Raw genomic sequence first — 72,089 nt, forward strand, 5'->3', positions numbered from 1 at the left:
CTTTGCCTCTTTGGTTTACTTCATTTCAATTCATCAGAGGTAACTTTGATGTGATCAAAAATCAACACTCATTGAGTTTTGATCTTGACAATCAAGAGGATAATCAGAATTTTGATCAGAGCTCCTTACCCTTTTGTTTCTCCTCATTTGAAAAAGCAAGAGAAAACTATAGGCAAGTAGATAATAAAGTGGTCAACACTATAAAGGATAAACCTTCTCATGAATTGGTCGAGGAAATCATTTGCGACATAGAAGCGTCCCTAGCTCTAGATTTGCAGCCACCGAGTTCCATTGAATTCCAAATTCAGATGAAGGCTTGGAAGCTGAAACATATGATCAAATGATGCAAAATGACTCTGTGCCACTATGTTTTGAAACATTTCATTTTTTAAAGAAAAAATTTCATAATATCTCTAAAGCAAAGGATGAGCAATTTGTAGAGTGCCATGCAGTCTCATTAAAACTGACGGAAAGTAGGTTGCAACAATATTTGTAAATCTTTCATGACCCAAAAGCTGATGTGTTGGATGATATCTGCAGTAAAATTCCTTCTCCATTAGCTAACTATGAGCCTGAAAAGAATGTTGATATAAATTTGATCCGACAGCTAACTTCATTGTCTTGTTCAGCAGGAGTTACAAAGCTCATACCAAGATATGCAGTCATATCAGGAGAGTAATGAAGAATATTTTTGTTTTTCTGTTGATCATCAAGAAAAATTAGTCATTTGTGAGTTTCAGGATCCTTTTGTCAATTTCCTATAGTCATAAAAGAAATAAAGCATAGATGTTAGGAAAATTTTAAAACGAAAGTATGAAGACTACCTAGAGCGGAGCAGTAACGTATTAGATGGGCTAGAAGTCAATATGTATTCTTATGAAGATACTTTCGCAGCATTCTTGAGGTCAACAAGTGGGCTCATGCTTTGCAATTTCATCAAGATTTAATTTTTCGACAAATTTTCATGGGAGTTGCCTTTCAGTATTTCTCCCTTCTTTCTCATAAACAAGCACTTGCGGAGAATTCAAACAAGTTACAGCCAGAATGCTTACTTGTTAGAGTCAGTATTTGCATACTACCATAAGTGATCAAAAATTCTCTTTTCATATTCATTTTAGGTGTCCCACACAGATTTTTTTAATCATTCCACTAGGTCATGCAAAAAAATTAGTCACTGATTGTAGTCCTAGTCCAAAAACATCACTCTTCCCTAAATATGATTACTTACTGGCATAGTTTCATATCTCATTGACTGTACATCATCCATAAAGTTATTTTTATCATGCCATTTGTATTAGTCATGAGGTCATTATGTCATCTTGAATTTCAATCCTTTAATGTCTCATTAGGTCTTTTAGGGTTTTTAAAGGTTTCATTAGGTCATTAGGGTTTCCAAGGTTCCATTGCATTGCATAAGACTAGCAAGTAAATGGTGATAAAATAACATCCCTTCACCATGTGAAGATGATTTGTAAAGAGAAATGCTTATTTCATTATGTAATTTGATGTGTTTCAAATGTAATAATTTCACCATCCCAAGCTATTAACTCAGTGTTCCAAAGATGCCAAACCATCAAAAGATCAATTTGTCAAAGGAAATAGTCGAGTGAAAGGGTAAAGATTCAAGTGGTTAAGTGCACGCCAAAGGGAGTTGTCTTTTCCCAAGGGTGTCCAAATCATCATTTTCCACAAGCACTAAACCCTAATTTCCTCACCCATTGAGCTAGGGTTGGATATGGAATCAGAGACATCTGAGTATATGAGTCATAAGGGAAATCATTTCAGAAAGTATGAGGCCATTCCAACTCATACACATCATGTCTCCATCATTTTTCAATAAGTCATTCCAAGGGACAAATCATTTGCCACACATAGGGCCGGTTTTTCTTCAAACTATGTTTTAGACCAAACAAGGATTAACTTGGAAAAAGTGAGAGAGGTTTTTGTCCATAATAGGCCAAGGACAAAAAACCTCCTTCAATTTTTACACAAGTTTCATGGGTTTAGAGAAATCTAAAAAATAATGTGGCTACAAGAGAGTTTCTGCACTTCTACAGCGAATTTGGGAAAATCAATTTTTATTCTAGTTGGATTGTCCAAATGAATTTCTTGATGAGTCAAATGATAACTAGAGAGACATGTCTTTCCAATGCGCTATAAATATCTCAATTTGGAGTTGAGGAAGACCTCCAAACATTTCCTGCAATAGAACACTTCATTTTTGCACCTTCATTCTCCACTTTTTGAACAGTCTTGGGATAATTGACTGTTCAAGGGCTATCATTGATCATTTTTAGTGCTTTATAGGTCCATTATGTAGCCAAGAGAAATAGATTTCCAATGAGCTATCATGTGCTCAATTTTGACATATGGAACCAAAAGTGGCCTGAAAAAATTGGTGTGCATAAAGCAGGGAGCATTGCGCATAGAGGAGGGAGAGTTGCGCATACAGATAGAGTGTTGCGCATAGAACCTGTTTACCAATGCATTTTTGCACGACACTGTGCATACAACTGGATTGTTGTGCACCTATACAAGGCATTGTGCATAGGGCCAACAAACACCAAGACCACCCTATCAACCATCTAAATTTCTCTTTTGCTACCTAGAACCTCTAAGAAAGTACGTACACTCCTTGAACCATCCTCTCGACACTCATTTCATGATTTTGAAGTTTGTTTGCTATTTGAATCTTCAAACCCTATGTTGTTTTAAAAACCCTCCTTACACCTATCCCCTATACCCTAATCTCCCCAAACAAAATCCTTACACCTATCCCCTATACCCTAATCCCAAAATAAAATCCTTAAACCCCTATTTACTAAATAGTCCCTACCAAAAAATATCCTCCTTCTCACTTTCACATCATATATATCTCATCCTACATCACACAAAATCCTCTCCCCTTCCCCTATCCTTATTCACCATAACTCACTTCTTGATTACCTTCTCTAGGGTTTCAAAGCTTCAAAATTCAAAAGACATGGATAAAGAGGATAGAGATTATGAGGAGGAGGAAAACAGTGGCAATGAAAGCATGGCAGATGAACCTCATAATCAGAGAAAACCACATAAGGGAGGTAGAATTATTAGAGAGGGGCTACAAAGTTGTTTGCAGTGGATAGGCAAGTGTTTACTCCACCTGATGTGGAAGGGGGATTGCCTTCTTCACCAACTCATAGGCAAATTCTTGCTCCACAAACTGTGGAAGGGGCTTTGCCTTCTTCATCAACGCAACAGGTACAATAGGTGTAGTAGGTGCAAAAAGGGAAGGAAACGATGTTGGAGGAAAGCCTCAATGATGAAGAGGAAAGGGGATTTGATTTGATGGAACATGATGAACTAGAACAGCCACACATTCATCATGGCATTGAGATAGTCGACTTGGAGGCTCAAGATGAGGCAACAAATGAAAATATAATCATAAAGGAAAAAGATGCACATATCCAAGAATTGATGGACAATTTAATGAGAGCTAAGTATTTCATTTCATACCTTGAGCAAGAGAACAAGCAGCTAAGTGACAAACAGGTCCTAATGGAGCTAGAACTTCTCAAGGTAAAGAGGCAAGATGACAGAGGTAAATTAGTAATGCAAGAGGAAAATACCCCAGCCACCTTAACTACAGAATAGAGGCTTGAAAGGGAGATTGAGGAGGATAGAGAAACATGGCTTGACAAGGTCAATTTGCATTTGGAGAAGCTGCTACAAAGAGCCAATAGGGACACTCAAATCATTAGGTAGAGTCAAGCGAATGAAGCCAAGACTAAAAGAAGCACTCAAAGGCAAAAAGGATGGTGATAGGCTTAGGTTGTTGGCTGAAGCTTCCTTGGCTAATCTAGACACTTGATGGTGGTGTTCTCCACAAATTGTGAATAAATTTTGAGAATTTTTTCCTTTTTGAAGAATTTTGCAATTTTTGACTAAGAAAAATTGGCTCTATGCACAGCGCCACTAGCATTGAGCTTTTCCTAGGGGCATCCAAATAGGAAATGGTCAACATTTTTGGGTTCAAAATGATGATTACATGCACCTTGTGCATTTTCTAAGCTTTTTGAGCAAAACTAGTCAACCAAAAGGTCAAAAAACACCCAAAAAATGACCTTTTATGCCCTTGCGCATAGAAGAAGTCTTGGGAGAATCAGCTTTTGAGGGGTAAAATCAACTCCAAATGGGAAACTAAAGGAATATTTGGTAAGTACACATGACAGTATTTCCAATGAGCTATCATGAACTCAATTTGGACACTAGGAAGACCTCCAAACTGGCCCTGCAAAAAGTGTTGCGCATAGAGCTTGAGCGTTGTGCATAGGACAATTTTGTGCTGGATTTTCACTTCACTGTGCCATGACTGTAATTTTGGGTTTTCTCTCATAGGCAATGTTTTACTAATGTAAATGGTGACTATGCATGTAAACAGGATGGATAGTAGTTACTAGAGGGTAGATTCATTAGATCAAAAGTTATTTTGAGGACAAATGAATCAGTCTCCTCCCTTTTAGAGGCAAGTTGTTAGGTTGCCTAGATTCCAGTTTCTTGTTCCGTTTTTGATGGATTAGTTCCTCATCTTAGGGATTCAACCCCTGAGGATGGGAGGAGGTTGAATAAATGTCTATATATTCCTTTTCTTTCTCATTGTAAAGGGTTGGACTCAGCTGGATGCTTATGCTTTGAGTAGACATCATTTTGTATCAGTTTTAGCAGGAGATTAGTGAAACATTGGAGCTATTTCTTTGGGATCCATGTGGTATGATGTTTAGTTCAGTTTTCTCTATTGTGTTCATATGTTAAAAAGTTTTTTGTATTTCATCAATCATTTCATTTCTTTTAAGTGGATGTTTTCAAGTTGATAGGCAAAACCCATAACATTTATGCTCTGTTTTGGGAAAATATTTACAATCTATGTTTTCTTTAGTTTAGGTAGGATCCATGTTGCTCACATGCTATTTCTAGCTTTTCACCTGTATTGAATCACCTCACCCATCAAAACCATAGAGTGTTGAACCTTTTTCCTACCTTGCCCCATCGAACATCCTGCAACTTTGACCTAATTTCCTTGCCCTAATTGTTTGGCTCCTCCTGATGCAGCAAAAACTTTCAAAATCAAAATAAAAATCAAACCTTGTGCTACTATACCTAGCCTAATATCATTTTCTTGATCCAGTAATCTCGGCTGAGATCCTTATGGAGAGAGTCCTCTCCTGGCCTAGTAGGGCTAGCTACTTGGCTAAGCAGGGTTTGTGGTTACCCTGTCATTTCCTTCTTTTAGCCTAAGGTTCAATCCAGGGGATAACACATGGCTTCCTCTAGTGTGGTCGTACTTTTGTTCCACAAATCTCTCAACAGCTCAGGTATGTTCTCAAACAATGTCTTCGTCTTCAAAAAATCAAATAGATCTGGGTTCATAGATCTCTGGGTGCGCAATAGCTTAATTCTCAGATGGCCTAGTGTTGTTTTCTGGGTATCTCTTTGCAATTTATAGCGTCTTTTGAATTCGAATTCCACCATTCCACCAAAATCTGGTTCAGTAATGCTTCCTTGGCAGTAGATTTTCCCAAATCTAACCCATAAAGTTGGCCTTATATCCCTATCTCCCACTCCATTTGGTATCAAAGCAAGCATCACATCATGAATAGTGACTATAATGGTCACTTTCTATCCAACCTACGTGAAATTGCAGCTTCCCTTGCGTTGTCACGAACTTTGTGAAACTTTTCTCCTGTGCACAGTCCTATCATCCTGTAAATCTCGGGCATAGTAGTTTATAGCCCTGCACCTCCTTTCAACTGCCTAGAGCGCTAAGACTGTGCTTCCCACGGTTAGTCAGGTGGCCGTGTAGAAATTTCTACATATCCAACTTGATACCATGTAGAAATTCTCACTGTAGATCAATCTAATTATGCGATATAACTAAGGAAAAATACTTAATCTACTTCTACAATCAAACTTGTGGAAGCTTAATCGATTTGAGCAAGATCAAGTGGAACACACATAACAGAGAAGAAGAATCAATACACATGAAAGACAAAATAATACTCTGGGGAAACCCTCAGCGAAAAACCTCGCTATCTATATTATAATACAAGGTGGAAATATCTCAGAATTACACAAAGCTTTAGTTCTCACAGCTACCAGCTCTCATTATAATCCTCCTGGATGCTCACAAGCTAACAAGGCTTCTCACAAACCTTCTCCTCAGCCTTCCAAGCCTCCTATTTCCTTGCACTATTTCTCCTGGGTGATCCTACTGTTACCAAGTGTAACACTAATCACACACCCTATAAAATTGTGCAATCCTCGAGGAAGCTTCCCTTGACTGCATGGATGAGTTTCCTTTATAGGAAAATTCCTCCAACTGATAGTACACTGTCCCTTTCTTTAATCTCAACTGGGTCTTTGTCTGAACTGACATGCATGAGTTGTTTATGAGAGAACCTTTAATTATCTGGAGTACACTAGTTTCATGCATGCATGCATTAACTGACTAAACTCACAATTAGTTCCTCAAACTATTTGGAACTAATTTAACTGGACATAACTCAGTTAACTGAGCTAAATAATTACAACTCAAATACAACTCATCCTTATCTCCTTAATTAAGGGAGAATCTCCTTAATTTAAGGGATAACTGTTGCATGACTTCACAAAGACTTCTAGCTTGAATTTCTCCAACTAATTAACTCGAGATGAATTAATTAATTATTTTTCAAGCAACTGGTGAGACTAAATTTGAATTTAATTCACAATTTTAATTCAAGGACAAACTAAAATTAGAATATACTAAATGCTATTTTTGGCATTTCTTGTTGCTATTTTCAAAAATCTCTCTCAACAAGAAAGAATTCAACTCGAACCCAATCCTGAACCTTTGGAATGTTCTACATGCAACACTTCTCTATAGTGTTGTTTCTCCAGTAACTCTAGAAACAAAAAAAAAAACATCCAACCTGAATCAATATGATGCATTTGTCATCAAAGTCTCTGACTGTTATTGCCTTTGTCATCTGAAAACTATGTGCTTCTGTTGACTCTGCCTTTCTGCACTGTTGTCAACCGTTCTCTATTCTCTTCAGTATTTGACTGCTCTAGCCTCTGTCACTTTGATCTCTGACTACATCAATCCCACTGATTCCTCCCGCTACTCTGTACTTTGGGCTCCTATAGCAAGGTACGATCTATGAGATAAAACCTCTCAATGAACCCTACCCAATTTCAGCCTTCTTGAGACTATCACTTCACATTGCCCCACCTCACACCTGGAGGTATGGCAGCATGTGATCCCTCTGCTGACTTCTCCAGTTGTGGCTCCTCCACAATTTTCTGAGACTTCTTCTGGCACTGCATGTTGAGAGGTAATTTACTCTCCCTCTTAAGCACCAAGTCTCTAACCTTTTCCTTGCTCCTCAAGGCTTTGCATGCATCTTGAACCTCAAGAGCATACATGTTCTTGACTCATGAACTGATTTGTTTCACATGTCCTGTGATGATGTGTCTAAGGAAAACCTTTCCCTTACTGAAGACAAAATCGTAGACTTTGTCCTCCAACATCGTGATCGATACCAAATTCTTCTTCAGTCCAAGCACATACTTCACATTTGTTAAGGTGATGAGAGCTCCATGCTCCCTCTGAAAAGCAACCATGCCCACTCCTGAAACACTAAACCTTTTTTCGTCACCCATGTCTTTCTCCTCCAAGGTACTAAATAAACTTTTATCATCGGTCATGTGGAATGAGGCTCCACTGTCAAGAAACCAACCACAACCCATCATCGATGACACCATGCATGCAATGAGGGTAAAATCCAATTCAAACTAAGAGGCTAATGCCTCACATTCAGATCCTTCCAGTGATCCCTTCTTGGACTTCTTCAATGGGAAATTAGTTGCATAATGGCCCACCTCATGACAATTAAAGCATCTCACTTTAGATTTGTCAATCTTCTTCCCTCCATGAGAAGAATTTGATTTGGGATGAGAATCCTTCTCCTTCCCTTTCCTTGGCTTACTTGCTAAGGCCATATTTTCTTCATCATCATTCTTTGATGAAGAACCATCTCGAGTGCTCCTCTTGATCTCCTCCTACATGAGATCCGACCATAATCATTCCCAATCTGGCAGTTTCTCCCTTCCATTCATAGAGTCCTGGTATCTATGCCAACTCTTTGGAAGACCGAGGAGAGTGAGGCTCACCATATCGTCATCGACAGTCGTTATTCTCACACTACCAAGCTCATATCTACAGGTGGTGAACTTGTTTAGATATGTAAAAATAGTATCACCGTTCTCCATCTTGATTCTTTGAAGCTTGTCCTTGAGCGCTAGTTTTCTCAGGTCACTATTGTTCTGGTAGAGGTCCTTCAATGTCTTCCACATTGAATATGGAGTATCCTTCCCATGGAGACTTGAGACAATATGGTCTCGAACTCCCTCAAGGATGATCCATCTCGCCCTTGCCACACACTTATTCCACTCAGCCAACTCTTGTTCATTAGCTGCAGCTGGCTTGGGGATTTCTTTATTAATGAAATCCTTCAAACCATTGTCTTATAATACTGCTTCCATGCATTATTTTTCATGCTATGTAATTCGAGCTGCCATCCAGAGCATACTCGTGTCTCAAGCCATAAAACACCATTGACCAAACTGAAGTATGAGATGAATTTGGTTTGTACCTGCAACCTTGAACTTCAAACTTCGAATTTCCCTTCTCAATATACTATTCACAGCTTCGATCACCTTTGCTATGATACCATATAGAGATTTCTATAGATCCAACTCTGATACCATGTAGAAATTCTCACTGTAGATCAATCTGATTATGCAATATAACTAAAGCAAAATACTTAATCTACTTCTACAACCAAACTTGCGGAAGCTTAATCGATTTGAGAAAGATCAAGTGGAACACATATAACAAAGAAGAAGAATCAATACACATGAAACAAAAAAGAATACTCTAAGGAAAGCCTCAACTAAAAACCCTGCTATCTGTATTATCATACAAGGTGGAAATATCTTAGAATTACACAAAGATTTAGCTCTCACAGCTACCATCTCTTAGTACAATCCTCCTGGATGCTCATAGGCTAACAAGGCTTCTCACAAACCTTTTCCTCGGCCCTCAAAGCCTCCTATTTCCTTCTGTTTTTTCTCTTGGGTGATCCTACTGTTACCAAGTGTAACATTGATCACTTATAATGATCACACACCCTGTAAAATTGTGCAATCCTCAAGGAACCTTCCCTTGACTGCATGGATGAGTGTCCTTTATAGGCAAATTCCTCCAACTGATAGCACATTGTCCCTATCTTTAATCTCAACTGGGTATTTGTTTGAACTGACATGCATGAGTTATTATTGAGATAATCTTCAGTTATTTGGAGTACACTAGTTTCATGCATGCATGCATTAACTGACTAAACTCACAATTAGTTCCACAAACTATTTGGAACTAATTTAACTGGACATAAATCAGTTAACTGAGCTAACTAATTACAACTCAAATACCACTCATCCTTATATCCTTAATTAAGGGATAATCTCCTTAATTTAAGGGATAATTGTTGCACGACTTCACCTAGACTTCTAGCTTCAATTTCTCCAACTAATTAACTCAAGAGGAATTAATTAATTATTTTTCAAGTAGCTGGTGAGACTAAACTCGAATTTAATTCACAAATTTAATTCAAGGACAAATTAAAATTGGAATATACTGAATGATATTTTCAGCATTTCTTGTTACTATTTTCAACAGGCCGAGCCACCTATATACGGCTTCAACTGACTAGCACTTACTTCTCCTGGGAAGGGTCCACTAGTTGGATTCACCAACTGCATCGTGCATTTTACCAACTGCATCACGCCACCATATGTGATCCCCTTAGTAACATACGGTCCAATCCAAGGAATCAAACTGAACAACTCTCGACTGTAGTCCCCAAATTCGTCAACGTAATCTTGCGCATCCTATTTTATCACCACTAATTTCTTATCAAGAAAGTCTTTTTTTATTCCTTCCTTAATCTCCTTGACTTCTTCTTCCGCCATGGTGATTTTTTCCCTCAGCCGAACTCTTTCATTCATGAGTTCTCGGAGCCTAAGATTACCCTGTTGGATCTCTTCATTAGGTCCCAAGTGTTCTTCTTTGAGTTCTTCCAACAGCGCAATCCTTTCTGCTAGTGTCGATATCTTCATCCCTCCATCAAGGATCAAATTTCTCTTTTTTCATGCATTTTAGGTGTCTCATCCAATCAGCTGCATTCCATTAGGTCATGGATCAACTGATGGAAGTGGTTTATTATCAAATTTCCCTCATGGTCTTTACCTGCTAGCCTATTTTCACAAGTTCAGGTCATTTACAATCATTTTTTGTCATTATATTTACACAAGCCATTTTTAGGGTTTTAGTTCTCCATTAGGTCTAGGGTTTGCCACCATAGTCATGTAAAAGCTCAACAATGGTCAACAGGCACATGAGGAGGTAAAATAAGGTCTCAAGATCAAAATTTCAATGCTATTATGCTCAAAAAGTGAGTTTTTCCACAAAACCTTGTTTTGAGGTAAAACAAAGTTTTATTTTTTTATGTATAAAATTTCATGTATTTTAATTTTCCTATATGTAATAAGCTCAAAGTTGTTTCCCTTGGTCACCTTGCCAACTCCAGCCACTGTAAGCAAAAAACAAGCATCAAATGCATCAGTTTGTCAAATGATTAAGAAAAGTCAATTTCAATGGAAAAACAAAGTTCAAAACCAAAAGTGACCTTAACATTAGAAAAGTGGGTTTGAGATGAGTGAAAAATTAAAGTCATTTATATTTAAAGTGGAAAGGGTCCTCTTGGTCATTTCATTGTGCAAATTCACTCTTGGAGAACAAAAATCCCAATTTGGGAGTTAAAGAGGCAAAAAACACTGTTTTCAAGGCCACTTGGCCTGGCGCTGTGCATCAGAGGCAGTGCGCTGCACATCAGGTAGGCGCTACACATCAGAGGCAGAATTGCAGTGTAAATTTGAACTAGAACTGTGCATCAGGAGGGCGCCGCGCATTAGGCCCACTGCGCTGCGCATCAGTCCAATTTGCTCTAAATCATCCCAAATCATGCCATAACCCTCAAATTTGCCACATTTGCCTTATACAAGTAAGTAATCATCCTCCTAAGGTTGAATTTGATGTCACATTGGTGTTTTTCATAAGTCTTGCATGTGAAAATTGAAACCCTAGTTTCTCTTCTTGGTTTGCCATCCAATTGTGCAATTTTCATCCCATCTTCACAAAAAGTTCATCAAACCCATTTTCACTCTTTATTTACCCTTTTACACTTCATTCATCTCATTTTCCCATACCCCACTCCTCTAAAGAAAATATTTCCCTCACCAAACCCTAAATCCCTCACTGTTGTGGGGAAAAGTATCCGATGCGGATGACCCTAACCCTTTCTAGATGTGACAGAATCTAGCAACAACTGAATGATAAAGTTTTCATGTTCTTCTTTATGAGTATATAGATAGAATGGAAAGAAGGTCAACCAACCTGGTGTCTTGCGCTTGATTGATCCTTATCCTTCTTCCTTTGTATCCAGCTCCCAGCTCTTTGCTCTCCAAGCCGATCCAGCTACACACAAGACCTGCACAACAAGAGAGAGCAAACTAACAGATACAAGCACTCATAATCAAAGCATGGATTAGATTGCAATGAAATACACATGTAAACACAAAGCATCTATGTAAAACAAGTGAATAGGAGAACATGCAAACTTTATTGATAGAAAATAACAGGGTTCCAGAGGAAGTTACAACCAATGATGTTGGCCCCAATCCAGCAGCACCTCCTCGGCAGCAAGAACTCTCTTCTTGACCTCTAGTAAAACAATCACCCAAATAATCCTGGCGGTATACCAACAGCACCTCCTTGCTTATACAAAATTTCAGCCTCTAGAGCTCTCATAGAAGGGCTCTATATATAGGAGAGAAGAGGAACAGATGAGTCAGCTTGAGACTGACATGAAGCTGCCTTGTGTCCTCTCCCTCTTCAGTTAATCTTCAGTTCCTGTGTCCACTTGGAGATCCTTGGTTACACATGGTGATCAAGTACCTCTTACTCATCACAGGGCGAATCTCATGACCCAAGTGTCAGTTTGGAAGCTTCCTGGGCAATTGACACCTTGCAGGAGGACTGTGCCACTTGGCCAATCTCGCCCAGCGCAGGTAGCCTTCATAGTTTTTGACTTCCAGCGCAGGTACAGAGTGGGACAGTTGCAATACAGCGCAGAAGCTCAGTTTAGCAGCTGACATGATCCAAAATAAGCCTGTTCTGAAGTGTTTTCAGGTGGGGAACTGATTGGAAGTGCTGTTGATTGATGACCTTGTTCTTTTAGGGGTAAGAACAACATGTTTAGGGACTGAGGATCCCTGTAATTATCGACATTCCTTGCTCCTTGACGCGAGGCACAAAAATGTCTATAACAGTTTCCCCCCAAAGTATGAGGTCGTTACTCGGGTGAAATGCTTTAGCTAGAGGGTCCGAAGTTCGTTCCAGTACCGGAGGAGAGTGCCCTGTAATACAATACAATACAATACATTATCTTTCATTCAATTTCATGGTCTGGCTGAGGCGGGCATTCCCATGCTCAGCTTTTATAAATACATTTTGATACATATGACAGACGATCGTCTGTGGCCAGACTGATAATCTTCTGCTGAAATTACCATCCTTTGATAGGATGATCATCTGCTGCAATGATGTATATGGCAAATGTTTTATATTTCCTGAATATATATCGCAGCCCGGATGGATGAAGCTAGATCCGGGGTCTTCAAACTCGTTCGATCTTCACTCTAAGTACAAGTCGATCCATGTGAGAATTGCGTCGAAGTCGAACATGGAAAGACATCGCTCGATTACCGGTCAATAATGAAAACCGTTAACAAGCGCGAGAGGAATCACCAATAATGACAATGACCCTCAAGGTACTGCAGTACAATTCACGTGGCGTGAATAAAGGACTTGGCGTCGAACGCCACGCAAAATCTTCTGGTCGAAGGTCATTGAGGTATACTTGTCGCCGGAAGTGAGAAACTTGCCATTGAGGCATGCAAGCTTCAAAGTACTGATGGGGGTGTTCCTAGATCAACTTCTTGGATAATGAGCTGATGTCGACAAGAAGCGATCCGTCAAAGGAGGGCCTTGATGAATCCCACATCAATGACACGGAACGGAGCTAATGATTTAGTGGAGGTGGAAACAAACTGTGATATATGAATCAGGGTGGCGATCATGAAAATGGATGAAGGACGATGTATGGTAGTGGATGGGACAGGGTTGACACTTTCTGAATGACCCCTCTTGAACATATAACGACACTGATGCGATGGATCGGTAGCATTACCCCAAATGGATGGTGTGGCGAGGACCATGGTGACGAGATCGGTGAATGAGACAACCCAACCCGATGTGATACGGAGGAAAAGTGTCATGTTCAAGAGTGACTTGCTACCTCTAAACTTTGATGTTCTCCCAATTTTTCCCCAGTCATTTCTGACCAGTACCTCTTTATTTTTGTCAAGCTTGAGGAGGATAACATATGCTTGTTCTATAACCTGCCCTTCGGGCAAGCCCATTGCTAAGATTTAACGAGCCTAGCGATAGGGAAACTCGTTCTCGTCTAAAGACAAGTTTGTCGCTATTTAATCATTTTAACGAGTCTAACGACAAAGAAAACTCGGTCCTTTTCATTTTTAGAGAGTCTGAAAAGGTACGGAAAGTTAACTCCATAGTTCCTTTTTCGTCAGCATATCCCTTAAGTCCGAAAAAGTATAAAACAATACAGAAGGGATGGCTGTTCGATACTTTTACGAGCTGAACAAGACAAGCGCTCGATCCTTTTGTGTAATAATCCCTCAGGTCCAAAAAGATTAAAATTTAGAGGAGGGATAGCGTTCCGGTCTTTTAACGAGCTGGAAGGCCAAAACTCGGCCAACTTTTCATATTTTACGAGTCAGTGAAAAGAGCTGAAAGAAGACTCGTCTTTTGAGAAACGAGTGATAGACAGTTATAGCTACAGATTCCAGGTACAGGTTGGAATTTCCAATCACGGCAGTGTCACAAGGATGGCTAGGTGAAATCACTCTTCGCAGCTGTTTCTCAAAAGAGGTAAACACACAAATGGAAGTGAATGCTTGGCCAAATGAACGATGGAGGTGGTGGATGAAAACACGATCAAGGTTCTTATGGCTAATGAATTTACAATCTCAAAAGGTTATTTTACCGGTTCATTTTTTCCATGAGCTTGAACTCTGGGGGAAACTTTTGCTCACCCTCTTCTATTTTTTAACGAGCATGGATTCAGGCCTAAAACTGCTCGGATTTGCGTTTATTTTTTAACGAGCATGAACTATATATTAAAACTGCTCGAAATACCAGTCATAAGAACGCCTCCTATAAGGATCAATTTTTTATAGAGCTTATGCCTTACTACAGCTATGCTCTTATTTTGGCAAATTTTACTTTTGCCCCACAGGCTTTCTTTGTGCAAGTTCGGAAACGGCTAATCCTACGAGTTTAAAGGGTTAGACCTATAGGTTTAAAAGGAGGACCTAAAAATTTAAAAAAAATCAATAGCCGTCCCTTGCTTGCATTCCAAAAGGTTGCATGCCCCCAGGTATAGGATAGAATTTCGAGACCCCACCCCTCCTCTCTTCTACTTTTGTTTTTCTTTGGGTGTTCACAGTTACTTGTCATCTTGCCAATCTAATGCTAACGATACTAGTCTTCTCGTTATTTTAAGGGGTCTTACGCAGTACTCAGACTTCCTGTCGGCCCACTTTTAACAACAGCTATTTGTGACAATAGAAGAACACTACTCAAAGATAAAACATAGGTATTATCGAGGGAGGCTTGTCTCTTTCTTATTATCCGAAGAGTGGTTCTATTCGCTGCCGCAAATCAATCTCTTTCTTCGGCGGTGTCTATCATTGGGTTGTCCTAAGATGGTTACCCTCTGTTATAACAATACGGTCTCCTTCTTAGTTTACTGCCCCTGCTTATCCTTCAAAACTCATGTTTTGATGGGCGAGGCTGGAATTTAAAGATGGTGACTACTTGTTATAATAAGGGAATTCCTACTTGGGCATTGCCCACTTCTTTAGACAAAGGTGAATGACTCTTCGGTCAAACACATAACTTTAACAAAAGATTATTATTCCGGAACAACCCCACTTCCTACGGACGGGGTACGGACCAGTCATATTCTTCTGCGGAAACTCTTCCTTATACCCGGAGTTTCTTCTGCCCGAAGCAGACCAGGGTGCATGCCCCCTGGGTCCTAGTCTTTCTTTCCGAATCACTCGCATTCATCGGGAAGGAGGACTGGGGGCGGAGGCGAATCCTGAGCGAACAGACCATTTAGGATTGGTATTTGACTATTTGCGATGTGAGATCCCGGAAATGAAAGTTGGTCTACGAGCTTGACCACTCTTCCTTCGTGTGGAAAACACATTACTCTAAAGAGTGAGGAGACTATCGCTCCCATGCAATAAATATAGTCGCGTCCAAGGAGTAGGTTATAATCCAAGGGTCCTTGAACTACCAATACGTTCATCCTGACGGTCTTCCCCTTCAATGTAACAGGTACATCGGGGAGGATTCCTAATGGTCGACTGGTTCCTTTATCAAAACCTGAGAGATTTCTCAACTCAGGTAAAAGCGCTGGGGAACCCAGTGCTTTCCAAGCAATAGAGGAAAGGATACTCACAGATGCCCCTTCATCAATGATAGTACCAGCCATGATCATTCTATAGATCTGGACAATGATTCTGAATGGTATACTGGCTGGTAACCGGGGTCTGCCTAGTTGATTCCAATCAAAGGATACAACCAGGTTGCTTGGTGGTGGGACCGAATATACGGCCGGATACGACTCTGATGATGTTCCTTCCTGCGATAAAGGAATGGGCGCATTGCCCAGATGCTCGTCGGAGTCGGTGCTGATAAAGAGAACCTGGATGGTGTCATCCTTGTTCTCATCAGTGAGGGTGCCACATGAAGATGACTCTTCGGTGACGATGCCATTTGAAGACGGGTCTTCAACGACGGGGTCATTGGACGATAGAACCTCTGAAGGAAGAACCGGGTCAACTGCCGTTTCGACCTTTAGACTTTCGTCTGGTCTAGATTCTGTAGGTTCATTGTCGATGACCGACACTTCAGCTGACCACTTAAGAGGGCCAACTGGATTTACAACTGTTGAGGGATTAGGCGCGAGTTTTTTATATCCAGGCGGAAGTCGCAACGGTGACACCGGGCGATCTTCCAAAACTCTCTTGGCCTCATCTAAGAATGGACATTTGTGGATGGCATGACTACCTTCACACAATAGACAGGGCGATCTTGGTCCCCTTCTTTGTCCTTCACTCTCGCTAGTTGACGGAATGCAATCAACTTGACAACCAGAGGTTGATGCTACCGGATTGTGCAACCTTGGGGACCAGTCCTTCAGTATCCGGGGAATACAAGGACAATCACGATGGAAATGGATCCCTTTGCAAATGACACATGGCGATTTAGGCCCGGTCGGTGCAGTGTGTGGGTTTTTGTCAGTTTTCTTCTGCTTGCCCCCAGTTGCCTTCGCCAGAGGCTCCTTCTGCTTCTTTCCTTTCTTCTTCTTTTCTTTCTTCTCCTTGAGAGGCTGACTTTTGCCGGCTTTACCCCGTGAAGATGAAGGATTAGAGGAAGTATTATAAGAAGTGGAAGGCTGGTGGGTAGTTTCAGATGGTTCTGACTGTTGATTCGATTGCTCAGGATTAGTGGCGATTTGGACTACATTAGTTGAAAAGAGCCAAACAGGAAGGCCAATTGTCAATCCTGGAAGCGACAATGTAGCCATATGGGGCGCACCAACATCTCCCCAAGAGGAGAAGGGATTTGGACTTCCGCCAAGGTTACTTCCTTGGTTGGTAGGCTCCATACTTTTCAACTAAAAGATCAACGTGGGAATAACAGGTGATTATGTTCCGCTTTAAGATAAATTTTATTTACGACGCTTTTAGACACAAACTTGCTTTTTCATGTTTTAAGAGTCGAGAAAAAGCTAAAGATGACTCTAGTCGCCTTCGATGTATTAACGAGCCCGAAGTGACAAATGCTCGGTTGGACTTTTTCAGTTATAGAGTTTGAAAAAGGCCAAAAGAAACTGCTCTGGAGATCTAGGTAGAAGGAGTGCCAAACTTTTCGCGAAACCACAGAATACGTTTTACGGTACGGGTGGTCGATCTTCGTGAATGCTGTGTTCACTGCATCGCGATCAGTAGGGCGGTCGACACGGCTTCCTAAGGATAAAAGGATAAAAGCCTATAGGGGTCTCCCAATATACTCGACGGTACGCGGGAGCTCAAATCCGTGTTAGTGCCACCGACTCTCAGGAGGAATCACCCACCTTCGTAGAGATCGACAGTCACTATGTTTAACGACGCCGGAACACGTCTCTACCTAGACCTCTAGATGTTTGCGTTAAATTCCAAAGCGTTGTTATGTAAATTGAATTTATTTTAATGTTGATCTTTCTTAGTAGTTTGCCTTTCAGGTTCGCCACGAGATGTATATATACAACTTCCTATATGCAATCTAAGAATGAGAAGCAAAATCTTTTCAGTCTTTCAACAATGAAAACCTTAATCTACTTGAGGAAAGAGTAAGACACAACTTTTCCACAGATCAAAGAACACACACTATAATGCAAATTTCCCTAAATCATCATATATACAGTCAAATGCAAAATGCACAATGCATGTATTTCTTTTCGTTTCCTTAATGTTGATGCTTAACAAAAGGAAAATGTTGTATGATTTTTGAATCAACTTTTCAAATATGAATAAACAAGCTTGTCCACAATCAGAAGAACACCTTATGAAAGACTTGTTTAAAATACAAGAAAAATACAGATTCAAACCATAAAGTGAAATCAAATCAATCCAAAACAGCTATGAACAGCAATAACACTAACTCATAAGATCGAAATCTAAGAGGTCAAGGCTGTAGGCTTGCTTTTCACTATGGGAAATTGTAACTGAAACAAGAAATACTGAAAGAAAGTTTACAATTTCATCACACAACTGAGGCGAAATGAAGTCAAGGAGGTGAGGTATACAGCAAATACATTAACCAGCAAGCAATCAGCCAAAAACAAGTGCAAACAGGGCCAAGACACAGAGGAAGAGTTAAGCTAGCCTAAGGCCAACTGGACCAGCGCAGGTACTGCACTGTCAGTTTCACTCTCAGCGCAGTTCCCGAAGGGGCTACCTGCGCTGTAATGCAGACTGCCTGTGGACAGCCTGCACTGACTTACGAGAGTTACGTCTGCTAACAATTCCGGGTCATAAAAAGCTCAAAAATGTACTGTTTTGACTGAAACAAAATGCTATGGGTTAAGTACAGGTAGAGGGATGATCAAGAGGACTAAGATCTATCACAAAGAGTAAAGATCTACCTGTAGATTAGCTCTTTAAATCTTGAAGTTGCTCAGCAAAGGAGCAAGAGTAGCAAAACCCTCTACTTCGCTTTTGATATAGTCAAAAGCTTTTCGATTCGGTACTCGGTTCTTCAAGATAGAAATAGCAAAATACTACAAATAACAACAACAACAAGATACTAGGATGTCCCCAGCGGAGTCGCCAGTTTGTTGTGGGGAAAAGTATCCGATGCGGATGACCCTAACCCTTTCTAGATGTGACAGAATCTAGCAACAACTGAATGATAAAGTTTTCATGTTCTTCTTTATGAGTATATAGATAGAATGGAAAGAAGGTCAACCAACCTGGTGTCTTGCGCTTGATTGATCCTTATCCTTCTTCCTTTGTATCCAGCTCCCAGCTCTTTGCTCTCCAAGCCGATCCAGCTACACACAAGACCTGCACAACAAGAGAGAGCAAACTAACAGATACAAGCACTCATAATCAAAGCATGGATTAGATTGCAATGAAATACACATGTAAACACAAAGCATCTATGTAAAACAAGTGAATAGGAGAACATGCAAACTTTATTGATAGAAAATAACAGGGTTCCAGAGGAAGTTACAACCAATGATGTTGGCCCCAATCCAGCAGCACCTCCTCGGCAGCAAGAACTCTCTTCTTGACCTCTAGTAAAACAATCACCCAAATAATCCTGGCGGTATACCAACAGCACCTCCTTGCTTATACAAAATTTCAGCCTCTAGAGCTCTCATAGAAGGGCTCTATATATAGGAGAGAAGAGGAACAGATGAGTCAGCTTGAGACTGACATGAAGCTGCCTTGTGTCCTCTCCCTCTTCAGTTAATCTTCAGTTCCTGTGTCCACTTGGAGATCCTTGGTTACACATGGTGATCAAGTACCTCTTACTCATCACAGGGCGAATCTCATGACCCAAGTGTCAGTTTGGAAGCTTCCTGGGCAATTGACACCTTGCAGGAGGACTGTGCCACTTGGCCAATCTCGCCCAGCGCAGGTAGCCTTCATAGTTTTTGACTTCCAGCGCAGGTACAAAGTGGGACAGTTGCAATACAGTGCAGAAGCTCAGTTTAGCAGCTGACATGATCCAAAATAAGCCTGTTCTGAAGTGTTTTCAGGTGGGGAACTGATTGGAAGTGCTGTTGATTGATGACCTTGTTCTTTTAGGGGTAAGAACAACATGTTTAGGGACTGAGGATCCCTGTAATTATCGACATTCCTTGCTCCTTGACGCGAGGCACAAAAATGTCTATAACACTCACTAAACCCTAATTTCCCAAAATCATTCCCTTCACTCCCCAACTTCATCTCCTAAGAGTAAAATCTCTTCATACTTATCACCATTGTCCTCTTTCATCATCATTTTTCATCATACCTTCATCTCATCACTTTCCTAAGACAAGCACCATGGCAAGAAACAGTGACTCAAGCTATGAGGAAGAAACACAAAGTGACAGTTCAGGAGACAGAAATGTAAAACCTAGGAGGCCTCACAAGGGTGGTAAGATCATCAGAGAGGAGCCTATTAGCATTGCCGAACTTCTTGCTTGCCCTCTTGCCACCACTTGTTTTAGATACCAATCTTGTTTTGAGTTTTGTGAGCTTGTTGAGAGGGTTAAGTATCGTCACGAATTGGCTAGACAATTTGTCATCAACATGGAGGACAATATGGTATAGCTTGTTGGCATCAACTTCACTCTTTCACCAGCCATTATTGTAGAAGCAACAAGAATGCCAGATATGGGGGAAATATGGAACAAGAGACAAAATATCAACAAACAGAATTATGAGCCCTACATCAAAGCTAGATATCATAGCCAATTGGGTAGGATGTTTCCTTTCAAGTTTTTGGAGGACTGGTATGTGCCATTAATGAAACTCATCATTAAATACTTCACACGTGAGGGAAGGTTCTCTAGACTCTATGCCTATCATATTAGGTTTCTTATGCATTTTACTAGGTTTAGAATGATGAGCATACCATACTTCATATGCAAAAACATAGAGAGGATGACTGTAATTGCAAAGAGGAAACCATACCCACAACAACTCCATGGGAGTGCCATGGGAAACCTTCATTGCCCATGAGATTTTCAAGGGGCCCAAAATGTTTGCAGAACCTGAAGAGGAAGCTGGACCTTTAGGGCAACAAAGAGAGCATGAGAGCAAAACTGAGGCTCACATTCCCATGTTTATAACTTATGAGAAGGGGACAAGAAGGCTATTTGCAGCTGCAAAACGAGTATTATCTCCACCACGGGTGGAAGGGGTCTCATTCTCTTCACCGAACAATAGGAAAATGTTATCTTCTCCTGGGATGAAATGGGCTTTGCCTTCTTCTTCAGCAGAGTAGGTACAGGACAGAGGCAAGAAACCATTGCATGATGAAGGGCCTTTTGAAGGCCAAGACAAGGATTTCATTTTGATTGAGGAAGAGGACACTGATTTGGGCTCCCAAAGCTCAAAGCTCAAGGATGAGATCATCAAGGAGAAAGAAGCTGAGATCCAAAGCCTATCACTTAACCTTGAGAGGGCTAAATGGGTCATTAATGACCTTGAGCAATAGAATAAACAATTTGAGGATTAAAAAACAATCATGGAGCTACAAAACATCAGGGAAAACTGGCAAATGGAAAAAAGGAGAAAAATTAAGCTGACTTCACTAGAGCAAGAAATAGAGGCTGACCAAGAATCATGGTTGGAACGAGAATGAGAAGAAGAAGAGAATGAGAATGAGAATCATGGTTGGAAAGAGGCTAATAAGGAGAAGAAAATGTTGCAACACATGGCCTATCACTATTTGGTCGGGAACAAAATTTGTAAGGCGAGAATAAGAAGCCTAAAAGCCAAGCTAGGGAGAGCCTTAAAGGCAAAAAAGGAGCAAGACAAACTTAGAATCTTGGCTGAAGCTTCCTTGGCTCAGAAAAGTAGTTGATCATCTTTTCTCATGCCAATTTTGAAGAAGTTTGGAGAGCATCTTGTCATTTTCAAATTTTTAATTGCAATACACATGAATTTTCCTCTGATGCGCAATGCCACTGGCACTGCGCATTGAGTGGGTAAGGAATTTTGAAGAATGGATTACATTTTTGAATTCCTCATGGAAAAATATGAAAACCCAGAAAATTTCATGAATTTTGGAGGATATCTGGGTCACCTAAAGGGCAACAAACACCTTAAAATTGTCATTTCTGCCACTTTTTGGACCCATAGGAAACAATGTTGGGAGAACTGATTTTTGGAGGGGAAAATGGACACCAAATTCAAAAATTCCACTTGTCCTAGAAAGTAGATAGATAGAAATTTCCAACAAGCCATCTTGGAGAAAATTTGGTGAAGGGGAAGGCCTCCAAATTCAGCTGGGAAAAGGCACTACGCGTCAGGCACAATTTGCTCAATTTTGCTCAAAACTCAAAATTTTCGCCTAGTTTTTTCTCAGTTTGACTTTTTCTCTCTCATGGTCAAATTCATGATGTAAATTGATGTAAATTGATGTAATTTGATATAAAAATGATAAAAATTGACTCAAGGAGGTAGATACATCATGTATAGGTGTTTTTGAACTAAATGAATCAGTTTCCATAGTTTTAGAGGCAAGATGTTCCACTACCTATTTTTCAGTTCCTAGTTTAGATCTTGTTGAAAGATCTCCTAGACTCAAGGTTGGACTCTTGTGGATGAATTGAGCTAATTTGTACATCACTTCTGTAGTTTGGCGAGGAAATAAACCAGGGTTTTGCATCATTTTTTGGGATTCTTGTGGTAATGTGATTTAGCATTGTTTTCTTCTCTGTAATCTAGTCGATCTTATGTTTATGTGTGCCATCATCTCTCTCTTTCTGCATAACTAAATGAATCAAGTTTTGAAAGGTGGAATTCATTGGTGTTTCAATGCTCTACCTTGGGGTTTATTTAGTTCTACATGTTTTCTATTGTTTGAAGAGGACTCATGACCCTTGCATGCCCTCTCCAGCTCCTCACCAATATTTAGACTCACCATTACACTCATTTCAAAGTGCTAAAACACTTGCCTACCTTTCCCCAGAGAAACCTCTGCAAATCTGTGTTGATTTCCCAGACCCAAAGCTGCCTTCCCCATCTGATCTGGCAACCAACCATTAAAATCAATGAAATTCCTCTGACCAAACATACCTAGCCTAAAATTAGTACTTATATCAGTCATCTCAAGCCTTCTTTGATAAATTTTCATAGAGATTGACAAGGAGAGAGCCCTCTCCCGACCTGGTAGGGCTAGCTACCAGGTTAAGCATGGTTTGATGTTACCCTAGACCTGCCTTTCTCAGCTTGAGGTAGATTTAGGCCCTCACATAGTGGCAACCATACTAGGGAATCAAAAGTTCATTTGTTTGTTAGTGTTCTTGGCTTTATAAACTACAGATGGAGACTGAAGTTAGCTAGATAGCCTTCGAACTGCTCTTGATCTGCAAGTGCATAAGTAGATGAATGTTGCTTTAGTCAATCTCTGGTTTAGTTTTATAAACTGAACGTCTGACTTGCAAATCACCCCAGTACATTAAATAATTCTAGACTTTTGGATGATGTGTTTAGAATTCAGAAGGATGACAAGATTGTAATTTCCATTTGATTTTTGGGAATAATTCAAAAAATTAGCTTCCAGACGATAAACCAGAGCCAATCTTGATCCTGACCCTCCTCCCATGTATGAAAACCCAAATCTCATTCCAAGAATTCTCCACCAAGAAAGTTCTATGATTCCTGTGCTTAGATCTCATTCATGATAGGTTGTTTTTGAATATCTTGGAAATCTCCCATTTGATGAACATTTTGATCTATCATTGTTTGAAACTAAGTCTGAAAGTGCAGTTGGTGCTACTGTTCTAAATCCAAAGTTTGTGCAATATCTTGAAACAGAAAGAGCAAATAGATCAATTGATGCTTACATTCTAAATCTTCAAAATTCAATTATGGCTACCAATACTCCCAAATTCTTAGAATATGCATTTTCTACTCTTAGTTCATCCGTTGTGGTGTCTGGTTCAAAAATTCCTACCGAGCCTCCTTTTATTCCCACCTTTCCCGTGCAACCCACCATATCTGATCAAAGATCTACAGTCTCTTCTCCCCCATCAACCCCTTCAACACCTCAAACATAAAATATTTCTTCATCCCCTTCAACATCTCAAACATAAAATATTTCTTCATCCCCTTCAACACCTCATACACCCGTCACATTGACTTCTATCATTGTTCCCACTCCTCCTACATCCCCAAGGCCAGTTGTAAATCCACCTCGAGTAGTGGCTGCCAGATATGCACCTCTTGTTTTGCCACAAAACTTGGATGCTATGCTTGCTGATTACAAAGTAAAATCCCATTGCTTGATGCTTCCCAAGGTGTCACAACACAATAGCATGTTGATAGGATGAGTGATTTCTTTGATCTCCATGAGATAGATGCAAACAATGTGACTATGAGATTATTTATGCAAACTTTTGGAGGCAAAGTGCGAAAGTGGTTCAGAGCATTGCCTGCTAGAACTATCAATTCATTGGTAGCTCTTCATAGACAATTTTTGGATTGTTGGGAGGTAAATAAAAATCCACTCCAAATCCTTTCCGAAAATGAAAACATAAAGAGGAATGTTGTTGAAAGTGTCCAGGACTACTGTGCTAGATTCAACATTGTTTATAATTCCATTCCAGCTGATATGAAACCACTTATGGGGCTGGCTTTGATCAAATTTCTTGATGGCTTTGATCCCGACATGGCATATCAATTGAGATAAAGAGAACCGGCTACATTGGAGGACATGAAAAAAATCGCAATAAGTGTTGAAGCAAATCTACTAGCTAAGAGAGCTAGTACAAAGACCGAGAAGAAGGTGACCATAAAGGAAGAAGCTTCTTCCTCATATCATTTGCTCCATAAGCTTGAGAAGATGTTTGATAGATTCACCATTGCAGATAAGCCCAAGACATAGGTCATAAATCCAAATTTCCGTGGTCAGCAGCAACCATAGTTTAGAATCAAGCAATGGGAGCAAAGAGCTCAAGATCCATTAGCTCAACAGCGAGTCAAAACACCATTACAACAAAATTATGTCCATGGCATTGAATTAGAGGATGATGAGAATCCAATAGGAGAGGAGAATCACTTTTTTACACCAGATGGTTTGCCAATTTATATCACCGAAGATGAAGAGTATTCAGAAAGTCCAGCTGTACAAAAAGATGACGATTTCATATTGGCAAATGAAACAGTCCTGGAAGAGGAGTCAGATGAATATAAGAGGGGATACATGAATGCATTGACAGCGTAGAAAAGGCAATACTTGCTCAGGAGTAGGGATGTACTAATCAATCCAATTCAGAAGCGGAAGGAAGAAACATCGCTAAAGAATGATTCTCCAAATGTGCAAAAAAGGGAAAGGAGCCAGCAAATCCTACTTCCAGCAAAGTAAAATCAAAAAATGAAAGGTCAAATCATCCAAGTGCAACAAAGGAGAAGATGAAAAGAAGGATGCTCCAGTCAAAGACGTAGAGAAAACTACAGCCTTTATCTTAGAAAATGAAATTGCTAAGTTAAAAGTGTCAATACCTTTGACTGAATTAATGAAGAATAGTAGCTATAAAGGTCAAGTGGCAAAGATTTTGAATATAGATCCTCTATTTGATATGGTCAATGTGGAAGATGACCAACCCGAGATTATCTTTGGTCTGGCATTAGAAGGCCAATCTGAGGATAGTGATATAGCTGCTTTTTACATCAGCCCTAGATTGCATGATTATGTTTTTCACAACGCCATGTTTGATTCAGGAGTGTCTCATAACCTCATGCCAAAGGCAATTATGGAGAAATTGGGTTTGGACATCACTCGCAAGTACCATGATCTTTATTCCTTTGATTTTGGCAAGGTAAGATGTATTAGTCTCATTAAAGATTTGGTTGTGACTTTGGATCAGATTCCAATGAAAAATGAACTTATGGATGTAGTTGTGGCTGACATTCCACCAAGATTTGGCATGCTTTTATCTAGGTCATGGGGTGAAAAACTCAAAGGGACATTGCAGTTAGATTTCTCCTATGCCACTATTCCCGTCTTTGGTTAGTTGAGGAAGTTATATAGAGAAAAGAAGATGAAGTATATGATCATGAGCAAGGAGAAACCTTTGAATCATCCAATTAATCATGTACATACATATTTAGAGTCTTTTGTTCTTTATTATGACAGTGGTTTCAATGATGTAAATAGTCAATTAGTTGAAGTTGAAGATATACTAGAGATAACAGAAAATTTCAGAGTTGTACTTGATCAAGAGAGACAAAGGCTTGAAAGTACCACTGAACAGTCAACATCCCACCAGCAGCAAGAAATTGATGGACAATAGCCAAAGGTAGAAGAGCGAGCAGAATTCCAACACTTAGAGGAAGAAGTCAGTTTGTGGAGTATGGACTTTGATGGAGCAGTAGGTAAGGAAGGTGCCGGAATTGGTATTTGGATACGCAGCCCTGTTTTCCTACCAAATAAAGTCCCGAGTAATGTAAGAGTTTGTTTGTATAAGTTGGCTTTTGATTGTTCCAATAATGAAGCAGAATATGAGGCACTAATTGCAGGCTTGAAAATCCTTAAGAAGTTGAATGCAAAAAGAATTTCAGATTATGGTGACTCCGAATTAGTAATCAAGCAAGTCAAGGGTGAATACCAAGCCAAATATCCTCGAATGAGGGCCTACTGTAATGTGGTTTTAGATATTTTGAGGTTGTTTCCAGATTTTACCTTGACATGTGTTCCTCATGCACAGAATGCTATTGCAGATTCCCCTGCTACAACAACTAGTAACTTGAAGATTCCGATGAATTCAAACAATAAGTTTGAAATTCATGTGAAACATTGCCCAACTATCTTGGATAATCTAAGATACTGGCAGGTGTTTCAGGATGACAAAGAGATTGAATAATTTCTGCAAAATGAAGGTAAATATCAAGACACTTCTATAGATGGTGAGCAAGATGATGGTGAGCCAGACATGGAAGTAAATCAGATGGAAGTTTTGCAGCTGAAGGAAAATGTCATCCCTAAAGACCTTATACCTTTAGAGGAATTAATTGACCAAGATGATGTAGCTTGGAAGCCAAGTTTAATTCCGACTAAAAAGTGAATTGAAGATGTGAATATCGGAACAGCAGAAAATCCAAAGATGGTGAAGTTGTCAAAGGCCTTATCTCCTCAGGTAAAGGAAAAGTACATTAGTTTATTGTCTTCATTTACTGATGTATTTGCATGGGACTATTCATATTTGAAGGAGTATGATAAAAGCATAATTCAACACATCATTCCAATCAAGCCAAACCAAAAGCCATTTTGGCAAAAGTTAAGAAGGATCAATCCAAAGTTGTTGCCATCAATAGAGAAGGAGGTGAACTGATTATACAAGGCTGGTATAATCATTCCAATAAGATTTTCAGAATGGATTTCCAATTTGGTGCCCGTGCGGAAGAAGACAGGTGAGATTAGATTATGCATTGATTTTAGAAATCTAAATAAGGTGTCTTTGAAAGATAATTATCCATTTCCAAAGATGGACCACATACTCCAAAGAGTGGTTGGGGCATCTCGAATTTCGTTGCTCGATGGGTATTCTAGCTATAATCAGATTTTGGTCCATGAGGATGACAGGGATAAAACAACATTCACCACTCCGTGGGGAACTTTCCATTATGCCAAGATGCCATTCGGTTTAAAGAATGCTGGTGCAACTTTTCAGCAAGCTATGGATATTGCCTTTGCAAATGAGAAAGATGTATTTTTAGTAGTGTATCTTGATGATTTTATAGTATTTTCCAATTCAGGTGAGGAGAATCTTTATCATTTGAAAAAAAAAAATCAACGGTGTAGAAAGTATGGCATATCTCTTAATCCCAAAAAGAGCTTGTTTGCCATGGATGAAGGGAAGCTTCTCGGTCACATCATATCCAAGGAGGGCATCCACAGTGGAAGCCATTTAGAAAATTGATTTTCCTCATAGTAAAAAGGGGATCCAAACATTCAATGGTAAGATGAACCTCTTATGTCATTTTGTGCCAAATCTAGCTGAACATTTGTGGGAAATTACAAACATGTTGAAAAAAGATAGTGTAGTGAAGTGGACTGAAGAAGCTATCAAGTCTTTCAATTTGGTAAAGTTGGCTCTTTCCTCAGCTCCAATTTTGATCAGCCTAGATTATTCCCAAGATTTCATTTTATTTTCATTTGCTTCATAGCATACTATGGCAACGATTCTTATGCAGAAAAGAGACCAGCTTGAGAAGCCAATTACCTTTTTCAGCAGGACAATAAGAGATGAAGCCTTAAAATATAATATAATTGAAAAGCAAGCTCTTACCTTGGTGAAAGCTTTGAAATATTTCCGAGTATATATTCTGCACTCTCATATTCTTGCTTATGTCCCTAACGCAATCGTCAAAGATGTTTTGGTACAGACAGATCCAGAAGGGAGACGAGGCAAATGGATCACAGCTTTGTTAGAATATGACTTGGAGATAAAGCCAACAAAGCTTATCAAGGGGCAGGGTCTAGCAAAACTGATGGCAGAGTCTAATTTGCATGCCTTGGACATAAACTTGATTGCTGCTATGTCTGAAGAAGATGAAGATAACTCACTCGTTCAGGTATCTAAAATTTTTATCCATTCTCCTTGGTATTCAGATATTATATATGTGCTCCAAAATATTTCACTGCCACCAAGGATGGCTAAAAACAAAAGTAGAACTCTGAAATTAAGGGCTGCTAAATTTTGTATTATGAATAATACGTTGTATTGGAAAGATCCCGGAGGCATGTTGCTGAATTGTTTGGTTGAGGAGGAAGCGAAGCAGGTCATGGATGATTTTCACAAGGGAGATTGTGGAGGTCACCTATTTCGGAAGAGGACGGCAAATACAATTTTGAAAGCAGGGTACTATTGGCCTACCCTCTTCGTTGATGTTTATAAAACTGTTACAAGCTGTCACGAATGTCAAATTTTTCAGGGAAGGAGAAAATTACAGCCACTACCTCTCAAGCCAGTTGAAGTAAGTGCTCCATTTCAGCAGTGGGGCCTAGATTTTATTGGAGAGATTCATCCTACATCTTCAGCTCAGCACAAGTGGATCTTAACAGCGACAAATTATTTTACAAAATGGATTGAGGCAATCACCACTTAGTAGGCTACAGATGCAGTAATAATTCCGTTTCTCAAAAATAATATTTTGTCTCGTTTTGGTTGTCCTAACAAGTTGATTACAGATAATGTAACATCTTTCAAATCTAAAAAGATGATTAATTTTTGTAACAAATATCAAATTACCTTGGGGCATTCTACTGCATACTATCCACAAGGTAATGGATTGGTGGAATCTTTGAATAAATCATTGGTTAACATCATCAAAATGCTGCTGGAAAAAAACAAAAAGAGCTGGCACAAGAAGCTAGTTAATGCACTATGGGCGGATAGAGTAAGTTAGAAGAAATCAATTGGCATGTCTCCATTCGAACTAGTATATGGTGTTGACACGGTGTTCCCAACATCTCTCACAGTCCCGGTTTAAAACTTTTGCAGGAAGTTGGTAGCGAGGAGGATCATCTTCAGCGAAGAATAAACCAAATGATCCATTTACAGCAGACGAGAGAGGAGGTTTTTTAGAATACCTTCAAGATGCAAGAGAGAATCAAGAAAATCTAGGATCGGAAGGCAAAGGCAGATAAGTTTCAAATTGAAGACATAGTGCTAAAGTGGGATGCTAGAAACGAGGACAAAGGCAAGCACGGAAAGTTCAAAAATATAAGGGACCCTATAGAATTGTTGCATATCAAGGTCAAAATGCTTTTCTCCTCAAAGAAATGAACGGGGAAGATTGTCCAGGAGGGCCAGTCAATGGTCGGCTGCTGAAATGGTATTATCTTTGAGAAATTTTCTGCTGTCATAATTTGTCACTGTACATACCATTTTATTTCCTTCATTGCAAAGTGTGTACTATCGTCATTCATTCAATTTGGGACCCGAAGTGAAGGCTATAAAACTGAAGGTCTGATGTCAGTTTTTGATTACTTAGTGTGGGTTGTTTGAGTCAGTTTGAAATCAATTTTCAGTCTTGTAATTGAGTCAGTTTTGAGTCAAGATATTGGTTTTGTGTTTGCTAAAGTTATTGACTCCATTTAGCCTAATGGAAAAGGCAATGTCTGCTTTCTAGAGATCTGTGGTTCTTGGCACCTCCCAGGAGCTACCATCCCCATTAGAGCCAATGTTAGTGTCGGTATCTTCATCCCTCCATCAGTGATCAAATTTCTCTTTTTGCATGCATTCTAGGTGTCTCATCCAATCATATGCATTCCATTAGGTCATGGATCAACTAATGGAAGTGGTTCATTATCAAATTTCCCTCGTCATCTTTACCTGCTAGCCTATTTTCACAAGTTCAAGTCATTTATAGTCATTTTTTGTCATTATATTTACAAAAGCCATTTTTAGAGTTTTAGGTCTCCATTAAGTCTAGGGTTTTCCACCATAGTCATGTAAAAGCTCAATAATGGTCAAAAGGCACATGAGGAGGTCAAATAAGGTCTCAAGATCAAAATTTCAATGCTATTATGCTCAATAAGTGAGTTTTTCCTCAAAACCTTGTTTTGAGGTAAAACAAAGTTTTATTTTTTTATGTATAAAATTTCATGTAATTTTAATTTTCCTATATGTAATAAGCTCAGAGCTGCTTCCCTTGGTCACCTTGCCAATTCCAACCACTGCAAGCAGAAAACAAGCATCAAATGCATTAGTTTGTCAAATGATTAAGAAAAGTCAATTTCAATGGAAAAACAGAGTTTAAAACCAAAAGTGATTTTAACATTAGAAAATTGGGTTTGAGATGAGTGAAAAATTAAAGTCATTCATATTTAAAGTGGAAAGGGTCCTCTTGGTCATTTCATTGTGCAAATTCACTCTTGGAGAACAAAAATCGCGATTTGGGAGTTAAAGAGGCAAAAAACCCTGTTTTCAAGGCAACTTGGCCTAGTGCTGCACATCATAGGCAGTGCGCTGCACATCGGGCAGGCGCTGTGCATTAGAGGCAGAATTTCAGTGTAAATTTGAACCAGCACTGCACATCAAGAGGGCACTGCGCATTGGGCCCAGTGCACTACACATCAGTCTAGTTTTCTCTAAATCATTCCAAATCGTGCCATAACCCTCAAATTTGCCACAATTTCCTTCTACAAGTAATCATCCTCCTAAGGTTGAATTTGAAGTCACATTGGTGTTTTTCATAAGTCTTGCATGTGAAAATTGAAACCCTAGTTTCTCTTCATTGTTTGCCATCCAATTGTGCAATTTTCATCCCATCTTCACAAAAGCTTCATCAAACCCATTTTCACTCTTTATTTACCTTTTTACACTTCATTCATCTCATTTTCCCATACCCCACTCCCATAAAGCAAATATTTCCCTCACCAAACCCTAAATCCGTCACTAAACCCTAATTTCCCAAAATCATTCCCTTCACTCCCCAACTTCATCTCCTAAGAGTAAAATCTCTTCATACTCATCACCATTGTCCTTTTTCATCATCATTTTTCATCATACCTTCATCTCATCACTTTCCTAAGACAAGCACCATGGCAAGAAACAGTGACTCAAGCTATGAGGAAGAAACACAAAGTGATAGTTTAGGAGACAGAAATGTACAACCTAAGAGGCCTCACAAGGGTGGGAAGATCATCAGAGAGGAGCCTATTAGCATTGCTAAACTTCTTGCTTGCCCTCTTGCCACCACTTGTTTTAGATACCAATCTTGCTTTGAGTTTTGTGAGCTTGTTGAGGGGGTTAAGTATCATCATGAATTGGCTAGATAATTTGTCATCAACATGGAGGAATATATGGTATAGCTTGCTGGCATCAACTTCACTCTTTCACCAGCCATTATTGTAGAAGCAACAAGAATGCCAGATATGGGGGAAATATGGAACAAGAGACAAAATATCAGCAAACAGAATTATGAGCCCTACATCAAAAACACATATTTCATTAAATTTGGAAGTATTCTATTACAAGGCCTTCAACAACATTCATTCTTTTGTAAATCTCCATATTAACTTAATTCAACATAAAAATAATTTAGTAATTTCAAACCAAGTAGAGATCATGAATAGGTCAAACATGAGTTGTTATGTACAATAGTATCAATACACAATAGGAATGTGAAATCAAACTCTAGAAGCAATTGATTCAAGCTTAAACATATTAGTATGTCTAACATCCAATAAAGATATTATAGTTATGGATAACGAACTAGATTCCTCGACGTTTGAATTTTGTGTCTGAAAACTCTAAACCCCTTTCCCACAACCTATGGAGGACTTTTTGATTGAATGATGTTGATGCGAGGATCTTAGTGTAAATGGAAAGGATGCGCATCCCTTGCATTGCATTGAAACTAGTCTACTAAAAACTTAGTAAAATGTTTTTGAGTTCAATTTCCTATAGTCCCTTTGTGCCTTTATGAAGCACTAATGAGGGGGTGATCATTCGTCTTCATAGCATCCAAGCATCCATTATCAAAGTTATGCATTGTTGATCTAGGTATTTCAAGAAGGTTAGGCACCATTGATCTACTCCACTCAAAGCCAAGTACATCAAATGAGAGTTCTTAAATGGGTATTCGAGTCATTCCATTGTGATGGACAATGTCACAAATTGAAGTAAACAAGAATTACCAGTCTTCTTGTAAGTAGTGGAGGCAAGAGTTTTCAAAGATTAGTATAGTTGATGGTAGTGTGGATATTTATCTCTCCTTGTCAACATTGTCGAAACCAATAATAGTCTCGATGTAATAGCACCAACCAATTGTATGGAAAACCATGATCAATCATTACTTTCACTAAGAGGAGAAATGATAAGAATTTTTAATGAGGAAGAAATAATTGTGAAACATAACTCATGGATTTTAGTTGAAATTTATATAAGTCCACGTGTTCTTTAATTACTAAATACTTAATCTAAATACAAATAAATTATCATTAAGATATTGATTTTACATATTAAATATGTATTAAAAGGCATTCATCTATGACACTTGATTTTTCACGTAGTCTGAATAAACCACTTAAAGGTCATTATCAATTAATTCTAATTAGTTTTGTAAAAGATATATCTTTACTTGCGTTAAGAGCTTTTTATCAAAAATAAATTACATTTATAAACTTATATCAATACATATAATTAAATGGAATTGAATAAATAGCTTCTAAGTTTTGTTGGATTCTATGAGATTATTTTAAGTACAAATAATTTATTTTAGAATTGAAATTTACAAAATGTTAATCTTGATGGGAAAATCATGTCAAAAGGTGCAAAACTTTTGAAGACATCCATTTGTGGCCCATCTTTTGAATGAGCTTAAATTGTCTACTTAATGCTCATTGTAAATTCATTAATCCATGTTTTATTTGAAAATGCATTTTGTTTACATGGATTTTTATTCTAGAAATAGCAATGTCACATTTATACATTCATATTAAACCACATGATAGTTAAATAAAAATCAATTAATGTTTTCTTGACTTATTGACTTATATGGCATGATTTCATATAGAAATAATCGATTTAAGAATGCACAGTTAGAAAAGGTTGTTGATTCAAAATAAAATAAACGAGTTAGAACTCATCAACAATTGATTTTAAATTATTAATTTTCTAAAAAATATATTTTTACTTACATTAAGAACTTGATTTCAAAAATAAATTTCATTTATACATACATACATATATACTAAGTATAATTTAATACATACTTGTCTTGTTGGCTTATATGAGATTATTTCGCTTACAAATAATTTATTTAAAAATTGAAATTTACCAAATGTTAATAGGGGTGGGAAAATCAAATGTTGTATGTTGCAAAAAGTTTAAATTCATTTATTTATAACTCGTATACTGAATGAACTTGAACGATATACTTAACATTCATTACCAAATAATTATTCCATGTGTTGTTATGAAAAACATTTAATTTTACATGGAGTTTTATTTAAAAAAAAAAAGATGTCACTTTTATACAGTTATATTAAACCTCATGATAGGAAAATAAAAGTCGATAAACAGATTTATATAGGCCACTTAGAACTCATTATCAATTACTTATAATTTGTTTTGTAAAATATATATTTATTTACTTACATTAAGAGCTACATTTCAAAAATGCATCACATTTATAGACTTCTATCAATGCATATAACCAAATAGAATTCTTCAAGTCATATTGGTTTATATGAAATTATTTAAATCACAAATAAACTATTTAAGAATTTAAAATGACAAAATGTTAATATGAATGAGAAAATCAATGTCTTATGGTGTAAAAAGTTTAAATACAACTATTTTTTACCCATCTCTTTAATGAGTATAGATCATCCACTTAACACATTGTTAATTAATTATTCCATGTTTTATTAAGAAGATAATTTTTCTTTACATAGAGTTTTGTTTCAAAGCAATACAATATGACATTAATACACTCTTAATAAGTTAAGTGATAACAAAATACAAGTCAATAAATCGATTCCTTATTAAATTATGTGAGATGAGATTATTGCATATACAAATAGTTGATTTAAGAATATATAAAAAATGTTATGGATTAAAAATCGAATGCCCTACAATTTAACGAGTAGTATTCACCTATGAGCCATCACCCATTAGCCTAAAGTGTCCACTTAATACTTATTATCAACAAATTATAAGACTTATTTTTGGAAGAAATGCATCATATTATACGAATATTATATATCACATTTATACAATCATATTAATGGACATAACTAAGTACAAGTCAATAATATAATTCTAGCTCAAATCATATGATTTCAGTTTATTTAAAATACAAATTTACAAAAAAATAACTTTTAAGTAATGAAATTAGATGCCTTACAGTTCAAATACATAATTCATCGATGATAGTGTCTAATCAAACCTTGATAGTCCACTTAGTAATCATTATCATTAATTATATGTTTTTTTTAATAAATGCAAAATTATTTACAATAGATTTTTATTTCAAAAATTACAAATCACATTTACGCACTCATATTTGTCCCTTATTGATTTTCAATATGATATGATTGCAGTTACAACCATTACTTGATTTAAGCATACAAATTTATGAAAATTATGGATTAAGAAATCACATATCTTATGCTTCAAAAAGTTCAAATCATTCACCTATGACACATTTCCCATTGGCCTTAATGGTGAAAAATGCATTGTGAATAGTGAATAGTGCACATAACATTTATCAAGCAAATTATTATACTTTCTTTAGCAATAATTACACCTTCGTTTGCAAGGATTTCTATTTAAAAACTTATATTTCACATTTATATATTATGATTATTGATGCATATAAGTAAACATACGTCATTAAAAATAAAATGCCTCAATGGTTCATGCAAGATAATTTAAATGACAAACAATTCATTTAAAAATGCACGCACACATCTTAGAAAAAATCGATACAACAAAGTCATTGCAAAAGAAATTATAAATAATAAGAAATATGCGTATTAATATAATTGGCAATTCCCATATATTTCAAAAAATATAAAATCATACAAATTGATTCAACAAAAACTATGTCCAAAATGTATCAAAAATTTGGAATCTACTTTTCAACAAATTTATAAAGGAAATTATCTCCATCCAATACAATGAAGTACATGTTCTATTGAACATTCGAATGTACTAATATTTTTTATTGATAAGATGAAGTGTCTTAAGGAAGGGGAATAAAACTTGCATAAGCCAAGTATCTTGGTCTTTTCCTGTATAGGATTTTATCAACATGTGGTTTGATCGATATCCAATGAATTGAGAAGTATGCTTTGTTGTATCTATTAACAATACATTTGATTCTTCATAATGATCTCCATATTGGAACCACAAATCAGTCAACGTTTTCTCATAAAATTGTCTTGTTCTCCTTGCATCCAATTTTGTTTGCAAATGACAATGAGACATGTCCCGTGCAAATTTAGAGTCCTCTATATCAATATTTGATTTTTCTAGTACTTTTCAGATGTACTTGTCAGTGACATTTAATGTCCATATTGCGACATCATAATTTTTTAAGCAACATTTTCATACTTGACTGGAAAGGCCTTAAAAAATAGGACCCATCACCAAATTGCCAATCTGGTTCTCTTTGAATATGAAAATTTAGTTCATCTTTGGCATATGATTGGAAGAATACTCCTCCCATTTCAAATATCACCATCTTTTGACTTGTAGTAATGCTCATCTGCATCTACACTGCAACCACATGTATGATATTAACACATCTCCACTTCAACACTTCATTGATTAAGGACATAAAAACCTATCAATTTAAAACTGATGTTAATATTTATTATGAATTATTTCCATTTGTATGCAAAGGGAATTTTACAATGAGTTAATAGTAATCACAAAATAAAAATACAATGGCCCATTAAAATGAAAAAACTAATGATATGTTTACTTTATACATACAACATAATACCTTTATTTAATTTGTATGGAATAAAAGTATTCTAAGAACACATTGGCCCACCATTTAAATCATTGGTTTTAATACTTATAATGGTTTCTTTAATTGCAATTGCAAAATATAATTACAATGGTCTAGTCAAAGTAAACAAATAAATTATATATTAATTTCCACATACAATATAATACAATTTTTAAATTTCAGACCTAATTATTTATATGCTAATTTCTAGAGTCTCTACCTTAGTTTCTTTTGGTGCTTCTTTTAGTACAAATTGTATGTTTATTGTTGGTGCTACCTACAACCTAATATAGTTTCATGTTTATTGTTGGTGCTACCTACAACCTAATATAGTTTTTCAACTTACATGGATTAAAAAATGTTATAAAAATAAAATGGGCCATCCTTCACATTACTAATTTCTAAGAGGTATAATGGTAACTTAAACCAAAATTGAAACAAATAAATTATATTTTAATTTCCACATACAATATAATACAATTTTTAAACTTCAAACCTAATTATTTATATGCTAATTTCTAGAGTCTCTACTTTAGTTTCTTTTGGTGCTTCTTTTAGTACAAATTGTATGTTTATTTTTGGTGCTACCTACAACCTAATATAGTTTTATGTTTATTGTTGGTGCTACCTACAACCTAATATAGTTTTTCAACTTACATGGATTAAAAAATGTTATAAAAATACAATGGGCCATCCTTCACATTAATAATTTCTAAGAGGTATAATGATAACTTAAACAAAAATTGAAACAAATAAATTATATATTATTTTCCACATACAATATAATACAATTTTTAAATTTCAAACCTAATTATTTATATGCTAATTTCTAGAGTCTCTACCTTAGTTTCTTTTGGTGCTTCTTTTAGTACAAATTGTATGTTTATTGTTGGTGCTACCTACAACCTAATATAGTTTTTCAACTTACATGGATTAAAAAATGTTATAAAATACAATGGGCCATCCTTCACATTACTAATTTCTAAGAGGTATAATGATAACTTAAACCAAAATTGAAACAAATAATTGTAATGATCTAATTCAAACAAATATACCAGTTATCTATTAATTTTTACATTTAATGTAATCCATTGTAAAAAATTCTATAGCATGGGAAATTTTGATATGAAAACATTAAATGGCCATTCAAATCAATAATAATTATCAACACAATATCTCACCAAAAATAAGGAAAATAAAAGTATTTTTCTTTTATTAATGACAAACTAAATCAACAATTATTTTATTAGTGTTGTGAAATAAAACTAATAATTCGTGATGTTATACATATAATAACATGAAATAGACATCGGTCATATTCAGGTACTTCTAAATGTAATTGAACATCTTTAAGAGTAGCTCGCACATCTATAGCCTTCTTGAGTTTATGCAACATTCTCCATAGCACATTGATCAACCAATTATCCTCTTTATTTGTTCCAATGACTGGAGGGGCAAGAATAACATTTTCTTTGGGATTACCTTTCACACTCTCAAGTGAACAATCCAGTGTAATAGTATTGGTTGCATCATATTGGGTATGCATTTCCCATACTTTTTTCAATGATTTAGTGTGTATAACTTTGCTTGGATTGTCAATGACCTTATGTCCCTTTTGTGGTTTACAATATTAAGAAGTCCACATAAACACAAGTTTATCTTGAATGTTTCTGAAACCAACTTTTTTAAAACTCTTGCTGTGCTTTCTTTCAAAGCTGTCGTCCAAATTGCAATGTCAAGATATTCATTTTTGAAACACGTTTCAATAAATGTTTTTACATGTGGATGAATCCAAAATAATTTTTTCTCTATTGTGTAATCAACATCAGTTCCCATTTTCTAAATATGCCCTTTGTTTGTTGCTTCATCATTGATGCTATGATAATAAAAAAATGTCCTTTAGTTCAAAAATAACTAATTTATTTTCAGTTATTTTGGCTGCAACACAATGACAAATAATCTAGTCAAACCATTTTACTCATGTTATAAAAACTACTAAATAAATTGTTGAAACAATACACTTACCTTCAGTGGTTTTTTCACCATTTATAGATGAAATAATAAGTTCTTTTATCATCTTGATAGAACTTGGAGTAAACATATTAAACATTCAATCAACTGCCAATAGCACTTCTTATTAAACATTCAATCAAATACCAATACCAAAAAAAAAAATAGTAATGAAACCTTTCAAAAGAAACACACCCACACACACCTTTAACATTATTTTGATTGTTAATTTTGTCCTTTCTATTAGTTCCTATAATAAAAATGTACAACATTATGGTAATTACAGGCATTAGAGTTCAAAGAATAATAAAATAAATAAGAAGACAAGTTATAAATATTTGCTATGACATTATCTTCATATTTGTAACTTTGCACCTCATCATCATCTTTGTTACCTTTATTTTTCTCTAAATTAAACATATAGAATATTTTGAATTGTGAAAATGAATAAAATCATTAAATAATAAGGAAAACAAGGACAAATTATAAGTACCTGATATTATATTTTATCCTTGATTAAAGCTTTGTTTCACATTCATTTGATCAATGTCTTTGTTCTCCTTGCTTGTCTCTATAATAAACATAAAAAAATGTTATAAATTGTGACAATGAACAAAATTCATTAAACAACTATACAAAAAACGAATCATCTTTAATTGTCCATATAATATTTTGGTCTTGATTGTAGTTTTGTGGGACATTCCCTTAGTCACTATATTCATTCTCTTTATTTCCAACTATAATGACTCAAGATAATAAAAATAATAATTTAGATTAAAAAAAAGAGTTACAATGATTAATACCCATTTCTATCCCCATCATTCCATGGTCATTATCTTGATTAATTTCATTCTTCTCATAATTCCCTATAATAGACATCCAAAAATGTTATGAGTATGGAAATTAAATAAATTCAAAAAGTAACAAGAGAAACAACTAAACAAATTATGTTCCTGGTATGATAACTTCTTCTCCTCCTGTTTCCATATCTAAACTTTTTTCAACATCATAAGCACTATATTGATTATTTTTTTGCTTCCCACATTCATCATTCTTTGTTTTAGAATCTCCATCATTAGTCATTTTAGTAAACACTTTGACAATTAAAAATATAAACAAAATATTATCCAAAGTATTATAAGAGAAACAACAAAGAAACTGTAGTACTTGAATTTTCTAAGTAGTTAATAGATCCTGGATTTGATAGTTGAAAATATTTGTAATTATTCAACATGATTATCCTTTGTGACTATGTTTTCACAACACATGCAATTCTTCTTCCATATGTACAACAAGCCTTGATTAAATTTGTCCCTGCATAAAGAGTAATAACCACTTTTGCATCACTACATTGTTGGTGTTTTTCCAATAAGTCCATTCAAAAATCTTAATCTGCCTCATTTTCATCAAATGTGTCTGCAAATGTGTGAAAGTATTTTGAAGCTTCCAAAATTTTTAATTCTTAAGTATAGAAATGTATAGTAAAAACTATATCATAACTATCGAAAAAAAATCAATATTATATCCTTGTGGAATGGTTCTTTTTTCAAAGCAAGTGTATCCGGAACAATAAGGTTAGTATGTAAAACTGCTTCCAATTGACATTGGAAAAGAGTGCAAAAGTGTTGACAAAATATCAAAGCCCCCAAAATGACAACCAAATTCAAAATTGTTGTCAACTCGTTGAACACTTGTTGATCCCTTTATCATTCTATCAAAAACTCCACATGCTTGCTGAGAAAGGGACTCTATCTTTGTATTATGTGTTCTTTTTACATAAGTAAACCCCTCCACCATGTTGCAAAAGTTGGAAAATATAATATCGTTAATTTCATAATTCTCAAGAATGTTGAATGTGGTAAAAGTATTCTCATCCAATTTCTCATCGTGACTTTGACAATATGTAACCATTGCCTCCAATAATGTTCTGTTGGTTTTCAATTTAGAACAATAATCTTTTAATTTTGTGCCATTTGTTGGATGATTAAGTGGAATAAAAAACCAAATGGTTTCATCCAATTATCTGCTACTGAAGAAATTTCTTCCATGGTTAATCCCTTATGGGCCGAATAGTACATGTTGTCAAATAATGTAAACTATTTCTCTTGTAGTCTCAAAATTGGGTTGACTTGGAGAACACTTTAATGTTCCTAGTTGGTAATAGTTAAAAACAGGGTACCATTTATCCCAAATAGGTTGATCAAGATATAAGAGAATTTTTTTATCAAAAAAAAAAAAAAATCTAATTGGACACTCGAAGGAGGTGCACAACATTTCATCATCGGCCTGATAAAATAATAAATATAAGCTAATCAACAACCATTTATTAGCATAATGTCTAACCATTGTAACAAAGTATAAACTAATTATAAAATTGTCATACTATTTAAATATTTTGGTGTCATGTTTCTTGAACATTCTTTTTCCTTGGATGCTTCCTTTGAATTCTCACTAGCTTCATAGTTTATGGTTTCTGATAATAATAAATAAATAAGTAAAAAATTATTAACATAGTTTCAAATTATTGAAGAAAGTATGAATTTATAAATACTATAACTAATCGCATCATTGTATGTGTAACAAAAATGAACAAGAACAATAACAAGTGTAGAACTCACAATAATAGCTAATCATGGTTTTGATTAGAAAAAGGGAACCCCCAAATAATTTATTATGTTCTTTTAATCGTGACTATAGGCAAGTCATCACCTACTAGCTTTCCTTCTAGCACGAGCATAAACACATTTCCAAAAAACATTACATTGTGAATAAATAAATAAAACTGTAGAGACTATAACAACATCATATTTACAGAAAATTTATCTTTTATAGTCATGTATATTCTTAGCTTGCTTTAGAAACCATAAAATCAAAACACAATGAAAGAACATTAACTATGGCAATTATTAGATTTTCTTCTAGATCTTCGTCTAGCACAAATAAAAAACACATAACAACATTGCAAGGTGAAAGATTTCCTCCTATCAAAAACACAAGCACCTTGCAAATAAAAACATTACAAGGTGAAAGAAATATAATGCATACTATATTTCCTTCTAATGCAAACATAATCACATAACAACATTGTAGGGTGAGAGGTGAGCGAGAATGGAGCTAGGGTTTACTCTGCGTACAAACGGATCTCAGGTTTCGACAACCACTTTTGGCTGCTTGGCGAGCCCAAAGAAAAGACACGAAGACCCCTGTGCAAGGAAGAAAGGATTGGACCGGGCATGTGCAGCCACTCCTCTCGACTTACCCAGTGAGCTCCCTACGGACTACCCCCCGAGGTCATCCTCATGCAACCGCTCATTGTCCCAGATGATTCCAGCTCCCCGACGACTATGGCAGACATCAAAAACTGGGCAGCTTCGAACACAAGAGATGGATTTTGATGGGGTTTTGCTTTTCGATTACACTGACAGATAGGCTCGGCCTTCTCTTGCCCGAGGCTGACTGCAAGGGGTTCTGCAATGGCCACAAGGTGAATTTAGCGCTCCTTTCGCCCTCCAAAAGATTAACGCCCCTGAGTTCTCTACAGCAGCAAGGGGATTGAACCATTGCGGGCTCCCCAAGAAGCTACAAGACAACCTTTATTAGGATGAAGGGTTTTTGGCATACCCCTGCTTGGTTAGGCCCAAGACACTCTGTTCGGTCCAACTCTTGGCGAAGATCGACCCTCACCATCCTGCATGAATACTCTCTACCTTTAAAGGTGAAGCTGCCTCCTCGCACCCAAAAGATCAGTCGGGACCTGTGAACCAGGTAAGCCCATTCTGTTTTCAAAATTTTTTAAAAACTCCAGATGGGGTTTCAGGCATACTTTGGGTCAAAAACACAGACACAATTCTAGACCTAAAACAACGCATCCTGTCGAAATTCAGATACCCTGGCCATTCACAGAGCTTGATTTTTGAAGGAAAAATACTACAAGACCAACAGTCCTTGTCGTTGTATCATATTCATGTTGATTCCACCATCATTCTAAACCTAAGAATGCACCGCGAGGGGGGGGCTGCATCCAAGGGTAGAACAGGGCTGGGAGGCATCACACAGTTAGGTTCAGGATCAAAACAGAAGCAAGCACATGAGGGTCTATCATTCAAGAACATTCTACAGGGGAAAAAGAAAGCCCCTGAACCATCCAAACAGGCAGGAAACACTCCAAACCCCTATATAGTGAAGCAGTTGAATTACAACCCAGAATTAAATATTGATTTGCCAGAATCTGATGAGCAATATGCCTCCCTTGAATCTCTAGCAATTATTTGTCGATTTAATTGTTTCTGGCCAAAACCAGTAGAGCTCTTCCATTGGATTTTAACAAACTGGTCATTAGAATGCGACATCCACCTCTGCTCCAAAGGATTCTTTGTTGTAAAATTCCCATCCCCTGAAGCTAGAGACAAAATTCTACAGGAAGGACCATGGTTCTGGGGTTCAACTGGCCTATTTACCACTCCCTGGTTCCCCGACTTCGACGCAAACACCATGGTCGTCTCCAAAATGCCAGTCTGGGTCTGAATGCACAACCTCCCCCTTCATTTCTAGGAGGACAGAGTTCTGGCTGGTATTGGCAACAGCCTTGGACAGTTCATAAAAAAGGACTCCCAAAGAATAGAGGAAAGGATTTTCACCTACGCACGCATATGTGTAGAGGTAGACCTCAACAAAGGACTTTCGGACAACATCTGATTAATTCACAATAAGCGAATTTGGACACAGAACTTGGATTATGAGAACACAGCTTTTAGATGCAGGAATTGTAGACAAACAGGGCATTTACACAACATGTGTCCAGAAGCCAAAAAGGACACTAGAAGGAAAAAGAATCTCGGGAAAAAACCCAAAGGTTGGCAATACCCCCCGCCTGAAACTGAAAAGGAGGATGAAGCTCTAGATGAACCATCCCCACAAGAGGAAAGTCAGAATCCAATGGAACCTGTTACACAAGGGGGATCTCCACAAGACTAATCAGATGCCAAGAACCACAGGGTTCAGGCCGACTTGATCCCTGACGAGGGGGACATCAGTGGGAATATGAGCAACCACACATCAGATAACTCAAACTCTGACAAGGACATCGCCAAATTGGAGGCAGGAAACCATCTTGCTCTTGTCTCTTCGACGCCATCCCAAGGGGAATGGCGCAGGGTAGAGAAAAAGAAGGGGCGAAAAGCTTAGCTTCCCCCACCATGTATTTTTATCTTGTTTCTTCTACTTATCTCTTGCCTATCATTTGGTCTCCGACTTGATGATGCGGTTTCTAGCCAATACATGTAATTTTGTTATTTATTAATCAAAATTACGCTCTTTTTTTCTGGAAAAAAACATTGTAGGGTGAGAAAAAATTCCAATATATTTACTTCTAAAACAAACATATAAATATTTCCAATGACAACATTACAAGACAAAACATATCTAGCACAAGCTAGGTTTCATTTTCGCCCAAAGAAAAACATATTAGTAATAACAACATTGCAAGGTAAAAAAAATCTAACATGTGTTAGATTTCCTTTTAGCGCAAACACAAGCACATAGCAACATTGTAGAGTGAGAAATCTAGCATGTGTTAGATTTATGTCTACAAAAAATACAAGCACGTTGCTAACAACAACATTGTAGAGTATAAAAAATCTAGCCTATGCTAAATTTTCTTCCAACACAAACACAAGCACATTTCAATTTGATAGAAATCTAACATATGCTATATTTTATTCTAGCACAAACACAAGCACATGACAACATTGTAGGACTAAAGAAGTCTAGTGCATGTTGGATTCATTCTATCACAAACACAAGTAGATTGCAAGCTAAAGGAAACAAAACACATGCTAAATTCCTTCTAGCACAAGCAACCATATTTCCAACAGTAACATTTCATTGTAAAATAAATCTAGTGCATGCAAGATTTCCTTCTAGCCCAAAGATAAACACATTGCCAGGTGAAAGAAATCTAATGTGTTTTAGATTTCCTTCTTATATAAACACAAGCAGACAAAAACATTGTAACGTGAAAGAATTATAGCACATGATAGATTTACTTCTAACACAAACACAACCATGTTGACAACAACAACATTACAGGGCAAGGAAATCTAGCGAATGCTACATTTCTTTCTAACACACAAAAGCACATCACAAGATGAAACAAATCTCCTGTGCTAGATTTCCTTCTAGCACAAACAAAGGAACATAACAACATTGTCCCTAGGGTTAAAGAAATATAACACACACTAAATTTAGTTCTAGCACAAAATGAAGTATATTGTCAATAACAACATTGCAATAAAGAAATCTAACATGTGCTAAATTTCCTTCTAACGCAATCACATGTAAAATTCTAATAACATTGCAAGGTCAAAGAATTCTATCATGTTTCTTTCTAGCACAAACAACCAAATTTCAAACCACAACATTGCATTTTGAAAGAAACATAGTGTGTGCTAAATTTCCTTCTAGCTCAAACACAAGCACATAAAAACAACGTAAGGTGAAAAAAATGTAACATGTGTTATATTTAATTTTAGTGGAAATACAAGTATATTGCCAAAAACAACATTATCAAGCAAAGGAAATCTAACACATGCTAGATTTCATTCTATAATAAACTCAAGTGTATTCCTAATAACAACATTGTAAGATGAAACAAATCTAACAAGTGTTAGATTTTCTTTAGCACAAATAATAACATAACAACATTATAGCTTCAAACATATCTAGTGCTTGTTAGACTACTTCTAACATAAACACGAGCATGGTTCCAACAACACTGCAGGGCAAAACAAATCTAGAATGTGCTATATTTTCTTCTAGCACAACCACAAGCACATAACAAAATTGTAGGATTAAATAAATTCAACACATGTTAGATTTACTTTTAGTACAACCACAATTATATTGCCAACAACAACATTCCAAGGTAAAATAAATTTAACACACAATAAATTTTCTTCTATCGCAAATATAATCATCTTAGCAATAACAACATTGCAAGGTACAATAAATCTAACGTGTGCTAGATTTCCTTCTAGCACAAATACAAGAGCATAACAACATTGCATGCTAAAAGAATTCTAGCACATGATGAATGACAAATATTATTTTTTCCTCCAAAAACTTATTGAGTTTCATTTTCATTTGTTATTATATTGTTGAATACCTATCTAAGAATGTTTGCTAAATAGGATCATATAATTATTGAATTATATCACATCCTGAATGATTTTAGTGTATCAAAGCCTCATACTTAGTGACATTATTTGTGCATGGGCAATCCAAGCGACAAGACATCAAATATTCGTACCCTTTAAGATCTCGAAGAGTGCATCTAGACCTTTCACATGAACTCGACTTAGAGCCATCAAAAAATAAAAACCATACATTCTAATTTACATCTAAATTTACTAATTTTGAAAATAACTTTGTACATGTTCTTGCATAATATATAGATTATTTACAACAAGCTAATTTGAGTGAAAGATCTTAGATTGATTACACACATCTACAAAAGGTGAACATTCAACAATAAATTTCCAAAAAAGAGAGTCAAAATAGTAGTTAAAAAGTGTAGAATTAAAGAACACAATGAACACATTTGAATCATTCAAATCAGTGATCATGTGCTTCATATACCTCTTGCTTGTTATTTTAATTTGATTAGTATTGTCGTTATATGGAAGCCAAAGATGTGACCATTCTATCAAAAAAATATCCATTTATTTTTTCAAACCAACCGTAGCTTAGTAATAAAGCATATGACTCAACCACTATTTTGGATTAGAAAAAAGTTTGAGAAGTACACACTTTAATTCACTATGCACTTTAACATTTGAGCATTCTAGTTGAACTTTGGGTGAGCTGCAATAACTGGTAAACTTTCGCGACTACATCTCTGAATTCTGCTACTAGGTTTACACAAATTCAAAGGTGTAAAGTCATGTTGTTCACAACTTTACAAAATAACAATGACTGGAACCCAGACATCTAATGTTCACATTACACGGGCAAGGGTTGCAAAGTTCACGTTGAACAATCCCCTTCAACCTCTTCCACCGGCCCAAAGTAAACCAAAAGGAAAGCATGTAGGAATGGAGTCAAATATTTATGGATCCAGTGTTGTTGTTGAACCCCTTAAACAATGTGCAGTGTTATCAGATGTGTCTAATATCTCTAAGGAAGCACCCTTGATTGATTGCTTGAAAAAACCAAAAGCAATTAAGGTTGTATCTCATAATGCTAATGCCAAGGGGAGAGGCCGAGGATTTCCTCGGAATAACAAGAAGATTACTCGAGAGTCAAAGATTAAAAAAGAGACTTCACCAGCTATTTGTAATGTTGACGATGCATCTGCTGGTGATGCAATCGGTATTGATAAGGAAAATCTTGTATCTCTCTCCAGAAAGGAAATCATTTTCCTTTTCTATAGGGAAATCCCTTTACTAGTGAGGGAAGGATATTCCTTTCCTCTAACTCAAGGAATCACCTACCCTGTATAAAATGAAAGACCTTTTCTTACAAAAGATTAGAGAAGTATAAATCTCAAAAATAAATATAAAAGTAATTTGAAGAATGAACTTGAGAATTGGTTGAAACATGTGCTTGAGAGGATATCCTAGAAAGAAGCAAAGCATAGTTAATCATTAAAAAAGAATGACTTCTGGAGACAAAAATTATAACTACCACTACTACAAAAAAAATACTTTTGGGGGTCGTAATCTGCCTCCAAAAGTGGGAATTAAAAGCAATATTAACATTAGCTGCAATTTTTTAAAACCTCCATCACACCTCCTCCCCCCTGCCCCTAAAAGCATCACCTCTAAAATTCAAGCCTTTTAGGGGCGGTTTTTTAAGAGATATGAACTGCCCCCAAATGTGTCACTTTTCAAGGGGGGTTCCAAACTTGAAAAGTGACTTTTGGGTGGAATTTTTTAGAACTCCCCTCCCTTCAAAGCATCACCTCTAAATGTCAAGCCTTTTAGGGAAGGTTTTTGAAGAGATAGCGTTGATGGGTAGCCAAAATGGTTGGTTGAAGCCTATCTGCCAAGTCATTGGCCCTCTGTTATGAGGCGTTGGTTCAATTCTCCTTGGCTTCGTCAGGGTCAAGCCCCAAAAGTTGGGTCGATTAGGCATGAGGGCCCTTCATGTGGGCTAGACTAAGGGCGTTGTGAGGACAAACAAAAAGGTTTTTTAAGAGATATGAACCAGCCACAAAAGTGACTTTTAGGGGTGATTGAAATAGCCCTCAAAAGTCATCTTTCAAGGTTGGTTGTAAATCGCCTAAAAAAAGTCACTTTTGAGGGCGATTTGAAACCCCCTCGAAAATTGACCTATGTGGGTAATTTAAAATCCCCCTCATAGCAACGTACAAGGGCGGCTTACAACCCCCTTGTAGCAACTTATGAGGATGGTTTAAAACCACCTTGTTGCAAAGTTTAGGGACGTTGGGCGCCCCCCTCGTACTAACTTTTGGGGGCGTTAAGAGCCCCCCCCACCCCCCCGTGGCAACTTCTGGGGGCATTAGAAGGCCCCCTTATAGTAGACTTTACATACCTTCACATTTTTAGATTGTGATACTTTCAAACTGTTATGTTGGGCATGAGTGAAGAGGATCAAAAAGTTGGGTAGTTGTATCCAATTGAGGTTGGCTTACATGATGCGTCACTGAATTCATCAAATCAAGGAGAGTTTGCAAATCGCATTGAATCAGCTTTGCACAAACCTTCATTCGAGCATACAATCATCTCTTTGCATTCACTCCATAATGAAAGCACTGAAGAAAATGGATGATGTCATTGAATATAGTGTTGATCCTGATGTATTCTATGGGAATTTTAGGAGGTGTTTGAGAATGTTCTTTCTGTTTTTTTTATTTGCACTAAAGGGCATGGCATTATCAAAGCATGAAGGGGAAAAATCTTTGCATATTTCCCAATAACAACCAAGAAAGTTGAAGGACCAATCCCTCCTAGCCTCGTCCCTTTACCTCTTTGTGTTATGTTTCCTTGCCAACAAACTCCTACGCTTTATTTCGACAACCTTTGGCAGGGTATCACTGGTAGTAGAGTTTGTTTAAATCTCAAGGAGCTTTCTCTCCTTAACACAAAGACATTCAGGTATATTTCCATATAATGAAATTTCATATAGTATCCCGCGGTTGGTTTGGTCTCTAACTCTTTGAGTTTGTAGTCTATTGGGTTGTTAGTCCATCTATCATATTTACTTTCCCTCCAAGTGCAGCCCTCAAGTCCAATATTTTCCCTAATGTTTTTTCTCCTCACTCTTTCGTCCCGAGGGAGAAATGCAAGGGGTGGTCAAGGTCATAGCCAGGGCCAGGGTTGTGGTCGTGTTATAACTCAAGCTCAACCTTGAACTACCCGAAATCAAGGTCGCAAAAATAACAATGATTTAGACTTGGAAAAAACTCTGTCTTAGCAAACTAATGCACACCCACATGCTCGTTAGATTATTTTGGGTTGGGAGAATGAATTGAAGCATGAAACATATAATGAATTGGAGCTAAATGAATCACAGGATCTCATCCCTAACCCAGGCCATACCAAAGGCCGATACACCCAGTTCCGCAGACCCTTTACCTTTTCTGGATGATGAAAAATCTCTTGGCAAAAGCTTTAACATCCAGCTTTGAAGGAATTTCATAGTTAGCAACAAAAATACAGGAAATCGACAAGGAATTCCAACTCATTCAATGCCAAATTCAACAACAAAATGCTCGTTTAAGTCGTATTGAGAATCATATTCCTTGCCTTCCACAAACTGAACTATCGGGCTCCAATGCCAAAGACTTGACGCCAATTGAATCTTTTGATGATTATCATTTTTCTTAACATAGTTTTGAATCTTAATTTTCCTATGTATAAATGAATAGCATGCATTTTTTATATTTCTGTTATAGACATAGAGTAAATAGGAGACGCATAGACACTCAGGTTTATATAGCCTTGCTTAACATTCTCAGGCTTTTCAGATTTTGGATTGCATATAATGTTGTCAAATGGCCAACATACATGGTTTCCCAATGAGCAAGTTGAGGCCATCTAATTATGGATGATGTTTATGTAATTCCTGCCTGTTTTTTAAAATGGAATAGAAAGGATCCGCCAAGCTTACTAAAATTATTTATTAAAAAAAAACTATTTTTTTAAATAAAATATTTAAAATTATAATAACTTTAATAATATAATTGAATTCTAAATTTCCAAAAAATAATAAATTACTTGCAAGTAGCACCACAACCTCCAAAAATTAAAAATTAAACCTACCTAACAAGGATCACAACATATAGAATAGGAAAAATACCCACAACCATAGGTAATGCACTGCAAAATTTTCTATCCTCTCTCCAACTACATGGACGTTTTCATGGCAATGTCCCATGTCAATTTTTTGCAAGTCACTAAACACATATATTGTTGGTTGGTTAATGGATGGATGCTATCAGTGACAAGAACATAAGAAAACGATATGTTAAGGCACAGACAACACAACTATAGAAGACTCACATCATAAGAATTTGAGATAAGCAAACAAAGAACCAAATGAAAAAATAATTGCATTCGAAGAGGCCAAGTGTGTTTACAATCCGATGTGCATTTTTATAGGTCGTAGTGTATGTTTTCGACAGTTTTTGGCTATATTTGTTTGGTCAAATTTGCCTACGCAATTTGTTCACAATTCATTGGAATCAAAAATTTGATTTGTGAATTTTGTATAATAGTGGCGGTTTTTTAAGAGCTGAATTCAAAAACAAAAAGCAAGATTTCACCCAAAAATAAATGTTTCCAGCCAAAAATTCCAAAGAAATAAAATAGAATAAGGACACAATATCCCTTTTATAAAGTAATAAGGAAAAAATGGAAATTATTTTATTATTATTAAATTGATAATTAATTGAGTTTGTCTTGAATAATTGGGATTTTTTTGTCATAATGACTTGGAACCTTGTTATTAAATCTAATCATAAACATTCTCGATATGCGTGATAACATTTCTACAGTTTTGAATTATAAATCTATTTTTTCTGCACAACCAAAAAGAACCATCTTTCCTACATTAATGTTCATAATGATAAACCTTGTGACTTATTTAGCTGAAAGTCTAAAATATTGCTCAAGCACCCTACTCCCAACAACTAATTTTACTTTGTTGATCATAACATGATTGTTTCTCATTAATTATCACTTCCTAGTTTTCTTTGGAGATTGAACAAATACAAATGGAATACAAGACCATAGCAATCTCAATTCTGGATTTGAACATTTAGAACTCACTCTTTTTGTTTGTTTCTCACCAATTATTCCAAAGCCATTAGATTTCTATGCTGAAGTTTTAAATATCCCATAGCTTCCATGAGAGAAAATAGATTTATGTACTGAATTTGCCTATGGATTTTAAAAATTGAAGTTGCCTCGTCTTATCAGGCAACCTAGTCATATCTTCCACCTCATACCCTTCTCAGGTAACACTCAATTTAGGCGATTTCTTCAGTCTCATAATGCAGCAACAAATGTCTCTCTCTTCTCAGGAAACACACACCTAATTTAGGCAATTTCGTGAGTCTCATAATGCAGCAATAGAAATAGATGTCTCTCTTTCACCAAGTTAAATCAATAAAGAGGTAATCCAATTTGTCCAAATGTCTAACTTCAAACTTCAGGGATTAACTCATAGTGTGTCATCCTTATCTCTTCACATACCCTTCGTTGCAATTAAATCAAACCAGTCTCAAGCCATCTAGGAGATCCTGGAGACACACCTCCACCCACTGATCCCTTTGGAATTCCACATGCTTTGCAAAAAAAAAGTGTTTCCTCCATCCATTATCATGATTCATGGGTTTTGGCAAGCAGGCACCTAGGAGAGGACATATGTAATAACAACCCATTTACCACACAATAAAGCATGGAAAGAGTACTATGATCAAGCTTCACAGTTTTTTGGTGCTAGCAGAGGAGGTTTCCCATAGTCTACTACAACTCAAAGTGCATCAGAAAATTTGATATATGAATGAACCTATGCTTCATAAATTTGCATACATACATAATCAATTATAGGCATGAGGTATACAAATCAATTTACAACAACTCAATTTTGGATACATAAATTATTATCTTTGGATATTCAAACGAATTTATAATTCCTTGTGTATATGTTTTCATAGTTATTCATGTTCTTACTTCAATTTTTTGAAATATTTTTGGATGTTCCAACGAAGTTACAATGTAAGTTTTCACAATTATTCATATTGTTACTCAGACTTTCTCAAAACAAACTATATAAAAAAAATTGAAACATCAATATTTATAGTGAACACTCCACTTAGTCAAAAACAGATAAACAAAATATCTTACCCTTGCCTACAGGATCGGAGGGTGGGGTACTTTCAAACTTTGTTACATGGGAAAAAATGACATCATATTGCACATGGGTGCATATTCAATTTAAACCTGGGTAGTTATTCACATCACCCTGGTTAAATGCAAAGCCTAATCAACAAGAAATGTTGCATCAAAAGTAAGTGCAAAAACCCAATCCAGATTCTGTTATATGAGGAGAGATAGAATCGTTCCATGTTAGGAAGAAATGATAGCATCGTTGATCCAACAAGTGGTACACTAAGCCCAAGATAAATACCATTACTTGGAAATTGATGGTGACCATAAACTTCAAAGGGGGAGGTTTAAATCTCTAAGATCAAGTTCAAAGATTTGCATTACAAAGGAAGCTACAGTACAAGACATTGTGACCTTGGGGGTCAGTTTGCAAGTTGTATAAATCAACTTCTGAAAAAAAGATAGTCCTGTAGGGTGTTACTGCAGGTTTGGAGAGTAAATTTTTGAAGGTACAAGGTGATGGTTTGCAAGTGGAAAATGTGTGATTTGTTTCAACTCTTGGAGAAGGGTTTCTTGCAAATCTTTTGCATATTCTCAACTTCTTTGCATTCAATTGCATCTTCACATATATGATATGTCCATAGAAACAACCTCAAAACCCCATGAAAATGTTCATACTAATGGTGAATATCATATTTAAAATCATGTTACAAGTTTAGGATCCATTGCACGAGGAGATAGTGGGGATTGGGGCTGCAATAAGTATAACGATGTCTACTAAGGGCCTTACACCTGCACAAGGGAAAATTGTTTGCATATACAAGGTAACAGTGTAAACATGTGAATCACATTTGACCCCCATGTCCCCCTGTTGTGTAACACAACCCTCCCCTCCACCCCGGTATTTTTAATGTAGTTTGACCGAGTCAAAATGATTTGAGGACAGGATAAGACAAGACATTAAAACATCTCTACCATACTGGTCCAGAGAGCGGCTTTTAAAGCAACTATAAATATCAGGGTTCATGTGAAGCACATCTTAGCAAAAATAGGGCTTTCCCAAAACCCAACTTCCCAATCCCATACATTTACAACGATTATCCAAATTTTCCTATACTTTTCACACATATATATTCCCATCAAAAGTTATGGCATTCTTATGTAGACCTTGCACATATATAACAACAATGTACTTTCTATAGCTAAGATTTCTACTCTGACTTCTCTGTAATTTCAACCTATAACAATCTAACTTTCCCCTTCCTAAACGTAACAAGTATCCCCCTTATTTGGATCTGCTAGTGGAGGTATGCTCAATTTGCCAAGCCCTGTTGCTTTTAGTCTCTCCCGGCAGCGGGAATTTGTATTGGCTGAATCTCTGTGAATTTTGCATCAACTGAAATGAAAATTGGACCCATAATCTTCCCAGAGGTCTAATTTGCTATGGACTAGATTCACTTTAATTTTATCTTGGCATCCCCTAATAGTTTTAGCACTAGGTAGTAACACTAACTTGTATTGATTGCACCTCCATTGTTCTTATGCCAACTCTGAAGAAAGTTTAACCAAAGATTGTCACCAGTATCTTCTATCCAAAATTGTAAGCATCACCTAAAACTGGAGGTGGTCCCTATAAAAAGTTCACTTATTGCTTGAAGGTGTCAAAACAAGAAACCCCTGCCACAAATTATCAAAAATGGAGCACACATTGATAGAACAACATAATAAACCCAACATAACACATATATTTATGAAATAACAATAAAATGGCATTATTCGTGAAAGAACAAGTGAGATAAATAATGATTACATAAACAGTGGGAGGCACCACTTCCAAAAGAGATGGGTTGCACGCTGCTTGCCTTGGGAATGTAAAGAGGCACCCTACAGCAGAAAATAGGTGTGATCCTCTGATAACAGTTTTCAAGAAACTAAAGCATCAGTGTCCATCATTTTATTGCACATATGATGGCACTCAATGTACAAAAAGGGTTGCCCTGTCCCAGCAATTTGGATAACCACATATAAAACATGTAGATTTAGATTGACTCTAAATAAACCTGCCGAAACAGTACCCATGTATAGCACATATCATGGACAGTTTGATTAATGCCCAAGATTCACCATGTTGACTTCAGGAGTTCAAGGATTCCAATTAGACAACTTTTAAGCAAACTAGACAGAGAGACTGATCAAATACAATTCATCCTATGTAATGTCTATTAAGAGAGATTGGTGAACAATGTATGCAATTTCAAAAAATATATGTTTATATCACATCCAATAGCATGTCAAGTCTTGGCAGAATACAAAATAAATAGAAAGCATCGAACACAATATGGTGCCTAGGTCAATAGGAGTAGGACAGGAACTCACATCATCTTTACCAGTACTAAGAAACTGCTAAGGTTTATTGACATTCTCCAGCTTATATATATACATATATGGGACCTAACAAGCCTTGTAAGTAGTTACTAATCTGTAGACCATGATTCTCCATAGAATCATGAGTTCTAGACCTCACAGGAAAATAACCAATCATTTCATAGCAGTGACCCAAAACATTTGTCACAAAAGTATGTCTGTGTAACCTCAACTACCTTAAAAGTTAAAACCATCTAGTATGGGTTATATGTTATCAAGCTCGCCATGAGTAATATTACACCAATTTATCACTACCATAAGAACAAAGGTCATACTTCTTGCTAATATGAAGCAGAGTTTTGAGAATTCAGAACAGCAAGATAGAGCAAAGCACACACTGAGAGATATATTGTCACCAACATACACATCAATACAGCAACACTCATAGATGTATTCATATATGCTATATCACACAGTTGTATACATTTTTTTTAGAAATCTAAGTGTCATCAAGACGTGATCATCCTTGCACCTTAAGAAGATGTTTCTCATGCAGTCATTGGACACAGTAACAATTTTAGGAATTATAACATAAGGTCAGCTAGAGTGATAGACACGTACCTCTGGGCGACTGAGCCGGAGACTGCAACTCTCCTCCCAACCTTAGATTGGACTGCACAGTGGTCCTCCTTGCAGTCCAATAACCCCCAATCCAGATTCTAGAGCATTGTGAGAAACCTGCTGATGGTTTGCTTGGCTAGAACCAGGTCCCGATAGGGCTGACCCCCTCCACCCTCCAATTACATCATGATACTTAATTTATTCGATCTCACATCCATTTTTGAGACCTTATAAAAGCTTCTACACTCCCAAGAGCTATATGTCTAAGTGTCATCCAAACCAGGCTTGGATATACTGTCATGTCAAGATGGATGGGCTTGCCACTGTATTTTCTATTAATTTTTGTTACATTAGCTCTGCATTCAAATACTTGCCAGTGAAAGTAATGTGGGTTGACTGCAATTTTAACCCGGACTAGGAAAATGGCTGCAAGGCTGCATTTATTTTCCATATTCGAGTACATGGAGGCATGGCTTGACCCTACCCTCCTCCTTCAGGGCTCCTGATATTTCTCAACAAAATATGGCAGTGAAAGTTTGCTACCTGTGAACAATGAATGAAACCAATATCTAGTGGTAACAACAACCTCCAAACACATTAGAAGGCAGTGAAGTTACAGGGCTAACCTGGTCATGACAAGGGTCTCTAAGATGCATTTGGTGTAGTGAGACTCCCACAACACGTGGAGATATTTCCTTAACAGAGGCTGATCATGATGCTAGCTTGGTTCAAGGTTCATATACTTACTCTGTTTGTTCTGCTGCTAGGTATGCATATATATATGTTCTTAGGTATACTACTAGATATACTACTGGAACTAGAACTGCTAGTGCTGCTTCAAAAAAAAATTAGTGAATTAGCAATAACATAGTAGTGAGCTTGAGTGGACCCTCAGGGTGACTCTACACCAGCTAGGATCTGTCCAAGTTAGATATCAAGCACACTTTCACAACCCATCACTGGATACTCTACACCAGCTAGGATCCGTCCAAGTTAGATATCAAGCACACTTTCACAACCCAACACTGGATATTCACTGAGTTTGGAAGGAAATAAACTTTAAATAGATTGCAGATCTATTTGATTGAGAAATCTTCGGAACAACATGCAGATTTAATTACACTACAACACATTTCTTGCTGAAAAATGATCCTTCAAATAGAATGCAGATCTATCTTATTCCCCACTATTTTCACCATCTTCCCATACACTATCAACAACTCGCAAAACAACAAGGAGATCAATACTTTTCATTTCCAGAGAAATACCACCTACCACATTATCAATAGTTTCAAAAGGTAATCAGTTTCTTTACACCACAGATGGCAAAGTTCCTTTAATGGGTACTCCTTTGGGGATCCTATTATTAGACTTTGTGGGTGGTCCATTTATTGGAAACACCAAATGAACCCTATCAAACTTGCAATCTGTGCCTCCTCCTTGTAGAGTTATATAAAGTGTTGTAGAACCTTTCTCATAATTCAACCTAGCTAGTTGTCTGCCACTGCATTTTTACCTCAAGAGTCAAGATATCACTTCTTTGGAAATGGCTCTAAGGTTTGCATAAATTTATGAACCCATAGTTAAATAGGAACCTCCTATATCTCCTAATGACTTCACAGTAATACATGTATCCCATTGGATTGGAAGTACCACCGAATTGTAGGGGCTGGTTGACAGAACTGGATTCCAAAATGTCATTACCTAGTGGAACCCCAATTTCTGGTAGGCCTTTATCATTAAGTACCTCTATCATATCATGCCATGAGTGAAACTTGATTTGATGTGCTCACCCACCATTACATGGGGGTATTTTCCAAATTCATATACATTGTTGCAACCCTTTGCTCAGGCACAATCTACTCCACCACTTGTTCCAAAGATTCTTTCATGGTGTCAGTTGTGCCATTAACTCAATATCTTCTTAAGCTCTGCACTAATCCACCTAACTATTTTCAACATCATGCAATGGCAATAATTTTTTACAGTCTATTCAAGAGTGATTAAAATCTATATTTATCTTTTTCCATAGATCAGAGTCTCAGACACTGACACACAAGACAGAGTTCTGAGTCGTCATTGTGCTCATACAAAATAAAAATTCAACCTTTCTTAGACAAAGGCACAAAAAGAGTTGACAATTGCAGGCATAGTAGAAAACATATTCACATTTAGGATCACTTTTGACAAATGAGGTCCATTTGCAGAGTTTAGTTACTATCCATAAAGGAGTACACTGGTGATAAAGCTCGGTATAAGGTCATACTGAGTCATTAGCAAAAGCCTTATGGCTATCTCTCTGGAAGGAAGTACTTTTGACTGCATCCTTACCAGCACTGGAAACTTCTGCATCATATGTAGGTCCATATTTTATAAGTGCCTTTGTACTTTTTCTAGATGGAAAGAAACAATTTGAAAGTCAAGGCTATGTGCTAGTTTGTGCATTTTTTGTGGAAAAGGTATTAGGATCCTTGTCACAGCGACAAGGGCATTACAAACAACACCAGTTAGCTTCACGGACTAAAGCAACATTAACAACTATTATATACAAGAAGGGATTGTTTCTCTCCAGTCAGTCAAGACAAAAGCATACACGTGGACAAATTATCAACTACGAGAGTACAAATGTTCAAAATGTTGGAGCTTTTTGTTGGCATATGCATGGTATTTGGATTTTACCTCTTCAAGTTGTTATGACCTTCATTATTCTACATCAGAACTTGGGCTTGACAACATTTTCAGGGTTGGCAACCTCATTGGCAGTTACGTTGCCAAATTTCCCAGTTACAAAATTGCAACAAAAATTCCAAAACAGAATCATGGAATAAAAGGACAAAAGTACTAAGGCCACATCGGAGACATTAAAAATTAGGAGGATCTTAAAATTGCAGCTTGGGAGACAAGATTTCTTTGGAATCTAGAAATTTTGAGGCAAGCATAATGTAGTTGGCTATAAAAATACGTTTACACATCAACTATCACAAAATTTCTTTTCTCTGTTACACCCACATTTGTCTCTGTTTCAACTGTTGGTACATGTATGCTTATAGGAGTGCCTTTGATAGCAGGGATAATTCTTTCTGCACTTCAAACCTTTGAGAATTCTTGAGTTGACTGATATGTATACTTTAGAAAACTAAAAAAATAAATATACTTCCAAAAGCTACAGAAAGAATTCTCCCTGCTGTATTGACTGATACGTATACTAGATCTACTCTCCACAATATTGGTGCCTATGAGTGTCTTGGTATTTGGATGGATTTTCTACAAATCTACAAGTCAGGAGCATTCATGTTCTGAATGCTAATAAACCTAATAGCATGGAAAGGGCTAGTGAACCAGGCAAAGAGTAAACCCCGCAGGTCGAATGTTAAATGTTTGGTATGTTCTATGCTTAAGAGCAAGTTACTTCAATTTTCTTGTTAGCCCAATATCAATTTCCAGTTTAGCAATCACATCAGCATGATAGTAAAATGCAGATAGAACATAAACACAAACATTAGAATACAAGCCAAGACAAGAGGACACAAGATGTGGCACCAGCCAGGGACAAACCCCAATGTGGGGAAACCCTTGATCAATTTTTCTTATATTCTTCAATAGTTCAGCACAGAGAGAGATAGTACTAATATACAAATCTGATATTTTATGACAACAACAGTAAAGCCTTCACCAGAGAAGTCAATGTTGGTCAAACAGGACAGAATCTTCCTCTGAAGATCATTCATATGGCACCAACAAGATTCTCATTAAACTGAGCCAAACATGGTCACGAATACATCTCCCAGAACGTTGTTGTCTTCGTGATGCACTTGCTGTCACTTCTTAAAGAGTTAGGGAATCAACCTTCAACCCTCATTCTCCACATAATCAATAATGCAGGCCTTCTTAAGCTGCAGTGTATCAAGGTGAAACTCCACCACTGCCATGCTTTCCAAGTATGGTTTGATTACCCTTAATGCAACCCTTAGAACAAGATTTGTTGTTGGCTATGGCCTGCGGCCTAGCCCAGCAGCAAGTTAGGCCTACGATCCTCCATCAAACAACTTACAAACACCATCAATGCAGTAGTATCTAGCCTACAAGAACTCGACTTGCTGTCAGCACATTCTAGCACCCAATCCCCATATGTATCTAGCCCTACATTGATCTGTTCTGAACCTATAGGGAAGATCCCTTCAACGTACTACCTCGCCTTATTCGTGCAGCTCCCCTACCTTGCAAACAATCCTGAAACATGCCTAGGAACAACCTATATCACTGTGATGTAACCCGAAATTCTCATGCTTCTTTCAGGCTTCTTCTTGCTGCGACTAGGGTCTCTCCTTTTGTTGCGGCTAGGGCTCCTTCTTGTTAGGGTTCAAGACAAATAAATATAACAATAAAGAAATACACATTTAAACAATGTACACCATGATTATCTGGAAAACCCCAATTGGGGAAAAACCAACCAACAATAGATCTATTATTGTCCTTGGCCAAAACACAGCCAAGCTGGCCAACAACCTGAGCTTTCACCGCTCAACCATGGCTACCTACAATGGAGAATACACAAGCCTTTTAAGGGCTTCAACTACATGTAATACCATGGGCTCAATACCATGAGTCACCAATACTAGTGTCCAAAACCACAACTGTTAACCATAACTGTTGACATAACCTTAACTCCACCATAGGGTCAAGTTTATCTAACAATCCCCCCTTTAAACTTGACTTTGGGTTTTCCTTGGCCAAATTTAGCCAAATCTACCAAGCCAGCCAGCCACCACTCATCTCCAGGCCCTACCCAGTCAATGTTAGGGTATTTGATATTCAACATGCTTCATCATACTACCACATGCATCCCCATATCACCCAAGCGGACATTCAGACTTTACCAGTGATTCACTGGGGTACGCATGCTTTACCAGGTCTTACAGTCTTATACCCATTTACATGAAAATTTCCATTTTATTTTTATTTTGTTGCTATCTTGACCCACACACAACTCAGCTCTGGTTCTCTTCCAGAGAAGAAGACAGGTTCCTTCACGCAGCAAAGAGCTCCACACTCAGAGTTTCGGCTCTCCACACAGCAACGTGATGAACGCAGCACTTGCCTTCACACAGAGACAGGCTCTGTCAGCGTTCCACGCAGGCAGCATGCAGGACAGACCAGCAACGCTCACGCAGCAAAGAAGCAATATGTAACACGCAGCAATGGTCCACGCTTCACGCCTTCCACCGCAGCAATGAAGAAGACAGGTTCCTTCACGCAGCAAAGAGCTCCACACTCAGAGTTTCGGCTCTCCACACAACAACGTGATGAACGTAGCACTTGCCTTCACACAGAGACAGGCTCTGTCAGCGTTCCACGCAGGCTGCATGCAGGACAGACCAGCAACGCTCACGCAGCAAAGAAGCAATATGTAACACGCAGCAATGGTCCACGCTTCACGCCTTCCACCGCAGCGATGAAGCAATATGTAACACGTAGCAATGGTCCAGGCTTCACACCTTCCATGCAGAAACGGGTTCAACCAGCAATGGGAACCGTCTTCCTCTTCATGCAGAGAAGCACGTAGCCTCTTCGATGGCTTCACACGCAGACTCCTTGATGGCTGCAACGGCTCCTCACCGCCTCGCTTCTCAATAGCCTGAACAGGGCCAGCAATGGCTCCACGCAGAGAGCAGACAGGTCCCTTCCTTCACGTGCAGGGGTAGTGCTGTGATGCATGTCTAGTGGCACAGACTTTTTCTAAGCAGCCCGGATTTCTCCTTCTTTCCCTTCACAACTGCGGGCAGGGAAATATGATGGTTCTGACTTTCTTGATTTCTTAAATTCCCAAAAAATATTCCTAGGGCTTGCATTTTTTTTCTTGCTCCTCATCAAACGAGGCCTTGGCAAAAACATCGATGGTTTGTGCAACGAGCTATTGCTTCAACCAGCGCCACTGCTTCGTCGATGGGAACATTTCGTCAATGGGAACATTTCGAATAGCTATCCAAGGCCCTTGCCAACCAGAGCTCTGATACCACTTGTTAGGGTTCAAGACAAATAAATATAACAATAAAGAAATACACATTTAAACAATGTACACCATGATTATCTGGAAAACCCCAATTGGGGAAAAACCAACCAACAATAGATCTATTATTGTCCTTGGCCAAAACACAGCCAAGCTGGCCAACAACCTGAGCTTTCACCGCTCAACCATGGCTACCTACAATGGAGAATACACAAGCCTTTTAAGGGCTTCAACTACATGTAATACCATGAGTCACCAATACTAGTGTCCAAAACCACAACTGTTAACCATAACTGTTGACATAACCTTAACTCCACCATAGGGTCAAGTTTATCTAACACTTCTCTCGCTGCAGCTAGGGCTCCTTTTGTTGCGGCTTTGGGCTCCTCCTCCAGCTTCGTATTAGGGCTCCTTAGATCTGTGGCTAGGGCTTCTCTTCAACTGTAGCTAGATCTCCTGCATGACTAATATTAGGGCTCTCTTAGATGACTCTTTCCACGACGTTCTCCTTGATAGAAGACAAACCCAAACAAGTGAAGAGAGATCATGAGATGATGTGTGCCTCAGATGACTCGAGGTCTCCTCTATTTAAATGCAACGTTGAGGTTGAACTGGGGGTAATTTGCTTGCTGGCTTACCTTGACAAATTGTCAATAATACAAATAAATTCATATCTCCATAAATACATGTCGGAATCAAATGATCTTTATATCAATCATACACCTCTCGGAGAGACAAATCCAAGAAAAAATATCAGCTACCATAAATAAGGTGACCCACATGGAGTTTGGCCCTAGTTTCCAATTTTAACACTCCCTCTCAACTAGGGAGAACTCCATTTGCTAATCCATCTCTCAATCGGTTCCATCTTTGCCATCAATGCACTCCTCTGCACTACTCTGCTCTTCTTTGCTCTGTTGAACTATGAAGAAGAAGCAGTGATCGAGAATGTATCATTCCATTCTCTACTAACCTGAAGTTAGTCCCATATAAACAGAGTGTCTCAAACCACTCTTACTGACCCAAAGTCAGTCCCAAATAAAATAGAGTGTCTCATACCACTATTACTGGACCGAAGTTAGTTCCAATTGATCACAGATCAATATAGGTCATCCTAGCATAGGGAGTATGGTAGTACACGATGTGTCCATCGATAGTATTGTGGTCCCTATCCTCATTTCCCTACTCATTGGCCAGATGAGAGGTACTTCCCATCAGTCCCAGACTGCATGGGTAGGATGTCTCAGCAAGAGAAGGATGAACCACTCATCCTGCCTACATGTCGCCATGGGGTATCACAGGGGAAGGCTGAACCACTCACCCTGTACACAACAAATCACTAGGGGAAGGCTGGACCACTCACCATATGATTGTGTCTCAACAGGAGAAGGATGAACCACTAATATACAAATCTAATATTTTATGACAACAATAGTAAATCCTTGACGAGAGAAGTCAATGCTAGTCAAATAGGACACAAACTTTCTCTAAAGATCATTCATATGGCACCAAAAGGATGCTCATTAAACTGAGCCAAACATGGTCAAACCTTGACCCAATACATCTCCCAAAACGTTGTTGTCTTCTTGTTGCACTTGTTGTCATTGCTTCAAGAGTTGGGGCATCAACCTTCAGCCCTCATTCTCCACACAGTCAATAATGCACGCCTTCTTAGGTTGCAGTTGATGAACACCAGTATTGCAGCAAGAATGTTGCAACTCCTGGGGCTACCAACTTTACTTTATCAACCCGAGGTTTGTACAAAATTGGAGGTGACAGTGCTGTACACACAAGTAGATGTGATGGGTCCACTTTTTGTCACTGTTGAGCTGGCAATAGACCACTTTGGTTTCTCAAACCAGCCTTCTATTGATTCAGAAGGAGTTTGATTACTAATGAAGAAAAGGGAAATTTGCACTAATTAGCAGAATTGAAATATTGTCTACTGCAGTAAGGAAAGACTGAAATCAATGCTTTAAACACACCACTCATCTAGCTAAGACATCTTGCTTCAGAAGAATTCTAAGCTAATATGTGTGTAATCCTAATTGTCCTAGGCATGCAATCTAAAATAACCAAATATTCTACTGTTGTGCATATGAATGAACACAATAACTCTTTTTTCCTTTTTGACCTTTTTTTGTGACAATGTCAATGCTGAATCTTCTTGGTGATGTGGCAGGTAGGTTAGAGATGGTGATGGAAGATCAGATGGCTTGGGAGGCAAGTAGGGGTCTTTTCCTATCTTCCTAGAAGTTTTTTCCACAAATCGACCTCAAAACAAGCCACTACAGGTCGTCCTTCAGGATGTCCTAATGCTTCCTACAGGATGTCCTAATGCTCCTACAAGATCCCTTGTACTCGTACAAGATCCAGCCAAGAGAAATAGGGGTGAATTGGAAGGTGGTATATGGCTTAGGGAAGGTGAACAATAGAAGAAACAAGGCAAGGGAGTGGCTAGGACTTCCTCAGAGCTTAACCCAAAGTTTGTAAGATGGTTGGATTTGCTCAACAAACCTAGGAAGTTGTTCTTATGGAATGACGAATTGGTTGAGGGACTTGGTGGATTTTAGTGATCATGGATGGATGAGGTTAGCTTGGGGTTGTTGGCATGAGATCTTCCTGCACTACTGAAACTCCTACAATACATACATTACTGGCATTTATCCATAAATCATATCAAACAAGGAAGATTTCTAATCAACTTAAGAAAACAGAATTTCATTATTTAGTTGCCTAATTCATGCATGGAAATACTTGCAGAATATTGTGAAACACCATGATACCTAATACAAAACTGAAGATATCAGAAATGAAAATTGAAACCTATTCTTGAAAACTGAAAAGATGTTGGCCAAAGTAGCAGAAAACCCTAAATTCTATAAGAAATCAGAATTCTATCTTTTTGGGGCTGAATAGGAGTTTTTCCTCAACCCATGGTCCCTGAAGGGAGGAGTGAGGCCAAATCCACCTGTTATCATTCTTTTTGGTATTCCTTTATCTGTCTAAAGCTATTGCTAAAGCAATGCACAAATGGAAGCAAACTAATCAAATTCACGACTACTTGCAATGAAGCAATGTTAAAACCAATTCAACACTTGATCTATGAAATAACCTAAACATACAAGTAGAAAAAGAGGAGCCTTTGTTGCTAGGGTTGGGCCCTAACCCAAGAGCTTCAGCCCTCAAAGTAAACTTAGTGCCAAATCAAGGAAATGCTCATTCTCATTATCATATCAGAAAAATTACATAACAATGTTTTTCCACAAAGTTTGAGCTCGAAAATGCTTAATGCTCTTACATAAAAAATCTGAATCCTAATGAGGCTTTAAGCCTCCTTATTTATACAACTGAAGTCTCCAATAACTTCCTTAAATCTATGGTGGCTTGGCTCCCAAACTTAATATGAACTGGCTCTTAACTGTCACTGGCTCGGCTGCCCATGATCTCCATGACTCGACTACTTGAAACTTCGAGCTAGTGTGATTTGATTGAGGAATATTCGAATGAGTAAAGATTTAATGAGGAGGATCTATCTCCTATCATCTCTCCTCCTTGTCTCATTCGAGTGCCTGCCCTTAATTAGCCAAAATTGCCATGATTTTCTCTCAAAAACCTGCAATCAATGCACATTAGACCACTAGACATACATCTTACTTTTACTCATCTCATTAAGAAAAATATAATTAAAACATGTAAGGAATTATGAGAAGAGTTGATTTTAATAAGCTTGGAGGTGTATTAAGGCCCACATCGTTACCCAATGATGAGGCTCATTAGTGGTGCACCAAGGTGAGACTCCACCACTGCCACGATGTCCAAGTTTGGTTTGATTACCCTTAATGCAACCCTTAGAACAACCTTTGTTCCTGGCTATGGCCTGCAACCTAGCCAAGCAGCAAGTTAGGCCTACGGTCCTCCATCAAACAGCTTACAAACACCATCAATGGAGTAATATCTAGCCTACAAGAACTTGCCTTGCTGTCAACACTTTCTAGCACCCAATCCGCATATGCATCTAGCCCTACATTGATATGTTTTGAGCCTATAGGATAGATCTCTTCAACGTACTGCCTCACATTATTGTTGCGGCTCCCCCGCCTTTCAAATAGTCCTTAACCCATTCCTAGGAACAACTTAGCCAAAATTGCCATGATTTTCTCTCAAAAACCTGCAATCAATGCACATTAGACCACTAGACATACATATTACTTTTACTCATCTCATTAAGAAAAATATAATTAAAACATGTAAGGAATTATGAAAAGAGCTGATTTTAATAAGCTTGGAGGTGTATTAAGGCCCACATCGTTACCCAATGATGAGGCTCATCAGTGGTGCACCAAGGTGAGACTCCACCACTGCCACGTTGTCCAAGTTTGGTTTGATTACCCTTAATGCAACCCTTAGAACAACCTTTGTTGTTGGCTATGGCCTGCGACCTAGCCAAGCAGCAAGTTAGGCCTACGGTCCTCCATAAAAAAACTTACAAACACCATCAATGGAGTAATATCTAGCCTACAAGAACTCGCCTTGCTGTCAACACTTTCTAGCACCCAATTCGCATATGTATCTAGCCCTACATTGATCTGTTCTGAGCCTATAGGACAGATCTCTTCAACGTACTGCCTCACCTTATTGTTGCGGCTCCCCCACCTTTCAAACAGTCCTTAACCCATTCCTAGGAACAACCTCTATCGTTGCATTGTAACCCGAAATTCTCATGCTTATTTCAGCCTTCTTCTTACTGCATTAGGGCTCCCTTTGCTGCAACTCAGGTCTCTCCATTAGTCGCGGCTAGGGCTCCTTCTCTTGCTGCTGCTAGGGCTCCTTTTGATGTGGCTTAGCTAAGACAAGAGGACACAAGATGTGGCACCAGCCAAGGACAAACCCCAATGTCAGGAAACCCTTGATAAATTCTTCTTATATGTTCTTCAATAGTTCACCACAGAGAGAGATAGTATATATACATCAGAAGTCAACATTTTGACTTATCAAAATAAGAGCAAAGATCTTCTCAAAGAAGATGTCACATGAGGTAGTTGATCTTGACTCAAGTGAAGGCATACTGCTTCAACTGATCCTCCAAGGTGACTCCATCACCATGTTGCACCTCATTGTGATGCACCTCATCACCATGCTGCACCCGTCACTATGCTGCACCCATTCACTAAGTTGCTCTTATCACTGAGTTGCACCGAATCACGGTTGTACCCATCACTGTGCACTATGCTGCACCACTCCATCATTGTTGTACCCATCACTGTGCACTATGATGCACCATTCCATCACTGTGCACTATGTTGCACCATTCCAACACTGTGCACTATGTTGCACCACTCCATCACTGTTGTACCCATCAGTGTGCACTATGTTGCACCACTCCATCACTGTGCACTGTGTTGCACCACTCCATCACTGTTGTACCCATCACTGTGCACTATGCTGCACCATTTACACTCACCAGCCTTATCTACTCGCTATGGCTTGCAACATAGCAGAGCAGCTAGGCTATAATTGCATATCCCTTCAACTGGTCTTCAATGCAGTGATTACTTTCATTGTTTATTGCCTTTACCCCTTTCTCTATCCATCTAAATCAAAGTCTGCAACATACAACAATTTGTGCATTTGCATTTATGTCAACACAGTCCTAATCATATGTTGTCCAATCTTGCTGAACACACATCTTTCAGCACTCTACTTCATGTCATATGCTTGAAGTTGGACACTGTCCCTGTCCAAAACAACGTTCAGATTAGGCATCATATGGCTCTCCTCTTTCCAGCTGTTAGCTACCTATACCAATAGGTTTCATATTTCATGATTGGCAAAGAAAGGTCCAAATATGCTCTGCTTTGATGATGCAAAGATCCCATATTTCCATGAGGAGACAAGGTGTGTATATAGCTTGATGTGGACTCAATTTTGATGGATGGTCCAACAGCCTAATCTGCTTCATGCCATGTTTTAAATTTTCAGTTGTAGAATAGAGAAAGAAGTCTGTCCAAACTGTTTAATCTTGGCAGACAAGTAGCTTAGGTAGAGAAGTAAGGCTCCCAACTGCTTAATCTGGGACCTTGGAAGCAATAAGGGAAGCATTAGATAGAAAATCAAAAGGAAAAAGCCAGAGAAAAGAAAAGGCAAATAAGGGTCTGCAAGTCTAAGTGCACCCTCCAAGAAGAAACAAAAAATGCTAGGCAAATAGATGGGTAGGCAGATGGGGTTGCAGAAGTGTCATTCCTTACAATTGAAGGTGTGCTAACCTATTTTCACAACGCAAAATCAATGAATTGAGAAGGTCTTCTTCTCTATCAGGTTGCCGCAAAGCAAAGAAGCATGTCTAACTTCCCAATTTTCCCCTTTCCCATTCATTACTAACATCCCCTCATCAGTTGAGATTCATGGAAGAATTTGTGGTTTTATGGTGGTTCTTATTCCTGTAAAAGCCACATTTCTTGTCTAAAAATCTTTTCATTTTGATCTACTCCCTAAGCTAAGTGATCTTCAAATAAACTTAGTGATATCACCCCTCATCCACCCTTTCATCCACATTAATCCCTAACTTCTATTATATAATTCCCCTATGTTACCCTTTCCCTACTATTATAACACCATGGTGTATAAACCCCAAACATTGTATAAATATCCCTCCCCTTGGCATTATAGCCATATGTCCTCTGTCAGGGATCAAATGGACATCTGGTCAGTTTGAGAAACCTAAGCCTTACCCCCCCTCCCCCTTCTGAATCCATTTGACCCATTAAACCCTTTATTTGCTAAGAGAACCTTATGAAAAACCCTTTTTTACCCATAACCCGCTTCATTTGCAAAAAGCGCACAAATACCCACTTTTTCCAACTTATCCAAAGTATGGGCGCGATATTATTTTCATTTGAAAATACAAAGAAAACCATATAATTCCGCCGAAACCCAAAGTCCCGCTGGGCACGCCTTTCAAAAGAAAATAATATTTTATTACTTCCCCACTGCCATATCGTCCGCACTATTCAGCGACCCGTCAACCGTCCGATCGGGCGCCTTTGATCAGACGGCTAATATACATATCGGGTTGGGCCCGACGTTCGAAGATTAGCACCCGAGAAACTGTCAGAGGGTGACGTTAGGCCTCTGCCACGCGTCGCCCTCACAATTTCTCGGGTCGCCCTCTGACAAAACCGCGACCATATCTAAGGCGGTCCGAGAAAAAACCATTACCGCTTATGATTTACCGCCGGTTCTGCTATGCCTGATTCATCACCACGTCAGACCCAGGTCAGTGCCACCCCGCCGTCGCGTCAGCACTCTTGTCCGCCCCTGCGCTGATATGTCTGCCACCTCATTGTCCCCGTGGACAAATCACAGCTTGCCACATCACCCGGTGACGTCATGCTGACGTCATCCGACCTTGACCCCACCTGATGACGTCATGCTGACGTCATCCCAAAAATGCGCCAATATGCCAAAAATCCATATTTTAGCCAAAAATGCGTGTTTTTCCCACTTTTTGCCAAAGCAACTATTGTTATTCTTGCATGCATTTCAGGACCAGATAAGCGCCAACCTGCACAACCCGACTCTGAAACCATGGGCGCCTCCGTCGTACCTGCATTTGCAACTGTTATCGACAATTCGCAAGGTATTTCTCAAAATCGTTCCCTGCACCTGGTTTTATCCATATTTCTACAAGCAAACTGTTTAAGAGAGTGTAAAGCACTGAAATCACCATCAAGCATCCAGTGACCTGCACCCATTTCCAACTGGCGAGGCAATAAACCTTCTGCCAAGCCTGCATCTGACAAAATTGACCTGAATTCACAGGTAGTTCGCGCAGTCGTGAACTAGAAACCTCAATTACATAAATTCACCATAGAAACGCTCTTGTCAGTCCTGCTACTATTTTAATCAGTCCTACAAACGGTATTTCAATTGATGTTTGCTCAATTCGCCCTTTGTTCCCTACAATTCACATTTACATTGTAAAGAAACTCCTCTGCGTTGTTCTGCTCACTCAAAAAAATTTACATACAAGTCAGAAGCCTTACTAGCCATGGAAACACCAATAGCCCTAAATATCCAACCTCTGAATGCCCCTCAAAGGGAGTTAGAATGGAAAGCCCTGGGAGATGTAGATTATCAGATGATAGACTGGTTCCCAATGGGTTCTAAGTTTAATATTCACATGCTAAATGAATTAAAAGCCCAACACCTTGGTGGAGCTAATATTTTAGGGATTTGGGACTCAAATTTGCCCATTTACAACCTCCCTCAAGTCAATTCCCTTCCAGACTTGATCCACAAGTGCCAGGAATGCTATGATCCATGCCAAAGAGCTGTTCTCAGTCCTATAGGCTCAATCTTGTTCCATATCACCCCAGAAACCATAAATGAGATGCTGCATTTCCACATTGCAAGGCCATTGACTCCTCTCTCCATGCTGGACTTAGTGAAGAAGGGGAGTAATTTGTCAAGTGCCCACATCATCAAAATTAATCAGTTATTCATATAGCCAAGCTCTGAAACTATGAGAACTCCTCCTATTGGATATCACTACCTGAATGACTTGGGTAGAATGCTGGTGGATTTGATCAGCTACGTCCTGGGGTACAGGGGAATTGAGGATGTTGATGACACTATAATGGCAATGCTGTCCATATTTTCTCCTGGAAAGCCTCCAGCTGTACACTATGACTATGCCACATATATTGCAGAAAAGATCCATGAACAGCTAATGAATCTACAAAGGGAAAGGGTGTTCAGATACACCTCATACATCTACCACCTGTTCTTATTTTATCAACCAGACAGTTTCTCCATTCCCCTCAAGAAACTTAATGCCCAGGGGAATCCAAGGTCAGTTGTGTTTTGGACTTCAGTTTTTCATGATATTTCTAAATCACCATACACATACTGTGAATTCATAGACCTATTCATTCACCCAGCTATGACATTGCTATATGGTGTCCCTCCTCCAAGGTTGACTGATGACATGCAAAGAGTTCTCCATCTCTCCAAAGCCTACAGCATTGGTGATTGGTATTTTTACCAACACCACACAGTTTTCAGAATATATGGCTGTGAGTTGGACCCTTATAGGCTGCCAAGGTATGTCCCTATGATACTTTTTGCCCTAGAATACTTCAGGCAGTTTGGAAATGTCGATTGCTTCCATTTCCAAAGTAAGAAAAAGAAGGTGCAGCTGAAGGTAAGGAGCTAGCTAGGCCCTTTTCTATACAACAAAAGAGAGGAGGGATGGAAGGAGGCAGATATGATCCTAGAGGCCCTCAAATTGCAAACCAGTTTTAAATGGACACCTTATGACCCTAATCATTTTATTTCCCTCAGGAGGATAAAATACAAATTGGGTAACTACGCACATGTAAGGCTGCCTCATGTTGAAAAGTATGCCAATTCTTTGAGCTGGAAAGAGGGCACTCTAGAAGAGCCAATTACTAGAGAGCAGATGCTAGAAAGAGAGGCTAGGAATATTCAAAAAGAGGCTGACTTGGAAACTTGTGGACAGGTTTCCTTCTCATATCAAAGGCAACTTGGAGCAGCTGCCTCATCTTCAACGACACACCAGCAAACTGCCATGGACACTCAACAGACATCCAGCAAAGGCAAAGAAAAGCAGGTGGAGCAGGAGCAGCCACCTCCCATGACTGAAGGGCAAACAGAAAAGGAGGTGGGACAGCAAGAAGAAGTGTTGCAGCAGGAAGTGCATCAACAACCACAACACCAGCAGCAAGAACAACAAAGACAGGAGCAACCCGTACAGCAAGAGCAGACAGTGGAAGCCCCAAAATCCACTGAGCAACAGCCACAACAAACTGTGCCTCCAAGGCAAGAAACATCAACTGAAGCATCAATCCTTCAAACTCCACAAAAGGAGGATACAAGCAGGAAAAGGGACAGAGAGACTCCCCTTACAACATCGACAACTTATGGGGAGAAGAGACAGAGAATGAATCCTTTCTCAAAGGAGGAAATGCCAATGGGACAGTCTTTGGGCATGGGCCCACCTAGCAGGGAAGCATCCGCAAGTTCCTTTCAACAGGAACAGGACAGAACAGTGGGAGGAGAAGTCAGCTCCTCAAGCCAGCAGAGAGAAGGTGAACTGAGCATCAAACAACAGTTCATTGACATAAAGAGGAGGAATGAGCCAATAAAGATACAACTATACAATCATTTGTTGAAAATGACTCCCACTAACCAGCAAAGACTGATGTCTACATATGATGTTAGTGAAGGAAAAATGATCATGAGTCACTTTAGGCCAACTACATTGCAACCACAGTCTCCTTCAGACTACTTGAGGACCAATCTTGAGGTCCTTGCCAAGGACATCCACCCAATGGACAAAATTGAATTACATAAGCAAACGGGTGAGATGGTGTATGCCTCCTTGGCAGACAAGACATTGGATAATTATAGGCTAGAAAATAGCCTTAATAATACAGCTGCCCAACTTGAGTTGGAGAGAGCATCCTCTCAAGCAAAGGACAACAGAATTAGGTCCTTAGAAGATATAATCATAGAGATTGGGCATGATCCCAAGGATATCAAGGGCATACAAGAAATATTGAAGTTGAGGGATGCAAATATGGCAGCTTTGAGGAGAAAGATCAAAATTCCAGCCACAATTCACCCTCAAACAGATGAAGTTGCCTAGCAGAGGCATGATCAAGATGCCACAGCTTTGCTGGTGTCTCTATATAAGCAGCTAATCCAGACTCAAGAAAAGCTGGGAGAATCAGAGGCTGCACAGGCAGCATTACAGGCAACTTTGAAGCAAAAAGAAGAAGGTCAAACCTCCCAGCCTCCTCCTGAAATAATTAACCTTGAGGAAGCTGCTCCAACTACTGTTCCTCCTCCTCAACAAACTGAACAGGCAGCACCATCCACCTCAGCAGCTCCACCAACAACAGAGCAGGCCCCAAGCCTGGACATGCAAAAGCTGAGAAATGAGATTCAGGCCTTGGAAGCACAAATGACAGAACTAAATGAGGCCAGGGAGAAATTAGCCAAGGTAAATGAAATATATGACAAATTCAAGCAGACTGTGGCAGAAAAGGGCAGGGAAATAAAAGCCCTCAAAGACAGGATAAAGGAGCTAGAGAAGGAGCTCCAACTGGATAAAGTAGTGGTTGAGATCAAGACAGTGCTATGGGCCAATATTGGCCAGTCTATTACTGACCAATGGCAGTATATTGACACAATCCATGAGCAGTTGGAGCTCATTGCAAAAGCACAGAAGGAAATTTAGAGATCAAGGGCAGCTCTAGGCAATATGCCTGAAGTTGCCACCAGGATGATCAATGTGCTCAATAATAGAACAAGTTCTCAGTTAGCAACTATGGGAATTTCCAACAGGACTGAGACTATTTTGTTGATAAAGAGGGTCCTTACACTAAGAAGCTTAGTGCAGACATTAGAGAGAAGGACCCAAGACATGTAGACAGAGGTTAATAGGTTCACAGACAAATTTATGGTGTTACAAAACAAAGGTCTCCCTGGCTTACTGAACAGCGCAGGAAGGCTACTTACACATGAGCAGTATGCCAAGAGGGTCAATACATTCGCCACAAATCAGATCACTGAAAGGCCCAGCACCTCAGAGGAAACAGGGCCAGCTACAGGACAAAGTCTCTACAACAGAGTAGAGAATTTATTCTTTATAATGAATGAAATTAAACACTTGT

Source organism: Pinus tabuliformis, chromosome 2_2 (genome assembly GCF_031772625.1).
Source record: "Pinus tabuliformis cultivar Carrire ecotype Pingquan chromosome 2_2, CPIR1, whole genome shotgun sequence".
Taxonomy (NCBI): Eukaryota; Viridiplantae; Streptophyta; class Pinopsida; order Pinales; family Pinaceae; genus Pinus; species Pinus tabuliformis.